The 60,948-nt window shown below is 46.5% G+C and overlaps 1 protein-coding gene across 2 annotated transcripts; it reads left to right on the top strand.

The window, feature by feature from the left end:
• Window positions 1-6,397: 6,397 nt before the first annotated feature.
• On the top strand, window positions 6,398-60,631 carry SLC12A8 (solute carrier family 12 member 8). Of its 2 annotated transcripts, none has more exons than XM_075831038.1 (14): window positions 6,398-6,446; window positions 32,889-33,095; window positions 33,206-33,352; window positions 37,583-37,774; window positions 37,862-38,093; window positions 49,450-49,563; window positions 51,550-51,637; window positions 52,581-52,668; window positions 53,731-53,877; window positions 58,662-59,247; window positions 59,577-59,674; window positions 59,747-59,864; window positions 59,961-60,021; window positions 60,204-60,631. In XM_075831038.1, the coding sequence occupies exons 2-14, from the start codon at window positions 33,009-33,011 to the stop codon at window positions 60,364-60,366; spliced, it is 2,121 nt and encodes a 706-aa protein (XP_075687153.1). In that variant the 5' UTR covers window positions 6,398-6,446; window positions 32,889-33,008; the 3' UTR covers window positions 60,367-60,631. The 2 variants fall into 2 exon arrangements, with proteins under 2 accessions (XP_075687153.1, XP_075687152.1); XM_075831037.1 differs by lacking the exon at window positions 6,398-6,446 and adding an exon at window positions 6,730-6,833.
• The last annotated feature ends 317 nt before the right edge of the window (window positions 60,632-60,948 follow it).

Genomic DNA, 60,948 nt, shown 5'->3' on the forward strand with positions numbered 1-60,948 from the left:
TCGGGAGGAGGAGGGGGCGGTTGCCGGTGTGTACAGGGGCCGCACCGCGGATGATCGGGAGGAGGAGGGGGCAGTGACTGGTGTGTACAGGGGCCGCACCGCGGATGATCGGGAGGAGGAGGGGGCAGTGACTGGTGTGTACAGGGGCCGCACCGCGGATGATCGGGAGAAGGAGGGGGCAGTGACTGGTGTGTACAGGGGCCGCACCGCGGATGATCGGGAGGAGGAGGGGGCAGTGACCGGTGTGTACAGGGGCCGCACCGCGGATGATCGGGAGGAGGAGGGGGCAGTGACTGGTGTGTACAGGGGCCGCACCGCGGATGATCGGGGGAGGAGGGGCAGTGACTGGTGAGTACAGGGGCCGCACCGCGGATGATCGGGAGGAGGAGGGGCAGTGACTGGTGTGTACAGGGGCTGCACCGTGGATGATCGGGAGGAGGAGGGGCAGTGACTGGTGTGTACAGGGGCCGCACCGCAGATGATCGGGAGGAGGAGGGGGCAGTGACCGGTGTGTACAGGGGCCGCACCACGGATGATCGGGAGGAGGAGGGGGCGGTGACCGGTGTGTACAGGGGCCGCACCGCGGATGATCGGGGGGGGAGGAGGGGCGGTGACCGGTGTGTACAGGGGCCGCACCGCGGATGATCGGGGGAGGAGGGGGCGGTTGCCGGTGTGTACAGGGGCCGCACCGCGGATGATCGGGAGGAGGAGGGGGCGGTGACCGGTGTGTACAGGGGCCGCACCGCGGATGATCGGGGGGGGAGGGGGCGGTGACCGGTGTGTACAGGGGCCGCACCGCGGATGATCGGGAGGAGGAGGGGCAGTGACTGGTGTGTACAGGGGCCGCACCGCGGATGATCGGGGGGGGGGGAGGGAGCGGTGACCGGTGTGTACAGGGGCCGCACCGCGGATGATCGGAGGGAGGAGGGGCAGTGACTGGTGTGTACAGGGGCCGCACCGCGGATGATCGGAGGGAGGAGGGGCAGTGACCGGTGTGTACAGGGGCCGCACTGCGGATGATCGGAGGGAGGAGGGGCAGTGACTGGTGTGTACAGGGGCCGCACCGCGGATGATCGGGAGGAGGAGGGGGCGGTGACCGGTGTGTACAGGGGCCGCACCGCGGATGATCGGGGGGGGAGGGGGCGGTGACCGGTGTGTACAGGGGCCGCACCGCGGATGATCGGGGAGGAGGAGGGGGCGGTGACCGGTGTGTACAGGGGCCGCACCGCGGATGATCGGGAGGAGGAGGGGGCGGTGACCGGTGTGTACAGGGGCCGCACCGCGGATGATCGAGGGAGGAGGGGGCGGTTGCCGGTGTGTACAGGGGCCGCACCGCGGATGATCGGGAGGAGGGGCAGTGACTGGTGTGTACAGGGGCCGCACCGCGGATGATCGGGGGGGGAGGGGGCGGTGACCGGTGTGTACAGGGGCCGCACCGTGGATGATCGGGGGAGGAGGGGGCGGTTGCCGGTGTGTACAGGGGCCGCACCGCGGATGATCGGGGGAGGAGGGGGCGGTTGCCGGTGTGTACAGGGGCCGCACCGCGGATGATCGGGAGGAGGAGGGGGCGGTGACCGGTGTGTGCAGGGGCCGCACCGTGGATGATCGGGGGAGGAGGGGGCGGTTGCCGGTGTGTACAGGGGCCGCACCGCGGATGATCGGGGGAGGAGGGGCAGTGACTGGTGTGTACAGGGGCCGCACCGCGGATGATCGGAGGGAGGAGGGGCAGTGACCGGTGTGTACAGGGGCCGCACCGCGGATGATCGGAGGGAGGAGGGGCAGTGACTGGTGTGTACAGGGGCCGCACCGCGGATGATCGGGAGGAGGAGGGGGCGGTGACCGGTGTGTACAGGGGCCGCACCGCGGATGATCGGGGGGGAGGGGGCGGTGACCGGTGTGTACAGGGGCTGCACCGCGGATGATCGGGGGAGGAGGGGGCGGTTGCCGGTGTGTACAGGGGCCGCACCGCGGATGATCGGGAGGAGGGGCAGTGACTGGTGTGTACAGGGGCCGCACCGCGGATGATCGGGGGGGGAGGGGGCGGTGACCGGTGTGTACAGGGGCCGCACCGTGGATGATCGGGGGAGGAGGGGGCGGTTGCCGGTGTGTACAGGGACCGCACCGCGGATGATCGGGGGAGGAGGGGGCGGTTGCCGGTGTGTACAGGGGCCGCACCGCGGATGATCGGGAGGAGGAGGGGGCGGTGACCGGTGTGTGCAGGGGCCGCACCGTGGATGATCGGGGGAGGAGGGGGCGGTTGCCGGTGTGTACAGGGGCCGCACCGCGGATGATCGGGGGATGAGGGGCAGTGACTGGTGTGTACAGGGGCCGCACCGCAGATGATCGGAGGGAGGAGGGGCAGTGACCGGTGTGTACAGGGGCCGCACCGCGGATGATCGGAGGGAGGAGGGGCAGTGACTGGTGTGTACAGGGGCCGCACCGCGGATGATCGGGAGGAGGAGGGGGCGGTGACCGGTGTGTACAGGGGCCGCACCGCGGATGATCGGGGGGGAGGGGGCGGTGACCGGTGTGTACAGGGGCTGCACCGCGGATGATCGGGGGAGGAGGGGGCGGTTGCCGGTGTGTACAGGGGCCGCACCGCGGATGATCGGGGAGGAGGGGGCGGTGACCGGTGTGTACAGGGGCCGCACCGCGGATGATCGGGGGGGAGGGGGCGGTGACCGGTGTGTACAGGGGCCGCACCGCGGATGATCGGGGGGGGGAGGGGGCGGTGACCGGTGTGTACAGGGGCCGCACCACGGATGATCGGGAGGAGGAGGGGCAGTGACTGGTGTGTACAGGGGCCGCACCGCAGATGATCGGGAGGAGGAGGGGGCAGTGACCGGTGTGTACAGGGGCCGCACCACGGATGATCGGGAGGAGGAGGGGGCGGTGACCGGTGTGTACAGGGGCCGCACCGCGGATGATCGGGGGGGGAGGAGGGGGCGGTGACCGGTGTGTACAGGGGCCGCACCGCGGATGATCGGGAGGAGGAGGGGCAGTGACTGGTGTGTACAGGGGCCGCACCGCGGATGATCGGGGGGGGGGGGGAGGGAGCGGTGACCGGTGTGTACAGGGGCCGCACCGCGGATGATCGGAGGGAGGAGGGGCAGTGACTGGTGTGTACAGGGGCCGCACCGCGGATGATCGGAGGGAGGAGGGGCAGTGACCGGTGTGTACAGGGGCCGCACTGCGGATGATCGGAGGGAGGAGGGGCAGTGACTGGTGTGTACAGGGGCCGCACCGCGGATGATCGGGAGGAGGAGGGGGCAGTGACTGGTGTGTACAGGGGCCGTACCGCGGATGATCGGGGGGGGAGGGGGCGGTGACCGGTGTGTACAGGGGCCGCACCGCGGATGATCGGGAGGAGGGGCAGTGACTGGTGTGTACAGGGGCCGCACCGCGGATGATCGGGGGGGGAGGGGGCGGTGACCGGTGTGTACAGGGGCCGCACCGTGGATGATCGGGGGAGGAGGGGGCGGTTGCCGGTGTGTACAGGGGCCGCACCGCGGATGATCGGGGGAGGAGGGGGCGGTTGCCGGTGTGTACAGGGGCCGCACCGCGGATGATCGGGGGAGGAGGGGGCGGTTGCCGGTGTGTACAGGGGCCGCACCGCGGATGATCGGGAGGAGGAGGGGGCGGTGACCGGTGTGTGCAGGGGCCGCACCGTGGATGATCGGGGGAGGAGGGGGCGGTTGCCGGTGTGTACAGGGGCCGCACCGCGGATGATCGGGGGAGGAGGGGCAGTGACTGGTGTGTACAGGGGCCGCACCGCGGATGATCGGAGGGAGGAGGGGCAGTGACCGGTGTGTACAGGGGCCGCACCGCGGATGATCGGAGGGGCAGTGACTGGTGTGTACAGGGGCCGCACCGCGGATGATCGGGAGGAGGAGGGGGCGGTGACCGGTGTGTACAGGGGCCGCACCGCGGATGATCGGGGGGAGGGGGCGGTGACCGGTGTGTACAGGGGCTGCACCGCGGATGATCGGGGGAGGAGGGGGCGGTTGCCGGTGTGTACAGGGGCCGCACCGCGGATGATCGGGGAGGAGGGGGCGGTGACCGGTGTGTACAGGGGCCGCACCGCGGATGATCGGGAGGAGGAGGGGGCGGTTGCCGGTGTGTACAGGGGCCGCACCGCGGATGATCGGGAGGAGGAGGGGCAGTGACTGGTGTGTACAGGGGCCGCACCGCGGATGATCGGGGGAGGAGGGGGCGGTTGCCGGTGTGTACAGGGGCCGCACCGCGGATGATCGGGGGGGGAGGGGGCGGTGACCGGTGTGTACAGGGGCCGCACCGCGGATGATCGGGGGAGGAGGGGGCGGTTGCCGGTGTGTACAGGGGCCGCACCGCGGATGATCGGGAGGAGGAGGGGGCGGTGACCGGTGTGTGCAGGGGCCGCACCGTGGATGATCGGGGGAGGAGGGGGCGGTTGCCGGTGTGTACAGGGGCCGCACTGCGGATGATCGGGGGAGGAGGGGGCGGTTGCCGGTGTGTACAGGGGCCGCACCGCGGATGATCGGAGGGAGGAGGGGCAGTGACTGGTGAGTACAGGGGCCGCACTGCGGATGATCGGGGGAGGAGGGGGCGGTTGCCGGTGTGTACAGGGGCCGCACTGCGGATGATCGGGAGGAGGAGGGGGCAGTGACCGGTGTGTACAGGGGCCGCACCGCGGATGATCGGGGGGGGGGGAGGGGGCGGTGACCGGTGTGTACAGGGGCCGCACCGCGGATGATCGGGGGGGGGGAGGGGGCGGTGACCGGTGTGTACAGGGGCCGCACCGCGGATGATCGGGAGGAGGAGGGGGCGGTGACCGGTGTGTACAGGGGCCGCACCGCGGATGATCGGGGGGGCGGTGACCGGTGTGTACAGGGGCCGCACCGCGGATGATCGGGGAGGAGGAGGGGGCGGTGACCGGTGTGTACAGGGGCCGCACCGCGGATGATCGGGAGGAGGAGGGGGCGGTGACCGGTGTGTACAGGGGCTGCACCGCGGATGATCGAGGGAGGAGGGGGCGGTTGCCGGTGTGTACAGGGGCCGCACCGCGGATGATCGGGAGGAGGGGCAGTGACTGGTGTGTACAGGGGCCGCACCGCGGATGATCGGGGGGGGAGGGGGCGGTGACCGGTGTGTACAGGGGCCGCACCGCGGATGATCGGGAGGAGGGGCAGTGACTGGTGTGTACAGGGGCCGCACCGCGGATGATCGGGGGGGGAGGGGGCGGTGACCGGTGTGTACAGGGGCCGCACCGTGGATGATCGGGGGAGGAGGGGGCGGTTGCCGGTGTGTACAGGGGCCGCACCGCGGATGATCGGGGGAGGAGGGGGCGGTTGCCGGTGTGTACAGGGGCCGCACCGCGGATGATCGGGAGGAGGAGGGGGCGGTGACCGGTGTGTGCAGGGGCCGCACCGTGGATGATCGGGGGAGGAGGGGGCGGTTGCCGGTGTGTACAGGGGCCGCACCGCGGATGATCGGGGGAGGAGGGGCAGTGACTGGTGTGTACAGGGGCCGCACCGCGGATGATCGGAGGGAGGAGGGGCAGTGACCGGTGTGTACAGGGGCCGCACCGCGGATGATCGGAGGGAGGAGGGGCAGTGACTGGTGTGTACAGGGGCCGCACCGCGGATGATCGGGAGGAGGAGGGGGCGGTGACCGGTGTGTACAGGGGCCGCACCGCGGATGATCGGGGGGGAGGGGGCGGTGACCGGTGTGTACAGGGGCTGCACCGCGGATGATCGGGGGAGGAGGGGGCGGTTGCCGGTGTGTACAGGGGCCGCACCGCGGATGATCGGGAGGAGGAGGGGGCAGTGACCGGTGTGTACAGGGGCCGCACCGCGGATGATCGGGGGGGAGGGGGCGGTGACCGGTGTGTACAGGGGCTGCACCGCGGATGATCGGGGGAGGAGGGGGCGGTTGCCGGTGTGTACAGGGGCCGCACCGCGGATGATCGGGAGGAGGAGGGGGCAGTGACCGGTGTGTACAGGGGCCGCACCGCGGATGATCGGGGAGGAGGGGGCAGTGACCGGTGTGTACAGGGGCCGCACCGCGGATGATCGGGGAGGAGGGGGCGGTGACCGGTGTGTACAGGGGCCGCACCGCGGATGATCGGGAGGAGGAGGGGGCGGTTGCCGGTGTGTACAGGGGCCGCACCGCGGATGATCGGGAGGAGGAGGGGCAGTGACTGGTGTGTACAGGGGCCGCACCGCGGATGATCGGGGGAGGAGGGGGCGGTTGCCGGTGTGTACAGGGGCCGCACCGCGGATGATCGGGGGGGGAGGGGGCGGTGACCGGTGTGTACAGGGGCCGCACCGCGGATGATCGGGGGAGGAGGGGGCGGTGACCGGTGTGTGCAGGGGCCGCACCGTGGATGATCGGGGGAGGAGGGGGCGGTTGCCGGTGTGTACAGGGGCCGCACCGCGGATGATCGGAGGGAGGAGGGGCAGTGACTGGTGAGTACAGGGGCCGCACTGCGGATGATCGGGGGAGGAGGGGGCGGTTGCCGGTGTGTACAGGGGCCGCACTGCGGATGATCGGGAGGAGGAGGGGGCAGTGACCGGTGTGTACAGGGGCCGCACCGCGGATGATCGGGGGGGGGGAGGGGGCGGTGACCGGTGTGTACAGGGGCCGCACCGCGGATGATCGGGGGGGGGGGAGGGGGCGGTGACCGGTGTGTACAGGGGCCGCACCGCGGATGATCGGGGGAGGAGGGGGCGGTTGCCGGTGTGTACAGGGGCCGCACCGCGGATGATCGGAGGGGTCGGGCTGCGGAGGGGGAGGACACGTGGCTCAGGTGCAGCAGGCGGCAGATCCAAGGGACACCTGACACAGGAGAGCGGGTGAGTGACGGGGAGACACCCGCCAAACTGGTGACCCGACCCGTGATATGTGTGCAAGTCTGTATATACCGGACACCTTATATCCACCTGTCACCTGCTATACCCCCCATAGACAGTACACACACCTGCTATATCCCCCTGTAGACAGTACACACACCTGCTATACCCCCCATAGACAGTACACACACCTGCTATATCCCCCCGTAGACAGTACACACACCTGCTATATACCCCCTGTAGACAGTACACACACCTGCTATATCCCCCTGTAGACAGTACACACACCTGCTATATACCCCCCTAGACAGTACACACACCTGCTATATCCCCCCCTAGACAGTACACACACCTGCTATATACCCCCCTAGACAGTACACACACCTGCTATATCCCCCCCTAGACAGTACACACACCTGCTATATCCCCCTATAGACAGTACACACACCTGCTATACCCCCCATAGACAGTACACACACCTGCTATATCCCCCCTAGACAGTACACACACCTGCTATATCCCCCTATAGACAGTACACACACCTGCTATATCCCCCTATAGACAGTACACACACCTGCTATATCCCCCCTAGACAGTACACACACCTGCTATATCCCCCATAGACAGTACACACACCTGCTATACCCCCCATAGACAGTACACACACCTGCTATATCCCCCTGTAGACAGTACACACACCTGCTATACCCCCCATAGACAGTACACACACCTGCTATATCCCCCTGTAGACAGTACACACACCTGCTATATCCCCCTATAGACAGTACACACACCTGCTATATCCCCCTATAGACAGTACACACACCTGCTATATCCCCCTGTAGACAGTACACACACCTGCTATACCCCCCATAGACAGTACACACACCTGCTATATCCCCCTATAGACAGTACACACACCTGCTATATCCCCCTATAGACAGTACACACACCTGCTATATCCCCCCATAGACAGTACACACACCTGCTATACCCCCCATAGACAGTACACACACCTGCTATATCCCCCTATAGACAGTACACACACCTGCTATATCCCCCTGTAGACAGTACACACACCTGCTATATCCCCCCATAGACAGTACACACACCTGCTATATCCCCCCCTAGACAGTACACACACCTGCTATATCCCCCTGTAGACAGTACACACACCTGCTATATCCCCCTGTAGACAGTACACACACCTGCTATATCCCCCTGTAGACAGTACACACACCTGCTATATCCCCCCCTAGACAGTACACACACCTGCTATATCCCCCTGTAGACAGTACACACACCTGCTATATCCCCCCATAGACAGTACACACACCTGCTATATCCCCCCCTAGACAGTACACACACCTGCTATATCCCCCTGTAGACAGTACACACACCTGCTATATCCCCCTATAGACAGTACACACACCTGCTATATACCCCCTGTAGACAGTACACACACCTGCTATATCCCCCTATAGACAGTACACACACCTGCTATATCCCCCTATAGACAGTACACACACCTGCTATATCCCCCTGTAGACAGTACACACACCTGCTATATCCCCCCTAGACAGTACACACACCTGCTATACCCCCCCTAGACAGTACACACACCTGCTATACCCCCCCTAGACAGTACACACACCTGCTATACCCCCCCTAGACAGTACACACACCTGCTATATCCCCCCTAGACAGTACACACACCTGCTATATACCCCTATATACAGTACACACACCTGCTATACCCCCCATAGACAGTACACACACCTGCTATATCCCCCTATAGACAGTACACACACCTGCTTTATCCCCCTGTAGACAGTACACACACCTGCTATATCCCCCCTAGACAGTACACACACCTGCTATATACCCCCCATAGACAGTACACACACCTGCTATATCCCCCTGTAGACAGTACACACACCTGCTATATCCCCCTGTAGACAGTACACACACCTGCTATATACCCCTGTAGACAGTACACACACCTGCTATATCCCCCCGTAGACAGTACACACACCTGCTATATACCCCCTGTAGACAGTACACACGCCTGCTATATCCCCCTGTAGACAGTACACACGCCTGCTATATCCCCCTGTAGACAGTACACACGCCTGCTATATCCCCCTGTAGACAGTACACACACCTGCTATATCCCCCTGTAGACAGTACACACACCTGCTATATCCCCCTGTAGACAGTACACACACCTGCTATATCCCCCATAGACAGTACACACACCTGCTATATACCCCCATAGACAGTACACACACCTGCTATATACCCCCTGTAGACAGTACACACACCTGCTATATCCCCCTGTAGACAGTACACACACCTGCTATATCCCCCTGTAGACAGTACACACACCTGCTATATCCCCCTGTAGACAGTACACACACCTGCTATATCCCCCTGTAGACAGTACACACACCTGCTATATCCCCCATAGACAGTACACACACCTGCTATATCCCCCATAGACAGTACACACACCTGCTATATCCCCATAGACAGTACACACACCTGCTATATCCCCCCATAGACAGTACACACACCTGCTATATCCCCCTGTAGACAGTACACACACCTGCTATATCCCCCTATAGACAGTACACACACCTGCTATATCCCCCATAGACAGTACACACACCTGCTATATACCCCCATAGACAGTACACACACCTGCTATATACCCCCATAGACAGTACACACACCTGCTATATCCCCCTGTAGACAGTACACACACCTGCTATATCCCCCTGTAGACAGTACACACACCTGCTATATCCCCCTGTAGACAGTACACACACCTGCTATATCCCCCTGTAGACAGTACACACACCTGCTATATCCCCCTGTAGACAGTACACACACCTGCTATATCCCCCATAGACAGTACACACACCTGCTATATCCCCCTGTAGACAGTACACACACCTGCTATATCCCCCATAGACAGTACACACACCTGCTATATCCCCCATAGACAGTACACACACCTGCTATATCCCCCTGTAGACAGTACACACACCTGCTATATCCCCCATAGACAGTACACACACCTGCTATATCCCCCCATAGACAGTACAAACACCTGTGACACCTTGTATCCACCTGTACACACTATATACACGCCTATGACATGATAGTATAGAAACAAGGAGAAACCTCCAGCTCACCGGTCTGCGTCTTCAGGTAGCGTCAGTCGGATCCCCGTGACGGCCCACGGTATATGGTAGTAGAGAAGAGAAGAGATTGATCCAGCGCTGAATTGATTTAAAAGGGAAAAGCACGTCCCATGTTTATTGTAGAAAAAATTAAAATTGGAAAGGAGACGCAGTCCCAAGGCAAAGGTAGGAGATGTATGGGTAAATACCCAAAGCCTACGCGTTTCGAACGCGGTCTGCGTTCTTAGTCATGGCAGGAAGGTGTTGAACGTGTGTCTGGGACTTCACTTATATGCACAGGATATCAGCTGTTGAAATTAGTATGCAAATGCCAGTAATTAGCTCCGGGTAAAACAGAAAAAAACAAAGGCAATTAATGAGTAACGAATAACGGAGTGGCAATGCAGGGAATAAATAGAAGAATTTATCTGAATTTGTATATTTTGAACAAAGTAGTTATTTCAACTAAATAAGTAAAATAAATTTGTGTGCAATATTAAACTAAACAAATTCAAATTAAATGTTAAATTTTGGCATATGGTGGAGGAGACCGGGACACACGATCAAGGAAATAAATTTATACTTTATTTACTCAAAAATATACAAAGTACAACAAAATATGAAGACAAAAATTAAAAACATTAAACAGATAGTTGAATGTTGTTAGAAGAGAAGCAATTGAAAAAGATATAACCATATATCATACTGTCAAATATTTGAAAAACTGCATATGACAGAATCACGATGTATGCCTAAAGAATAAACAATTAATGTATTATTGTGTATACACGGGAGAAGGTATCTGAAACATTATACATGAATAATTATAACATATATTAGCATGTCATTTGGACTATTTGGTGTAGAGCATTAGTGTATAGATGAGTTAATTTTTTAGAAATATCCTTTATATACAATTATGCTTGGAGAATGTAAATTGAAATAGGTTGTGAACCATGAGGGATATAGAATTCAAAAGGGGAGCTATAATATAAATATCTGCCGCATAATGGGACACAAAATAAATGAAATACAACAAGCAGATGCACTTGTAAACTACATAAAGATGGGGGAACTTTTATTTGAATATATAAGATAGAATTTGTATGTTGTTCTTGAGGTATAATGTGTCGCAAAATACATATATAATATAAAACGTAGCAACGTATAATAAGTCAGGAACATAAGACATGGGTCTGCTAATATATCATTATATTAACTATTTGTCTGGCATGAGATGCATATAAAATGTAGATCATTGAAAAGATGATATATCGGGTATGTGCACTCAAGCTCAAACGCAGTAATGCTGCTATAAATCGCATAGTGTAAGGAGGGTTCTTGATATTTCTACGAGAATAATAGTAGTTATTGGCCACACAAAGTTGTGGCTACGTGTCACTATAATTTAAATGATATTATTTGAAGCTTACATACATTGTGTGAAAATGCTGCGATGCTGCTGTAAATCACACAATGTAAAAAGAATTCTCAATATTCGTAAGAGAGTAATAGTTGTTATTAGCCACATATAATGCATATACAATATAGAACACAGCAGTGTATAATAAGTCAAGAACATAAGGCATGGATCTACTATCATGATATTAAGTATTTGTCTGGCATGTGATGCATGTAAAATGTAGATCATTAAAAAGATGATATAACGGGTATGAGAACTCAAGGTCAAACGCAGTAATGCTGCTATAGATCGCATAGTGTGAAGAGGGTTCTTGATATTTCTACGAGAATAATAGTAGTTATTGGCCACACAATCTGTTATTTATCGCAAACCCGTGTCAGGCAATACTATATTGCACGCCTCTAGTTGTCATCCTACTCATACCATCTCTGCAATTCCCATATGTGAGCTAACGCGTGCAAAACGCAATTGTAGTTCACACACAGGTTATATCAAAGAAGAATCCGCCATATGTCAGAGACTTAGTGCTAGAGGGTACAAAGATTGGACATTAATTAGGGCCAAAAATATAGTTGGAACTAAAAATAGAGAATCCCTATTGTTTGCAGACAAAACTAAAGCAGTCGCAACTAATTTTACTATGAACAGCAATACTCCAACTCTTGTACTTCAATTCAATAAACAATTTAACATTATCAAAAACATGGTTTTGAAATATATTCCATTGCTATGTGAGGATCCTAAATTAGATATACTTTTGAAAGACGGTTGTAGAATAGTTTCCAGACGAGCACAAACGTTAGGCAATATATTGTCCCCATCACTTCTTACAATGGATTCTCCCAAACCATCCTGGTTGACACACAAGGGATTTTTTAAATGTGGTGTTAACCCTTGCAAGGTTTGCACTTTTGTCAAAATAAACAAACAATACTCTAATTCTACAGAAACTAATACTTTTACAATTAAATCTTATATCAACTGTAATAGCGATTATGTTGTATATATCATTGAATGTACAACGTGCAAACTTAAATATGTAGGGTGCACCACAAGAAAATTCAAGATTCGCATTTTAGAACATTTAAGTTACATCAGGAATCCCTCTATTGTTAACATCTCAAATGCAGCAAGGCATTTCATCACATGCCATAATCGAAATATTAATACTTTCAGCACCTATGCCATTGAAAAAGTAAGAGGGACAATTAGAGGAGGAAATCTTAAACATCGACTTCTCACACGAGAGGCTTTCTGGATTTATAATCTGGAAACTCGCTCTCCCCAAGGACTTAATCTCAAAAAAGAACTTATGTTCCACTACTAAATATCGAGAATATCTATATTTGCCCTCTACTGTTCTCATTAATATTTACATTGACATTTCCAATGTCGGTGATTTTTGTCTTTATAGCCTTAATACAACTTATTATTTTCTGATAATTAATTAGTTTTTACTCACCCTTGTGGTAAATATTATTCTCAAATAATATATGTAAGCTTTAAATAAATCATTCAAATTACATTGACACGCAGCCATTATTTTGTGTGGCTATTAACAACTATTATTCTCTCAGGAATATCGAGAACCCTCTTCACACTATGCGATTTATAGCAGCATTGCTGCGTTTGACCTTGAGTTTCTTAAACCTGATATATTCTTTTTTCAATGATCTACATTCTACATGCATTTCATGTCAGACAAATATCTAATATCATGATATATTAGCAGATCCATGCCTTATGTTCTTGACTTATTATATACTGCTGTGTTCTATATTGTATATGCATTATATGTGGCTAATAACTACTATTACTCTCTTACGAATATTGAGAATTCTCTTTACATTATGTGATTTACAGCAGCATCGCAGCATTTTCACACAATATATGTAAGCTTCAAATAAATCAATTAAATTATAGTGACACGTAGCCACAACTTTGTGTGGCCAATAACTACTATTATTCTCGTAGAAATATCAAGAACCCTCTTCACACTATGCGATCTATAGCAGCATTACTGCGTTTGACCTTGAGTTCTCATACCCGTTATATCATCTTTTTAATGATCTACATTTTACATGCATCACATGCCAGACAAATACTTAATATCATGATAGTAGATCCATGCCTTATGTTCTTGACTTATTATACACTGCTGTGTTCTATATTGTATATGCATTATATGTGGCTAATAACAACTATTACTCTCTTACGAATATTGAGAATTCTTTTTACATTGTGTGATTTACAGCAGCATCGCAGCATTTTCACACAATGTATGTAAGCTTCAAATAATATCATTTAAATTATAGTGACACGTAGCCACAACTTTGTGTGGCCAATAACTACTATTATTCTCGTAGAAATATCAAGAACCCTCCTTACACTATGCGATTTATAGCAGCATTACTGCGTTTGAGCTTGAGTGCACATACCCGATATATCATCTTTTCAATGATCTACATTTTATATGCATCTCATGCCAGACAAATAGTTAATATAATGATATATTAGCAGACCCATGTCTTATGTTCCTGACTTATTATACGTTGCTACGTTTTATATTATATATGTATTTTGCGACACATTATACCTCAAGAACAACATACAAATTCTATCTTATATATTCAAATAAAAGTTCCCCCATCTTTATGTAGTTTACAAGTGCATCTGCTTGTTGTATTTCATTTATTTTGTGTCCCATTATGCGGCAGATATTTATATTATAGCTCCCCTTTTGAATTCTATATCCCTCATGGTTCACAACCTATTTCAATTTACATTCTCCAAGCATAATTGTATATAAAGGATATTTCTAAAAAATTAACTCATCTATACACTAATGCTCTACACCAAATAGTCCAAATGACATGCTAATATATGTTATAATTATTCATGTATAATGTTTCAGATACCTTCTCCCGTGTATACACAATAATACATTAATTGTTTATTCTTTAGGCATACATCGTGATTCTGTCATATGCAGTTTTTCAAATATTTGACAGTATGATATATGGTTATATCTTTTTCAATTGCTTCTCTTCTAACAACATTCAACTATCTGTTTAATGTTTTTAATTTTTGTCTTCATATTTTGTTGTACTTTGTATATTTTTGAGTAAATAAAGTATAAATTTATTTCCTTGATCGTGTGTCCCGGTCTCCTCCACCATATGCCAAAATTTAACATTTAATTTGAATTTGTTTAGTTTAATATTGCACACAAATTTATTTTACTTATTTAGTTGAAATAACTACTTTGTTCAAAATATACAAATTCAGATAAATTCTTCTATTTATTCCCTGCATTGCCACTCCGTTATTCGTTACTCATTAATTGCCTTTGTTTTTTTCTGTTTTACCCGGAGCTAATTACTGGCATTTGCATACTAATTTCAACAGCTGATATCCTGTGCATATAAGTGAAGTCCCAGACACACGTTCAACACCTTCCTGCCATGACTAAGAACGCAGACCGCGTTCGAAACGCGTAGGCTTTGGGTATTTACCCATACATCTCCTACCTTTGCCTTGGGACTGCGTCTCCTTTCCAATTTTAATTTTTTCTACAATAAACATGGGACGTGCTTTTCCCTTTTAAATCAATTCAGCGCTGGATCAATCTCTTCTCTTCTCTACTATGACATGATACTTACAGAAAGGCTCACTGCACAGAGCCGACACCTCGCACGAGGGCCATTAAAGCTATTTTTTCACCTTGACATTGGAGTGCTGCCTATCATTGGGTGTTATATATATTGTCCATAGGGGAATATAGCAGGTCACAGGCGGGGGAAACATATACAGTGGAGGAAATAAGTATTTGATCCCTTGCTGATTTTGTAAGTTTGCCCGCTGTCAAAGTCATGAACAGTCTAGAATTTTTAGGCTAGGTTAATTTTACCAGTGAAAGATAGATTATATAAAAAAAAACAGAAAATCACATTGTCAAAATTATATATATTTATTTGCATTGTGCACAGAGAAATAAGTATTTGAGCCCTTTGGCAAACAAGACTTAATACTTGGTGGCAAAACCCTTGTTGGCAAGCACAGCAGTCAGACGTTTTTTGTCGTTGATGATGAGGTTTGCACACATGTTAGATGGAATTTTGGCCACTCCTCTTTGCAGATCATCTGTAAATCATTAAGATTTCGAGGCTGTCGCTTGGCAACTCGGATCTTCAGCTCCCTCCATAAGTTTTCGATGGGATTAAGGTCTGGAGACTGGCTAGGCCACTCCATGACCTTAATGTGCTTCTTTTTGAGCCACTCCTTTGTTGCCTTGGCTGTATGTTTCGGGTCATTGTCGTGCTGGAAGACCCAGCCACGAGCCATTTTTAATGTCCTGGTGGAGGGAAGGAGGTTGTCACTCAGGATTTGACGGTACATGGCTCCATCCATTCTCCCATTGATGCGGTGAAGTAGTCCTGTGCCCTTAGCAGAGAAACACCCACAAAACATAATGTTTCCACCTCCATGCTTGACAGTGGGGTCGGTGTTCTTTGGGTCATAGGCAGCATTTCTCTTCCTCCAAAAACGGCGAGTTGAGTTAATGCCAAAGAGCTCAATTTTAGTCTCATCTGACCACAGCACCTTCTCCCAATCACTCTCAGAATCATCCAGATGGTCATTTGCAAACTTCAGACGGGCCTGTACATGTGCCTTCTTGAGCAGGGGGACCTTGCGGGCACTGCAGGATTGTAATGTGTTACCAATGGTTTTCTTGGTGACTGTGGTCCCAGCTGCCTTGAGATCATTAACAAGTTCCCCCCGTGTAGTTTTCGGCTGAGCTCTCACCTTCCTCAGGATCAAGGATACCCCACGAGGTGAGATTTTGCATGGAGCCCCAGATCGATGTGGATTGACAGTCATTTTGTATGTCTTCCATTTTCTTACTATTGCACCAACAGTTGTCTCCTTCTCACCCAGCGTCTTACTTATGGTTTTGTAGCCCATTCCAGCCTTGTGCAGGTCTATGATCTTGTCCCTGACATCCTTAGAAAGCTCTTTGGTCTTGCCCATGTTGTAGAGGTTAGAGTCAGACTGATCATTGAGTCTGTGGACAGGAGTCTCTTATACAGGTGACCATGTAAGAGCTGTCTATAATGCCGGCACCAAGGTGATTTGGAGCAGTAACTGGTCTGGAGGAGGCTGAACTCTTAATGGTTGGTCGGGGGTCACATACTTATTTCTCTGTGCACAATGCAAATAAATCATTTTGACTATGTGATTTTCTGTTTTTTTTTATATAATCTATCTCTCACTGGTAAAATTAACCTAGCCTAAAAATTCTAGCATGTTCATGACTGACAGGGGGCAAACTTACAAAATCAGCAAGGGGTCAAATACTTATTTCCTCCACTGTATATATACATACACACCTGTGACACCTTGTATTAATCTGTAGATTATATATCCTATGAAATTATATTCACCTAAAGGGTATGCCCCCCCCCCCTGTGACCTGCTATATTCCCCTATGGACTATATATATACACACACACACACCTACCTGGGATATGTAATTCGCCTATAGAAAGTACATGTTCAGCAGTGGCCTGATATGTTCCCCTATAGACCGTATATACACACCTGTGACAAGATTATTTTCTGATAAACGGCATTGAGGGTTATAACTAATCTGGCAATAAAAAAACGTGTAATTGATTGAGGTTGAACTTGATGACCTGTGTCTTTATTCAGCCTATGTAACTGCGATTCACCTATAGAAAGTATATGTAACAAACATCACCAGACCAGACGTCTTCTTCCATTGCCCCAATTCTGAGGTCCATGTGCCCATCGTCTGCACTTTCAGGGTGAATACAATGGGCACATGGACGAGGCGAGGGACACCCTAAAACAGAAGTGGTTCTGGAGATGACCCCGTTGTCTAGACATCACTATTAGACCCTCGTCACAGTCACTCAGGGTTTTACACGGCGCGATTATCAGGCAGATCATTAGTACAAAGAACAATCAATCACCTGCCGGTCGTATCGTATTAATAAAGTGAAATATTCTGGTTGTCGGCGGCGCATCTTGGTGTGTGAACCGGGAGCCGCGCCGCCGACATGATGATAAGGTCCGGGGACGAGGGATCTGAGTAACAAGCGCTGATCCCCATCCACAGCTCCGCGTGACAGGAGCAAACCAGCGCCGATCAATGACTTCTCACTGATCGGCGCTCGCTGCATCGGCCGATTATCAACTGCTGGAAAAGAGCCTTTAGGGTCATGACGCTTCTTTTTACCGCGACGCGTTTTTTTTACTCGTGGAAAAAAAACTCGTCCAACTCCCATTGAAATCAATGGGAGGCATTTTCGGGCGGTTTCCGTGTAAAAAAACTCGTAAAAAAACTCTGTATGAACAGGGCCTTAGACTACACCGAGACTTTACAACAAGTGAAGAGACAGTTCTTGAAGTTGAAGTGTTGGAAGCCGGAAAAATGGATGAGCGTTTATATTCTTGTATATAGGAGCAGTATTATAGTAGTTATATTCTTGTATATAGGGGCAGTATTATAGTAGTTATATTCTTGTATATAGGGGCAGTATTATAGTAGTTATATTCTTGTATATAGGGGGCAGTATTATAGTAGTTATATTCTTGTATATAGAGGCAGTATTACAGTAGTTATATTCTTGTATATAGGAGCAGTATTATAGTAGTTATATTCTTGTATATAGAGGGCAGTATTATAGTAGTTATATTCTTGTACATAGGGGTCAGTATTATAGTAGTTATATTCCTGTATATAGGAGCAGTATTATAGTAGTTATATTCTTGTATATAGGGGGCAGTATTATAGTAGTTATATTCTTGTATATAGGGGCAGTATTATAGTAGTTATATTCTTGTATATAGGGGGCAGTATTATAGTAGTTATATTCTTGTATATAGGGGCAGTATTATAGTAGTTATATTCTTGTATATAGGGAGCAGTATTATAGTAGTTATATTCTTGTATATAGGGGGCAGTATTATAGTAGTTATATTCTTGTATATAGGGAGCAGTATTATAGTAGTTATATTCTTGTATATAGGGGGCAGTATTATAATAGTTATATTCTTGTATATAGGGGGCAGTATTATAGTAGTTATATTCTTGTATATAGGAGCAGTATTATAGTAGTTATATTCTTGTATATAGGAGGCAGTATTATAGTAGTTATATTCTTGTATATAGGAGCAGTATTATAGTAGTTATATTCTTGTATATAGGGGCAGTATTATAGTAGTTATATTCTTGTATATAGGGGCAGTATTATAGTAGTTATATTCTTGTATATAGGAGCAGTATTATAGTAGTTATATTCTTGTATATAGGAGCAGTATTATAGTAGTTATATTCTTGTATATAGGGGCAGTATTATAGTAGTTATATTCTTGTATATAGGGGGCAGTATTATAGTAGTTATATTCCTGTATATAGGGGCAGTATTATAGTAGTTATATTCTTGTATATAGGGGGCAGTATTATAGTAGTTATATTCTTGTATATAGGGGGCAGTATTATAGTAGTTATATTCTTGTATATAGAGGGCAGTATTATAGTAGTTATATTCTTGTATATAGGAGCAGTATTATAGTATTTATATTCTTGTATATAGGAGCAGTATTATAGTAGTTATATTCTTGTATATAGGGGCAGTATTATAGTAGTTATATTCTTGTACATAGGAGCAGTATTATAGTAGTTATATTCTTGTATATAGGAGCAGTATTATAGTAGTTATATTCTTGTATATAGGGGGCAGTATTATAGTAGTTATATTCTTGTATATAGGAGCAGTATTATAGCAGTTATATTCTTGTATATAGGAGCAGTATTATAGTAGTTATATTCTTGTATATAGGAGCAGTATTATAGTTGTTATATTCTTGTATATAGGGGCAGTATTATAGTAGTTATATTCTTGTATATAGGGGGCAGTATTATAGTAGTTATATTCTTGTATATAGGGGCAGTATTATAGTAGTTATATTCTTGTATATATGGGGCAGTATTATAGTAGTTATATTCTTGTATATAGGGGCAGTATTATAGTAGTTATATTCTTGTATATAGGAGCAGTATTATAGTAGTTATATTCTTGTATATAGGGGGCAGTATTATAGTAGTTATATTCTTGTATATAGGGGGCAGTATTATAGTAGTTATATTCTTGTATATAGGGGCAGTATTATAGTAGTTATATTCTTGTATATAGGAGCAGTATTATAGTAGTTATATTCTTGTATATAGGGGGCAGTATTATAGTAGTTATATTCTTGTATATAGGGGGCAGTATTATAGTAGTTATATTCTTGTATATAGGGGCAGTATTATAGTAGTTATATTCTTGTATATAGGGGCAGTATTATAGTAGTTATATTCTTGTATATAGGAGCAGTATTATAGTAGTTATATTCTTGTATATAGGGGGCAGTATTATAGTAGTTATATTCTTGTATATATAGGAGCAGTATTATAGTAGTTATATTCTTGTATATAGGGGGCAGTATTATAGTAGTTATATTCTTGTATATAGGAGCAGTATTATAGTAGTTATATTCTTGTATATAGGGGGCAGTATTATAGTAGTTATATTCTTGTATATAGGGGGCAGTATTATAGTAGTTATATTCTTGTATATAGGGGCAGTATTATAGTAGTTATATTCTTGTACATAGGGGGCAGTATTATAGTAGTTATATTCTTGTATATATAGGAGCAGTATTATAGTAGTTATATTCTTGTATATAGGGGGCAGTATTATAGTAGTTATATTCTTGTATATAGGAGCAGTATTATAGTAGTTATATTCTTGTATATAGGGGGCAGTATTATAGTAGTTATATTCTTGTATATAGGGGCAGTATTATAGTAGTTATATTCTTGTACATAGGGGGCAGTATTATAGTAGTTATATTCTTGTATATATAGGAGCAGTATTATAGTAGTTATATTCTTGTATATAGGGGGCAGTATTATAGTAGTTATATTCTTGTATATAGGAGCAGTATTATAGTAGTTATATTCTTGTATATAGGGGGCAGTATTATAGTAGTTATATTCTTGTATATAGGGGCAGTATTATAGTAGTTATATTCTTGTATATAGGGGACAGTATTATAGTAGTTATATTCTTGTATATAGGGGACAGTATTCTAGTAGTGATATTCCTGTATATAGGGGGCAGTATTATAGTAGTTATATTCTTGTATATAGGGGCAGTATTATAGTAGTTATATTCTTGTACATAGGGGGCAGTATTATAGTAGTTATATTCTTGTATATATAGGAGCAGTATTATAGTAGTTATATTCTTGTATATAGGGGTCAGTATTATAGTAGTTATATTCTTGTATATAGGAGCAGTATTATAGTAGTTATATTCTTGTATATAGGGGGCAGTATTATAGTAGTTATATTCTTGTATATAGGGGCAGTATTATAGTAGTTATATTCTTGTATATAGGGGACAGTATTATAGTAGTTATATTCTTGTATATAGGGGACAGTATTATAGTAGTGATATTCCTGTATATAGGGGGCAGTATTATAGTAGTTATATTCTTGTATATAGGGAGCAGTATTATAGTAGTTATATTCTTGTATATAGGAGCAGTATTATAGTAGTTATATTCCTGTATATAGGGGGCAGTATTATAGTAGTTATATTCTTGTATATAGGGGGACAGTATTATAGTAGTTATATTCTTGTATATAGGGGACAGTATTCTAGTAGTGATATTCCTGTATATAGGGGGCAGTATTATAGTAGTTATATTCTTGTATATAGGGGGCAGTATTATAGTAGTTATATTCTTGTATAGAGGGGGCAGTATTATAGTAGTTATATTCTTGTATATAGGGAGCAGTATTATAGTAGTTATATTCTTGTATATAGGAGCAGTATTATAGTAGTTATATTCCTGTATATAGGGGGCAGTATTATAGTAGTTATATTCTTGTATATAGGGGGACAGTATTATAGTAGTTATATTCTTGTATATAGGGGACAGTATTCTAGTAGTGATATTCCTGTATATAGGGGGCAGTATTATAGTAGTTATATTCTTGTATATAGGGGGCAGTATTATAGTAGTTATATTCTTGTATAGAGGGGGCAGTATTATAGTAGTTATATTCTTGTATATAGGAGCAGTATTATAGTAGTTATATTCTTGTATATAGGGGTCAGTATTATAGTAGTTATATTCTTGTATATAGGGGACAGTATTATAGTAGTTATATTCTTGTATATAGGAGCAGTATTATAGTAGTTATATTCTTGTATATAGGAGCAGTATTATAGTAGTTATATTCTTGTATATAGGGGCAGTATTATAGTAGTTATATTCTTGTACATAGGGGGCAGTATTATAGTAGTTATATTCTTGTATATATAGGAGCAGTATTATAGTAGTTATATTCTTGTATATAGGGGGCAGTATTATAGTAGTTATATTCTTGTATATAGGAGCAGTATTATAGTAGTTATATTCTTGTATATAGGGGCAGTATTATAGTAGTTATATTCTTGTATATAGGGGCAGTATTATAGTAGTTATATTCTTGTATATAGGGGACAGTATTATAGTAGTGATATTCCTGTATATAGGGGGCAGTATTATAGTAGTGATATTCCTGTATATAGGGGGCAGTATTATAGTAGTTATATTCTTGTATATAGGGGCAGTATTATAGTAGTTATATTCTTGTATATAGGAGCAGTATTATAGTAGTTATATTCTTGTATATAGGAGCAGTATTATAGTAGTTATATTCTTGTATATAGGGGGCAGTATTATAGTAGTTATATTCTTGTATAGAGGGGGCAGTATTATAGTAGTTATATTCTTGTATATAGGAGCAGTATTATAGTAGTTATATTCTTGTATATAGGGGTCAGTATTATAGTAGTTATATTCTTGTATATAGGGGACAGTATTATAGTAGTTATATTCTTGTATATAGGAGCAGTATTATAGTAGTTATATTCTTGTATATAGGAGCAGTATTATAGTAGTTATATTCTTGTATATAGGAGCAGTATTATAGTAGTTATATTCTTGTATATAGGAGGCAGTATTATAGTAGTTATATTCTTGTATATAGGAGCAGTATTATAGTAGTTATATTCTTGTATATAGGAGCAGTATTATAGTAGTTATATTCTTGTATATAGGAGCAGTATTATAGTAGTTATATTCTTGTATATAGGAGGCAGTATTATAGTAGTTATATTCTTGTATATAGGAGCAGTATTATAGTAGTTATATTCTTGTATATAGGAGCAGTATTATAATAGTTATATTCTTGTATATAGGGGGCAGTATTATAGTAGTTATATTCTTGTATATAGGAGCAGTATTATAGTAGTTATATTCTTGTATATAGGAGCAGTATTATAGTAGTTATATTCTTGTATATAGGAGCAGTATTATAGTAGTTATATTCTTGTATATAGGAGCAGTATTATAATAGTTATATTCTTGTATATAGGGGGCAGTATTATAGTAGTTATATTCTTGTATATAGGAGCAGTATTATAGTAGTTATATTCTTGTATATAGGAGGCAGTATTATAGTAGTTATATTCTTGTATATAGGAGCAGTATTATAATAGTTATATTCTTGTATATAGGGGGCAGTATTATAGTAGTTATATTCTTGTATATAGGAGCAGTATTATAGTAGTTATAGTCTTGTATATAGGAGCAGTATTATAGTAGTTATATTCTTGTATATAGGGGGCAGTATTATAGTAGTTATATATTTTTATATAGGGGGCAGTATTATAGTAGTTATATTCTTGTATATAGGAGCAGTATTATAGTAGTTATATTCTTGTATATAGGAGCAGTATTATAGTAGTTATATTCTTGTATATAGGGGGCAGTATTATAGTAGTTATATATTTTTATATAGGGGGCAGTATTATAGTAGTTATATTCCTGTATATAGGAGCAGTATTATAGTAGTTATATTCTTGTATATAGGGGGCAGTATTATAGTAGTTATATTCTTGTATATAGGGGACAGTATTATAGTAGTTATATATTTTTATATAGGGGGCAGTATTATAGTAGTTATATTCTTGTATATAGAGGCAGTATTATAGTAGTTATATTCTTGTATATAGGGGACAGTATTATAGTAGTTATATTCTTGTATATAGGGAGCAGTATAATAGTAGTTATATTCCTGTATATAGGGGCAGTATTATAGTAGTTATATTCTTGTATATAGGAGGCAGTATTATAGTAGTTATACTCTTGTCTATAAGGGCAGTATTATAGTAGTTATATTCTTGTATATAGGGGGCAGTATTCTAGTAGTTATACTCTTGTATATAGGGGCAGTATTATAGTAGTTATACTCTTGTATATAGGGGCAGTATTATAGTAGTTATATTCTTATATAGGGGCAGTATTATAGTAGTTATATTCTTGTATATAGGAGCAGTATTATAGTAGTTATATTCTTGTATATAGGGGGCAGTATTATAGTAGTTATATTCTTATATAGGGGCAGTATTATAGTAGTTATATTCTTGTATATAGGAGCAGTATTATAGTAGTTATATTCTTGTATAGAGGAGCAGTATTATAGTAGTTATATTCTTGTATATAGGAGCAGTATTATAGTAGTTATATTCTTGTATATAGGGGGCAGTATTATAGTAGTTCTATTCTTGTATATAGGGGCAGTATTATAGTAGTTATATTCTTGTATATAGGAGGCAGTATTATAGTAGTTATATTCTTGTATATAGGGGCAGTATTATAGTAGTTATATTCTTGTATATAGGGAGCAGTATTATAGTAGTTATATTCTTATATAGGGGCAGTATTATAGTAGTTATATTCTTGTATATAGGAGCAGTATTATAGTAGTTATATTCTTGTATATAGGAGCAGTATTATAGTAGTTATATTCTTGTATATAGGGAGCAGTATTATAGTAGTTATATTCTTGTATATAGGAGCAGTATTATAGTAGTTATATTCTTGTATATAGGGGGCTGTATTATAGTAGTTATATTCTTGTATATAGGGAGCAGTATTATAGTAGTTATATTCTTGTATATAGGGACAGTATTATAGTAGTTATATTCTTGTATATAGGGGGAATTATTATAGTAGTTATATTCTTGTATATAGGGGCAGTATTATAGTAGTTATATTCTTGTATATAGGGACAGTATTATAGTAGTTATATTCTTGTATATAGGGACAGTATTATAGTAGTTATATTCTTGTATATAGGAGCAGTATTATAGTATTTATATTCTTGTATATAGGGTGCAGTATTATAGTAGTTATATTCTTGTATATAGGGAGCAGTATTATAGTAGTTATATTCTTGTATATAGGGGCAGTATTATAGTAGTTATATTCTTGTATATAGGAGCAGTATTATAGTAGTTATATTCTTGTATATAGGGGCAGTATTATAGTAGTTATATTCTTGTATATAGGGGCAGTATTATAGTAGTTATATTCTTGTATATATGGGGCAGTATTATAGTAGTTATATTCTTGTATATAGGGGGCAGTATTATAGTAGTTATATTCTTGCATATAGGGGACAGTATTATAGTAGTTATATTCTTGTATATAGGAGCAGTATTATAGTAGTTATATTCTTGTATATAGGGGCAGTATTATAGTAGTTATATTCTTGTATATAGGGGCAGTATTATAGTAGTTATATTCTTGTATATAGGAGCAGTATTATAGTAGTTATATTTTTGTATATAGGGGCAGTATTATAGTAGTTATATTCTTGTATATAGGGGCAGTATTATAGTAGTTATATTCTTGTATATATGGGGCAGTATTATAGTAGTTATATTCTTGTATATAGAGGCAGTATTATAGTAGTTATATTCTTGTATATAGGAGCAGTATTATAGTAGTTATATTCTTGTATATAGGGGGCAGTATTATAGTAGTTATATTCTTGTATATAGGGGCAGTATTATAGTAGTTATATTCTTGTATATAGGAGCAGTATTATAGTAGTTATATTCTTGTATATAGGGGGCAGTATTATAGTAGTTATATTCTTGTATATAGGGGCAGTATTATAGTAGTTATATTCTTGTATATAGGGGGCAGAATTATAGTAGTTATATTCTTGTATATAGGGGGCAGTATTATAGTAGTTATATTCCTGTATATAGGGGGCAGTATTATAGTAGTTATATTCTTGTATATAGGGGCAGTATTATAGTAGTTCTATTCTTGTATATAGGGGGCAGTATTATAGTAGTTATATTCTTGTATATAGAGGCAGTATTATAGTAGTTATATTCTTGTATATAGAGGCAGTATTATAGTAGTTATATTCTTGTATATAGGGAGCAGTATTATAGTAGTGATATTCTTGTATATAGGAGGCAGTATTATAGTAGTTATATTCTTATATAGGGGAAGTATTATAGTAGTTATATTCTTGTATATAGGGGCAGTATTATAGTAGTTATATTCTTGTATATAGGAAGCAGTATTATAGTAGTTATATTCTTGTATATAGGGGGCAGTATTATAGTAGTTATATTCTTGTATATAGGGGCAGTATTATAGTAGTTATATTCTTGTATATATAGAAGCAGTATTATAGTATTTATATTCTTGTATATAGGAGCAGTATTATAGTAGTTATATGTTTGTATATAGGAGGAGTATTATAGTAGTTATATTCTTGTATATAGGGGCAGTATTATAGTAGTTATATTCTTGTATATAGGGGCAGTATTATAGTGGTTATATTCTTGTATATAGGGGCAGTATTATAGTGGTTATATTCTTGTATATAGGGGGCAGTATTATAGTAGTTATATTCTTGTATATAGGGGCAGTATTATAGTAGTTATATTCTTGTATATAGAGGCAGTATTATAGTAGTTATATTCTTGTATATAGGAGCAGTATTATAGTAGTTATATTCTTGTATATAGGGGTAGTATTATAGTAGTTATATTCTTGTATATAGGGGCAGTATTATAGTAGTTATATTCTTGTATATAGGGGGCAGTATTATAGTAGTTATATTCTTGTATATAGGAGCAGTATTATAGTAGTTATATTCTTGTATATAGGGGTAGTATTATAGTAGTTATATTCTTGTATATAGGGGCAGTATTATAGTAGTTATATTCTTGTATATAGGGGAGGTATTATAGTAGTTATATTCTTGTATATAGGAGCAGTATTATAGTAGTTATATTCTTGTATATAGGGGGCAGTATTACAGTAGTTATATTCTTGTATATAGGGGGCAGTATTATAGTAGTTATATTCTTGTATATAGGGGCAGTATTATAGTAGTTATATTCTTGTATATAGGAGCAGTATTATTGTAGTTATATTCTTGTATATAGGGGGCAGTATTATAGTAGTTATATTCTTGTATATAGGAGGCAGTATTATAGTAGTTATATTCTTGTATATAGGAGGCAGTATTATAGTAGTTATATTCTTGTATATAGGGGGCAGTATTATAGTAGTTATATTCTTGTATATAGGGGGCAGTATTATAGTAGTTATATTCTTGTATATAGGGGACAGTATTATAGTAGTTATATTCTTGTATACAGGGGGCAGTATTATAGTAGTTATATTCTTGTATATAGGGGGCAGTGTTATAGTAGTTATATTCTTGTATATAGGGAGCAGTATTATAGTAGTTACATTCTTGTATATAGGGGGCAGTGTTATAGTAGTTATATTCTTGTATATAGAGGCAGTATTATAGTAGTTATATTCTTGTATATAGGAGCAGTATTATAGTAGTTATATTCTTGTATATAGGAGGCAGTATTATAGTAGTTATATTCTTGTATATAGTGGGGCAGTATTATAGTAGTTATATTCTTGTATATAGGAGGCAGTATTATAGTAGTTATATTCTTGGATATAGGAGCAGTATTATAGTAGTTATATTCTTGTATATAGGGGGCAGTATTATAGTAGTTATATTCTTGTATATAGGGAGCAGTATTGTAGTAGTTATATTCTTGTATATAGGGGCAGTATTATAGTAGTTATATTCTTGTATATAGGGGGCAGTATTATAATAGTTATATTCTTGTATATAGGGGCAGTATTATAGTAGTTATATTCTTGTATATAGGGGGCAGTATTATAGTAGTTATATTCTTGTATATAGGAGCAGTATTATAGTAGTTATATTCTTGTATATAGGAGGCAGTATTATAGTAGTTATATTCTTGTATATAGGGGGCAGTATTATAGTAGTTATATTCTTGTATATAGGGGCAGTATTATAGTAGTTATATTCTTGTATATAGGGGCAGTATTATAGTAGATATATTCTTGTATATAGTGGGGCAGTATTATAGTAGTTATATTCTTGTATATAGGAGGCAGTATTATAGTAGTTATATTCTTGGATATAGGAGCAGTATTATAGTAGTTATATTCTTGTATATAGGGGGCAGTATTATAGTAGTTATATTCTTGTATATAGGGAGCAGTATTGTAGTAGTTATATTCTTGTATATAGGGGCAGTATTATAGTAGTTATATTCTTGTATATAGGGGGCAGTATTATAGTAGTTATATTCTTGTATATAGGGGCAGTATTATAGTAGTTATATTCTTGTATATAGGAGCAGTATTATAGTAGTTATATTCTTGTATATAGGGGGCAGTATTATAGTAGTTATATTCTTGTATATTGGGGCAGTATTATAGTAGTTATATTCTTGTATATAGGGGGCAGTATTATAGTAGTTATATTCTTGTATATAGGGGCAGTATTATAGTAGTTATATTCTTGTATATAGGGGCAGTATTATAGTAGATATATTCTTGTATATAGAGAGCAGTATTATAGTAGTTATATTCTTGTATATAGGGGCAGTATTATAGTAGTTATATTCTTGTATATAGGGGCAGTATTATAGTAGTTATATTCTTGTATATAGGGGGCAGTATTATAGTAGTTATACTCTTGTATATAGGGGACAGTATTATAGTAGTTATATTCTTGTATATAGGAGCAGTATTATAGTAGTTATATTCTTGTATATAGGGGCAGTATTATAGTAGTTATATTCTTGTATATAGGGAGCAGTATTATAGTAGTTATATTCTTGTATATAGGGGGCAGTATTATAGTAGTTATATTCTTGTATATAGGGGCAGTATTATAGTAGTTATATTCTTGTATATAGGAGCAGTATTATAGTAGTTATATTCTTGTATATAGAGGCAGTATTATAGTAGTTATATTCTTGTATATAGGGGGCAGTATTATAGTAGTTATATTCTTGTATATAGGGGCAGTATTATAGTAGTTATATTCTTATATATAGGGGGCAGTATTATAGTAGTTATATTCTTGTATATAGGGGGCAGTATTATAGTAGTTATATTCTTGTATATAGGAGGCAGTATTATAGTAGTTACATTCGTGTATATAGGGGCAGTATTATAGTAGTTATATTCTTGTATATAGGAGCAGTATTATAGTAGTTCTATTCTTGTATATAGGGGCAGTATTATAGTAGTTATATTCTTGTATATAGGGGCAGTATTATAGTAGTTATATTCTTGTATATAGAGAGCAGTATTATAGTAGTTATATTCTTGTATATAGGGGACAGTATTATAGTAGTTATATTCTTGTATATAGGGGGCAGTATTATAGTAGTTATATTCTTGTATATAGGAGGCAGTATTATAGTAGTTATATTCTTGTATATAGGGGACAGTATTATAGTAGTTCTATTCCTGTATATTGGAGGCAGTATTATAGTAGTTATATTCATGTATATAGGGGCAGTATTATAGTAGTTATATTCTTGTATATAGGAGCAGTATTATAGTAGTTATATTCTTGTATATAGGGGGCAGTATTATAGTAGTTATATTCTTGTATATAGGAGGCAGTATTATAGTAGTTATATTCTTGTATATAGGGGGCAGTATTATAGTAGTTATATTCTTGTATATAGGAGCAGTATTAGGGCATGACCACACATGGCGGAATTCCTCCGCAACTGTCCGCATCGATGCCGCACAGAATCTGCGTTGCAGATTCTGCAGCGGATCTGCACAAAATGTGCAGTACATTGATGCGGACTAGCTGCTGCAGACTGCGGGAAAAGTGCTTCCCTTCTCCCTATCAGTGCAGGATAGAGAGAAGGGACAGCACTTTCCCTAGTGAAAGTAAACGATTTTCATACTTACCGGCCGTTGTCTTGGTGACGCGTCCCTCTTTCGGCATCCAGCCCGACCTCCCTGGATGACGCGCCAGTCCATGTGACCGCTGCAGCCTGTGCTTGGCCTGTGATTGGCTGCAGCCGTCACTTACACTGAAACGTCATCCTGGGAGGCCGGACTGGAGACAGACGAAGGGAGTTCTCGGTAAGTATGAACTTATATGTTTTTTTACAGATACATGTATATTGGGATCGGTAGTCACTGTCCCGGGTGCAGAAACAGTTACTGCCGATCGCTTAACTCTTTCAGCACCCTGGACAGTGACTATTTACAGACGTCTCCTAGCAACGCTCCCGTCATTACGGGAGCCCCATTGACTTCCTCAGTCTGGCTGTAGACCTAGAAATACCTAGGTCCAGCCAGAATGAAGAAATGTCAAGTTAAAAAAGCAAGACGCATCCGCAGCACACATGACATGTGCATGACAGCTGCGGACTTCATTGCGGAACTTAGAATCTCCATTGAAGTCAATGGAGAAATTCCGCCATGAGTCCGCCACTGCTCCGCAACAGACAGAGCATGCTGCGGACACCAAATTCCGCTCCGCAGCCTATGCTCCGCAGCGGAATTGTACGCATCGTGTAAACGAACACTGCTAAATTAAAGTGAAAGTCAATGGAGAAACGGCTCCGCTGCGGATTAACGCTGCGGAGTGTCCGCAGCAGAATTTAAGTGGAATTCCGCCATGTGTGAACCCGCCCTTATAGTAGTTATATTCTTGTATATAGGGGGCAGTATTATAGTAGTTATATATTTTTATATAGGGGCAGTTCTATAAGATTAAGCCACTTTTTAATGAAATCACATCTTCATTCATACATTCATTTAATTTTACATGTTGCTGTTCTTGGTGCAGATGTTTCTCCGGCTCCATCGGTTATTTGATTTGTCATCCCGCAGATCAGACAGTAAGTTGTAGTAATAAGGAAATAAGAACATCTTTGTTCATATCCAGAGGTTGAAAATCTGACCTGACCTCATTCTTCTCACAGTTGAGGGTTTGTTACAATTTTATCCAGTCTAGACTGTCCTCCGAGCTTAACATGTTTTTTTCTGCACTGACACATTGTAACAAACTTTCAGGACATTAGAGAGATTTGTGCTGCGAATATGTTCTGCTAACAGAGAATTTTCTAGACTGATATAACTGTAACAAACCCTCAGCTTTGGGAAATTTAAAAATTAAGGATTGGTTTTCAACTTCGATATTTAAACACGAATGTTTCCTCTCACTGACAACAAGTAGAGATCTTGAAAGTGTTGAGGTATTGAAGCTTCGTGTATATTCGAGAGTTGCCGGACTTTCCATTATACGATGATGCGGATTTCTGTACGTTGAGTGTAGTCATCGTCTCCGCTGTCTGGCAGGGGTTGTGGCTCTTTGGGATTTGGCGCTGTCCGGGCCAGGGCTTTGTCGTGGGCTGAGTGATCCCGGATACAGGGAGGAAGCAGAGCCGGGGTGGTGTCTGCATCGTGTGCTGGAAGGTTTACCAATGTTAACCCCTTCCCTGCTGACCCTGGCGCCGGCTGTGGTGAGGTGTGCGGAGCTGACAGGTGTTCTCAGGTGCTGGAGCTCTCACCAGAAGGCGGCCGTCGCCTGCGCTGACCTACGTGTAATGCTGGAGGCTCGCTCAGGTGACCCCGCTCAGGTAATCCCCGGCTACACAGCCCTCACATGAGACCTTTCACCTATAGATCATATAAGGGTCACTGGAATGTGACAAACAGGAGGAGGCAGTCGGTACAAAGGGGTTAATTTAAAGCAGTACTGCTCCTTTATTGGTGGGTAATATTTTCTTGGTGCGGGAGATCTGATCAGTTCCTGCGACAGGAGAAATCGTAGATCAATGACGTCATTCACACGACTCGTCCGTTTACTTTTCACTGACGTTTCGCACTTTATAAATTGTTTGCGTCTTGAAGTTGAGTGAAGCCGGCGTGATCGCTGCAGCCGGTGGTACGCGGGCGCCAGAGCCGCGGATGTGGCAGTATTGCGTCCCCTTTGCGGCGCTCCTCTGTTTTCATTGTCGCCGTTGATAAATCTTTTGCGACATTTGTTTTTCATTCATAGATTCAAGTGGGAAATTCTCTTATTACATAAAGTTAAACGCGGGAAATAGAACGCGCCAATGAAATCGTCCGCGTGAGATCTGTCGTGTGCGCTCGCCCATCCCCCACCGCTGCCGGATCCGGTTGGTTTCGCTCTGGGTCTCACTTTCAGGCTGCACCGGCGGCTCTGGATGAACAGGTCACCATAGAGACAGGCAGTAGTGATTAGCATAGCCACGCCCACTGAACTGAGAGGAGGAGTGGCCTTGTGTTTGGGGAGCGATGCTCTGCAGGTGGTGGCTGTGAATGAGGCCGCTCAGCACTTCTGATTATCAGCTGTTTGCTACAGTGTGTTTTCTAGGGAATGGCCTCATTTGGGGTTAATGCCTCACCCTTGTTTGCTAATGTTGTGGGGAGGGAACCTGCGCTGGACCTCGACCCCCTTTAAATAAGGGATTTAGCCAACCAGGACTTGTTCCTCTCTCCAGGGACCCCTCTATGGTACGTACAACTCTGCATCATCTGTGCCCCCATAACAATGCCTGATCTCCATATAAACACCCATCTCCACTACGGTCGCCTGCACGAGCCCTTAAATATACAGAAAAGCCCTAAATTGTGTGCGGAGCCCGATCCTCAGAGCGTCCGCTCATATATTTATTCTCTATGACGCCCCCTGGACCCCGTATCACCGCGCTGAGCCACACGAGATGTCTGTGAAAACTTTTGGAATGTGGGAGTTTTTTTAGTTTCTGGGTATGAATAAAAATGTTCCTATTCCCTGACCATAAGCAGAGATCTTGAAAATGATGATGATCTGAAACACAGTCCATTAGGAAATTTCCAAACACTTTATTACATAGGGATTAAAACATAATTCTACATAACTGCAATACCAGACACAACCATGGACAGGAGGGGCGCTATTTCGGGGGGGGGACGGACGACTATTGAGTGCCTTTCGTTAAATCGACATATAATGTTTGTAACTTTGCTTTACTCTTTCTGACTTTCTTTCCATTCTCGTCCAGAGCTACTTTCAAATTTATTCTGGTTGCCCATGGAAACAGACAGCAGTTTAGCTCCTCCCGCTGTCAGTCATGTGATCTGCCTGTGTGACGGTCTTATTATTATTATTAGGGATTTTCTCTTGTTGTGGAGGAGTCATGATGCAGGAGGCGAACCTGCGGCCCGACCGCTCCAGTCGGCTGAGTCTTCACAGGTGACATCATCGCGGCGACTTCTCTCAGTGCCGCAGACATGAATGATGAAATCCGCCATTCCCCCCTGAACGGAAATATGACCACGAGCAGCAACATCACTGACCTGTTCCATGAGGACGCCCAGGTGGGTGATCGTCCGGGACACCAACACCCACCATCCTCAGCGTGTCGCAGCTCCCACGCCGCTGGGCCGTGGAGGTCATGTGACTCCTTTTGTGTTTCCGTTTTTTTCAGGTTTCCCAGTTGCAGTCGCAGCCATGGTGGAAAATCCAGCTCTTTGTCTGGGAGCCGGTTCTCTTTGGTACCTGGGACGGCGTTTTCACCTCGTGTATGATCAATATATTTGGCGTGGTTTTATTTCTCCGCACCGGCTGGCTCGTGGTGAGTGACCGAACCCCCCGCCCAATACCAGAAAGAGGTCTAGAGGATCAGGAATAGAAGATAGAAAAACAGATTATAATTATATAGTATACAGATCATATTACTGCTTTCCATGATGTCAGTATCAGGGGGCGGGGCTGTGACAACCGCTCACACATGATATACAGGCTGGTTGTCAGTAGTAATAGATGAATAGCTGTGACTGTATATAAGATGTGTGGATCTCATGTCTGATCACAGTGTAATTATATTATATATCAGTGATGTCAGTAACAGGGGGCGGAGCTGTGACAACCTCTCACACATGATTATACAGGCTGGTTGTCAGTAGTAATAGATGAATAGCTGTTACTGTATATAAGATGTGTGGATCTCATGTCTGATCACAATGTAATTATATTATATATCAGTGATGTCAGTAACAGGGGGCGGGGCTGTGACAACCTCTCACACATGGTATACAGGCTGGTTGTCAGTAGTAATAGATGAATAGCTGTTACTGTATATAAGATGTGTGGATCTCATGTCTGATCACATGTAATTATATTATATATCAGTGATGTCAGTAACAGGGGGCGGGGCTGTGACAACCTCTCACACATGATATACAGGCTGGTTGTCAGTGGTAATAGATGAATAGCTGTTACTGTATATAAGATGTGTGGATCTCATGTGTGATCACAATGTAATTATATTATATATCAGTGATGTCAGTAACAGGGGGCGGAGCTGTGACAACCTCTCACACATGATATACAGGCTGGTTGTCAGTAGTAATAGATGAATAGCTGTTACTGTATATAAGATGTGTGGATCTCATATCTGATCACAGTGTAATTATATTATATATCAGTGATGTCAGTAACAGGGGGCGGGGCTGTGACAACCTCTCACACATGATATACAGGCTGGTTGTCAGTAGTAATAGATGAATAGCTGTCACTGTATATAAGATGTGTGGATCTCATGTCTGATCACAGTGTAATTATATTATATATCAGTGATGTCAGTAACAGGGGGTGGGGCTGTGACAACCTCTCACACATGATATACAGGCTGGTTGTCAGTAGTAATAGATGAATAGCTGTGACTGTATATAAGATGTGTGGATCTCATGTCTGATCACAGTGTAATTATATTATATATCAGTGATGTCAGTAACAGGGGGCGGGGCTGTGACAACCTCTCACACATGATATACAGGCTGGTTGTCAGTAGTAATAGATGAATAGCTGTTACTGTATATAAGATGTGTGGATCTCATGTCTGATCACAATGTAATTATATTATATATCAGTGATGTCAGTAACAGGAGGCGGAGCTGTGACAACCTCTCACACATGATATACAGGCTGGTTGTCAGTAGTAATAGATGAATAGCTGTTACTGTATATAAGATGTGTGGATCTCATGTCTGATCACAGTGTAATTATATATCAGTGATGTCAGTAACAGGGGGCGGGGCTGTGACAACCTCTCACACATGATATACAGGCAGGTTGTCAGTAGTAATAGATGAATAGCTGTGACTGTATATAAGATGTGTGGATCTCATGTCTGATCACAATGTAATTATATTATATATCAGTGATGTCAGTAACAGGGGGCGGGGCTGTGACAACCTCTCACACATGATATACAGGCTAGTTGTCAGTAGTAATAGATGAATAGCTGTTACTGTATATAAGATGTGTGGATCTCATGTCTGATCACAGTGTAATTATATTATATATCAGTGATGTCAGTAACAGGGGGTGGGGCTGTGACAACCTCTCACACATGGTATACAGGCTGGTTGTCAGTAGTAATAGATGAATAGCTGTGACTGTATATAAGATGTGTGGATCTCATGTCTGATCACAGTGTAATTATATTATATATCAGTGATGTCAGTAACAGGGGGCGGGGCTGTGACAACCTCTCACACATGATATACAGGCTGGTGTCAGTAGTAATAGATGAATAGCTGTGACTGTATATAAGATGTGTGGATCTCATGTCTGATCACAGTGTAATTATATTATATATCAGTGATGTCAGTAACAGGGGGCGGGGCTGTGACAACCTCTCACACATGATATACAGGCAGGTTGTCAGTAGTAATAGATGAATAGCTGTGACTGTATATAAGATGTGTGGATCTCATGTCTGATCACAATGTAATTATATTATATATCAGTGATGTCAGTAACAGGGGGCGGGGCTGTGACAACCTCTCACACATGATATACAGGCTGGTTGTCAGTAGTAATAGATGAATAGCTGTTACTGTATATAAGATGTGTGGATCTCATGTCTGATCACATGTAATTATATTATATATCAGTGATGTCAGTAACAGGGGGCGGAGCTGTGACAACCTCTCACACATGATATACAGGCTGGTTGTCAGTAGTAATAGATGAATAGCTGTGACTGTATATAAGATGTGTGGATCTCATGTCTGATCACAGTGTAATTATATTATATATCAGTGATGTCAGTAACAGGGGGCGGGGCTGTGACAACCTCTCACACATGATATACAGGCTGGTTGTCAGTAGTAATAGATGAATAGCTGTTACTGTATATAAGATGTGTGGATCTCATGTCTGATCACATGTAATTATATTATATATCAGTGATGTCAGTAACAGGGGGTGGAGCTGTGACAACCTCTCACACATGATATACAGGCTGGTTGTCAGTAGTAATAGATGAATAGCTGTGACTGTATATAAGATGTGTGGATCTCATGTCTGATCACAGTGTAATTATATTATATATCAGTGATGTCAGTAACAGGGGGCGGGGCTGTGACAACCTCTCACACATGATATACAGGCTGGTGTCAGTAGTAATAGATGAATAGCTGTGACTGTATATAAGATGTGTGGATCTCATGTCTGATCACAGTGTAATTATATTATATATCAGTGATGTCAGTAACAGGGGGCGGGGCTGTGACAACCTCTCACACATGATATACAGGCAGGTTGTCAGTAGTAATAGATGAATAGCTGTGACTGTATATAAGATGTGTGGATCTCATGTCTGATCACAATGTAATTATATTATATATCAGTGATGTCAGTAACAGGGGGCGGGGCTGTGACAACCTCTCACACATGATATACAGGCTGGTTGTCAGTAGTAATAGATGAATAGCTGTTACTGTATATAAGATGTGTGGATCTCATGTCTGATCACATGTAATTATATTATATATCAGTGATGTCAGTAACAGGGGGCGGAGCTGTGACAACCTCTCACACATGATATACAGGCTGGTTGTCAGTAGTAATAGATGAATAGCTGTGACTGTATATAAGATGTGTGGATCTCATGTCTGATCACAGTGTAATTATATTATATATCAGTGATGTCAGTAACAGGGGGCGGGGCTGTGACAACCTCTCGCACATGATATACAGGCTGGTGTCAGTAGTAATAGGTGTCTGGTCTCATGATAATGTAGTTTTGCGGCAGAAGTAACGTCTGGTTATAGGGCAATGTATGTTGTATGTGTTTATTATAAGAATAGAACGCCCGATCAGGGTAGAGGATAAGGCGGTATACAGAGTGACCAGTGTTATAAGTGATGGGGTATATAATAGTAGAATAATAATACACAGTTTAGACGTGGGGCAGATTTCTGATGTCCGTAATACCCTTGTACCGCCAGCAGGTGTCGCCCTTGCCTTCTATCAGGTTATGGATTGTGTGGTCAGTGGGGCAGAGATGGTACCTGAGGGGCATAAAGGCCCCCGTGCCACATGAGAGCAGTAAGTGACATGAAGGCTGGTGCCCCTCTAGTGATGATTATAACCGCCCGTCATCACCCCAGGAGAAGAATCGCAGGTCTATTCATTATTTTGCTCGTCAGTTTCCACATTATTAGTAAATTTATTCCTTATATATAATTTTTTTTTTATATTTCATTTTATTCCATACAATTCGGCCTCTTTCTATAGGGCAGGGCCCCATAGCTCTGTTCATCCTGTGCTTCCTGGTTCATGAATAGAATTTTAGAACTACAGTAAAGACTGACACAGACAAAGCAGTAGATTTGGGGCCCTCCAGAGTTTGTGCATCGCTGGGTGACGGCCTCTGCGGTCTCTGTTGATGGTTTTTATCCAGAATTTGCTTCTTCCCATAAAAGCTCCACACGAGAGGACGACGCGGGGTCTATATTTTTGGAGTGGGGGTTTATTCCTGGCGGTGCGTAATTCTCTTTTGATCTGCCCCCAGGGTAACACTGGAATCCTGCTGGGGGTTTTCCTGGTGTCGGTCGTCATCCTGGTGGCGCTGGTTACAGTCTTGTCCGGTATCGGAGTGTGTGAGAGATGCAGCATAGGCAGCGGCGGCGTCTACTCCATGATCTCCACTGTCCTGGGGGGCAAAGTTGGGGGAACAGTTGGTCTTCTATATATCTTTGGGCAGGTAAGTGACGAGCTGCAGGGAGACGGCCCCAGAGCTTACAATCTAAGTATGTCCGCGGCTTCCACGTGTGACGGCGCCGCTGTGCAGTGTGTTGCAGGCGCCATGTACATCACCGGCTTTGCGGAATCCATCTCTGACCTCCTGCACTTGGAGAGCACCTGGGCGGTGCGGGGCATCTCGCTGGCCGTGCTGCTGGGGCTGCTGGGCATTAATCTGGCGGGGGTGACGTGGATCATCCGGCTGCAGCTCGTGCTCCTGCTCCTCCTCGCCATCTCCACCCTGGACTTTGTCATCGGTTCCTTCACGCACCTGGATCCAGGTAAGAACTGGCGGGAAGGGGCGGGGCCAGATTATGCAACATTTGTATCAAGTCCGTCCCTCCCCTCAGACTCAGTGCTACAATGTATCGACTCGACGTCGCCCCTCCCCCTGCCGGTCTCCCGCGACACAAACTCATTGGGGAAAAACCGCAACAAAAGTGCAACGATTCCGCGGCATAAATTGACGCATCACCGTTTAATTCTGAACGTTTTCTCAGCTGAGATTTTCCGCAGCGCGTAGATCATAAATGTCATCCGTTTTGCTGCTGCGTGTAATGCGCCGCAGATTTTTCCTATAGAATTTAGTTGCAGAGATTCGTCAGCGTTTACTCTACGTGGGATCTCCGCCTTCGGGGGCTTTTACAGGAGTTGCTTCTGCAGTGTTTTTTTATATAAATGGCGCAGTTTTGTCACTATTATGAAAATTGCTGCACAAAGACCCAGAATCCCGGTCACACGCCCGTAGGCGACCGCTGCGCTTCTTGGGGTGGTAATGGGGACGGGGCTTTCCACATAGACTGTGGAGTGGCCTTTAGTGTAGCTTTACTTGTGGCAGATTTGCGACGGATAAATCCACTGCGGGTCGTGCCACCAGTTCGGCTGGAAAATGATTCACCCCACAATCTGCCTGAATATGGGGGTTTTTGTTGCAGATTTGCCGCGGTGCAAAGGGTGAAATCCGCAATAAAATTCCGTAACATAAATTGACGCTGTGGATTTAAAATCTGCTCCGCGTGTTGATTTCCGCGCTGATTGTTTTCCGCAGCGTGTGGATGAAATCCTGGAAATCTGAACATAAAATCTGCAGCGTGTGAACGCGCCTTATACTTTCTTTTCTCCATGGCTCGTTCACACATCCCTTAATCTCCTCCGCGTTCCATCTTTTACCGGATTGCAGACTGACCCATTCACTTCTATGGGGTTTACGTTTTTTGGGGGATCCATGTGGCCGATCTGCAAATCTCCGGGCAGGTCCTACCCTTGTCAGTTTTTGCGGACGGATCTGTCTCACCCATTATAGTCCATGGTCCATTGAAAATCCGGACCGGACACGGAAGCCACCTGCGCGGCCGTATATGAGGATGTGCGCACCAGCCCGTAGACTGTCAGCAGCGTCCTGATGCTGCATTACACAGCGGTGTCCAGCAGGGGGCGCCGCTGCCCTTAGAGTTCAGTTGGCGTTTCTTGGGCTTTATGTCTTGTGTTCTTCTTATTATTAACCATCGCCTGTCTGTGCTCACCTGTCCCCTCCCCCTCTGTATATAGCAGCGCAGCTCCGTGGCTTGTCCTAACATCTGACACATAATAATTGTACATCTAATAAAACGTGTCTGCTCCACCTGCGCCGCTGCCCGACACATTCTGCTCCACCTGCGCCGCTGCCCGACACATTCTGCTCTTTCTGCTTCCAGATCTGAAGGAGAAAGATTAGGATCTCAGACTTTTGTTTCCCTCCCTGGGAAGTGGCCGGGTGTGCCCGGGTACCGGGGGCAGGAAGGACGTGGCTGTCATTTGTCATCCAGACGGCGGCCTTCCTGTCCCCAAGCGGTTCAGGTCTATGGGAAAATAAATGTCGCAGCGTTTTGTGTTTAGCAACAAATTTTGTTTTTAAATGTATTTCGGAATCCAACTTGTTTCTTCTATTCTCTTTTCAAACCGATCGCCCTCAAAAATGTGCAAGACATGTATGTAGATGTGCGCCGTATGCGTGATATGTGCGCCGTGTGCGTGATATGTGCGCCGTGTGCGTGCTATGTGCGCCGTGTGCGTGATATGTGCGCCGTGTGCGTAATATGTGCGGCGTGTGCGTGATATGTGTGCGTGATATGTGCGCCGTGTGCGTGATATGTGCGCCGTGTGCGTGCTATGTGCGCCGTGTGCGTGATATGTGCGCCGTGTGCGTGATATGTGCGCCGTGATATGTGCGCCGTATGCGTGATATGTGCGCCGTGTGCGTGATATGTGCGCCGTGATATGTGCGCCGTATGCGTGATATGTGCGCCGTGTGCGTGATATGTGCGCCGTGTGCGTGCTATGTGCGCCGTGTGCGTGATATGTGCGCCGTGTGCGTGCTATGTGCGCCGTGATATGTGCGCCGTATGTGTGATATGTGCGCCGTGGGCGTGGGATATGCGCGCTGGGTGTGGGATATGCGCGCTGGGCGTGGGATATGCGCGCTGTATGAAAAGTTAAAAAAATGACCCCTCTGAGATTGACTTTTGCCTTGTGGGGCTTTGATTTAATGGGACCTGTCACCAGCGTTTCACCTGTCACCAGCAATACCCGGCGGTAGAGGGTGAAAAATCATGTCTATATAACCTAGAATTGTCCTCTTTGTCGGCCGTGTATCTTTTAGTCTTCAGTTTTTTAGTGTTCCCGCATCGTATGCTAATGAGCAGAAAAGAGTCATAACTTCATACCTCAAGTCTTTCCGGGTTGACCCCGCCTCCTTACTTTTGATTGACAGCTCCTCGCCTCCCCCAGCACACGATATACCGCGCTTGTGCATTGATGTCCTCTTCAGGTGCGCGCACAAAGGGACTCCAGATTATTACGTTAAAAGGCGCAAAATATTTGCAGAGCGTTATTTACAGTCGGAGGAGGAGTTTAGGAGCGGGGATAACGGCAATGACCTTTTTATAGCAGCGGCCGGTGAGGGATAAGTGAAGTTCTATAGGTGACATGCTGGGGACAGGTTCCCTTTAAATGTCTTTTTTCAGTGTTTTGCACATCCAGGGATCGGGGACAATCGCTCGTTAATGCAGCAATTTTCTTTTATCGTTGTCGGCAGCTCCTCCCCCTGTAGTAACGAGCGCTCGGCCCCATAAACAACCAATCACTGCTCCTTGTGAAAGCAGCAAACGAGCGCCGATCACTGAGCCGGGTTGCAGAGCCGGGGACGGGACGGTTGCGGGGACGGTTGTGGGGACAGGACGGTTGCGGAGCCGGGGACAGGACGGTTGCGGAGCCTGGGTCGTGACGGTTGCGGAGCCGGGGAATTCAGGGGTTCGGGGATGTGACAGGTTTTGCACTTGTGGAAGAGGAAATCACTTTCTCCAGGTTTTCTCAATTACTGCACATAGACGAGTGATGACATCATACATGAGCAGCGGTGACCTGGACTCCGGCCAGCAGCACGGTGGATGTAGTGACAGCGATGACTTGTACTGGTGTAATAATGAGGGGGGTTGGATGAATTTGGGGGGTTGGTGGATGGGTTCGGGGAGGGGGAGTTTTAGGTTTTCACGTTCATCCCGATGCAGATTCCAGATTTTCTTGACACTTTCCCCGGAATTTTCTGTCTTTTCTCTTCAGTCTCGGACGTTTCCTGAGGATTAACACTAATGCCCCAAACCTGCCCGACCCCCGCCATGTATCAGAGAGCGGCTGGGGAGGGGGCACGGGGTAAGAATGAGGGGGGGGTGAGAGTGCGGCGGAGAATCTACATGTCGCATGAGGGAAATAAAAGTGGGGGGGGGGGGTTGGTGAGGATATAAAATGTGACTTTGGGGGGTAAGAGGGGGTGATCACACTATAGGGGGCACCGTGTGGCACCAGCTGTTCCCCCGAGCATTAGACGTTATTATTGGTGCCCCCCCCCCCCTATTTTCTTTCGTTCTTTAAACCGGAATCTGATTGGCACTTGTGGAAAGAGCGGGCAGAACAGGAAGAGATAAGGGGCCGCCGGGCAGATGGGAGCGGAGAATGTGTCCCCGTTATCTCGGGGGGTTTCACTGACTGAAGCCAGAGCTTTCCTCTAGATGAGGGGCCCGGGGGCGGCTACTGATAACGGGGTGTTTGGGGGAAGGGCTGCTCCCACATTATATGGAAACTCCTCCAAGGGAAAGAGAAAAGACCCGAAATCCAGACATGACCCAAATGTTACAGTGCGTCCCCCATCCCCCAACTGATAGCAGTGACATTGTCAGAGATGGGAATCATCGCATCATCACTATCCCCATCATCATCACTATCCCCATCATCATCACTATCCCCATCATCATCACTATCCCCATCATCATCATCACTATCCCCATCATCATCACTATCCCCATCATCACTATCCCCATCATCATCATCACTATCCCCATCATCATCATCACTATCATCATCATCACTATCCCCATCATCATCATCATCACTATCCCCATCATCATCATCATCACTATCCCCATCATCATCATCATCATCATCATCACTATCCCCATCATCATCATCACTATCCCCATCATCATCATCACTATCCTCACCATCATCATCACTATCCTCACCATCATCATCACTATCCTCATCATCATCATCACTATCCCCATCATCATCATCACTATCCTCATCATCATCATCATCACTATCCTCATCATCATCATCACTATCCTCATCATCATCATCACTATCCTCATCATCATCATCATCACTATCCTCATCATCATCATCACTATCCTCATCATCATCATCACCATCCTCACTATCCTCATCATCATCATCACTATCCTCCTCATCATCGGCACCATCATCATCATCACTATCCTCATCACTATCCTCGTCGTCCTCGTCGTCATCATCATCACTATCCTCATCAACATCACTATCCTCATCACTATCCTCGTCGTCCTCGTCGTCATCATCATCATCACTATCCTCATCAACATCACTATCCTCATCACTATCCTCGTCGTCATCATCATCACTATCCTCCTCATCATCATCACTATCCTCATCCTCATCATCATCATCACTATCATCCTCACTATCCTCATCATCATCATCATCATCATCATCATCATCATCACTATCCTCATCATCCTCACTATCCTCATCATCCTCACTATCCCCATCATCATCATCATTTCTCTCCCTCAGTCTCTTGTATTTTCTCCGGTTTCTTTGGTTCCTCTGATGCTGAGTGATGACCACTAATGACCTTTGGGCTTCTCACCCATCTTTTCACAGTCCCTGCATGACTGCTGTGCCCATCACATTACACCTCCCCTGCTCCCTGACTGCTCTCCCTGTCACATTACGCTTCCCCCTGACTCCTCTGCCGGTTACATTACCCCCTCTCCTGCTCCCTGACTGCTCTCCCTGTCACATTACGCCTCCCCTGACTGCTCTGCCGGTTGCATTACCCCCTCTCCTGCTCCCTGACTGCTCTGCCTGTCACATTACACCTCCCCCTGACTGCTCTACCTGTCACATTACACCTCCCCCTGACTGCTCTGCCGGTTACATTACCCCCTCTACTGCTCCCTGACTGCTCTCCCTGTCACATTACGCCTCCCCTGACTCCTCTGCCGGTTACATTACCCCCTCTCCTGCTCCCTGACTGCTCTCCCTGTCACATTACGCCTCCCCTGACTGCTCTGCCGGTTACATTACCCCCTCTACTGCTCCCTGACTGCTCTCCCTGTCACATTACGCCTCCCCTGACTCCTCTGCCGGTTACATTACCCCCTCTCCTGCTCCCTGACTGCTCTCCCTGTCACATTACGCCTCCCCTGACTGCTCTGCCGGTTACATTACCCCCTCTACTGCTCCCTGACTGCTCTCCCTGTCACATTACGCCTCCCCTGACTCCTCTGCCGGTTACATTACCCCCTCTCCTGCTCCCTGACTGCTCTGCCTGTCACATTACAGCTCCCCCTGACTGCTCTGCCGGTTACATTACCCCCTCTCCTGCTCCCTGACTCCTCTGCCTGTCACATTACGCCTCCCCCTGACTGCTCTGCCGGTCACATTACGCCTCCCCCTGACTGCTCTTCCTGTCACATTACACCTCCCCCTGACTGCTCTGCCTGTTACATTACCCCCTCTCCTGCTCCCTGACTGCTCTCCCTGTCACATTACGCCTCCCCCTGACTGCTCTGCCGGTCACATTACCCCCTCCTGCTCCCTGACTGCTCTTCCTGTCACATTACGCCTCCCCCTGACTTCTCTGCCGGTTACATTACCCCCTCTCCTGCTCCCTGACTGCTCTCCCTGTCACATTATGCCTCCCCATGACTGCTCTGCCGGTTACATTACCCCCTCTCCTGCTCCCTGACTGCTCTCCCTGTCACATTACACCTCGCCCTGACTGCTCTGCCGGTTACATTACGCCTCCCCCTGACTGCTCTGCCGGTTACATTACCCCCTCTCCTGCTCCCTGACTGCTCTTCCTGTCACATTACGCCTCCCCTGACTGCTCTGCCGGTTACATTACCCCCTCTCCTGCTCCCTGACTGCTCTCCCTGTCACATTACGCCTCCCCTGACTGCTCCCTGACTGCTCTTCCTGTCACATTACGCCTCCCCTGACTGCTCTGCCGGTTACATTACACCCTCTCCTGCTCCCTGACTGCTCTGCCGGTTACATTACCCCCTCTCCTGCTCCCTGACTGCTCTCCCTGTCACATTACGCTTCCCCCTGACTGCTCTGCCGGTTACATTACACCCTCTCCTGCTCCATGACTGCTCTCCCTGTCACATTACGCTTCCCCCTGACTGCTCTGCCGGTTACATTACCCCCTCTCCTGCTCCCTGACTGCTCTTCCTGTCACATTACGCCTCCCCTGACTGCTCTGCCGGTTACATTACCCCCTCTCCTGCTCCCTGACTGCTCTCCCTGTCACATTACGCCTCCCCTGACTGCTCCCTGACTGCTCTTCCTGTCACATTACGCCTCCCCTGACTGCTCTGCCGGTTACATTACACCCTCTCCTGCTCCCTGACTGCTCTGCCGGTTACATTACCCCCTCTCCTGCTCCCTGACTGCTCTCCCTGTCACATTACGCTTCCCCCTGACTGCTCTGCCGGTTACATTATACCCTCTCCTGCTCCATGACTGCTCTCCCTGTCACATTACGCTTCCCCCTGACTGCTCTGCCGGTTACATTACCCCCTCTCCTGCTCCCTGACTGCTCTGCCTGTCACATTACGCTTCCCCCTGACTGCTCTGCCGGTTACATTACACCCTCTCCTGCTCCATGACTGCTCTCCCTGTCACATTACGCTTCCCCCTGACTGCTCTGCCGGTTACATTACCCCCTCTCCTGCTCCCTGACTGCTCTCCCTGTCACATTACAGCTCCCCCTGACTGCTCTGCCGGTTACATTACCCCCTCTCCTGCTCCCTGACTGCTCTGCCTGTCACATTACGCCTCCCCCTGACTGCTCTGCCGGTCACATTACGCCTCCCCCTGACTGCTCTTCCTGTCACATTACACCTCCCCCTGACTGCTCTGCCTGTTACATTACCCCCTCTCCTGCTCCCTGACTGCTCTCCCTGTCACATTACGCCTCCCCCTGACTGCTCTGCCGGTCACATTACCCCCTCCTGCTCCCTGACTGCTCTTCCTGTCACATTACGCCTCCCCCTGACTTCTCTGCCGGTTACATTACCCCCTCTCCTGCTCCCTGACTGCTCTCCCTGTCACATTATGCCTCCCCATGACTGCTCTGCCGGTTACATTACCCCCTCTCCTGCTCCCTGACTGCTCTCCCTGTCACATTACGCCTCCCCTGACTGCTCCCTGACTGCTCTTCCTGTCACATTACGCTTCCCCCTGACTGCTCTGCCGGTTACATTACCCCCTCTCCTGCTCCCTGACTGCTCTTCCTGTCACATTACGCCTCCCCTGACTGCTCTGCCGGTTACATTACACCCTCTCCTGCTCCCTGACTGCTCTGCCGGTTACATTACCCCCTCTCCTGCTCCCTGACTGCTCTCCCTGTCACATTACGCTTCCCCCTGACTGCTCTGCCGGTTACATTACCCCCTCTCCTGCTCCCTGACTGCTCTGCCTGTCACATTACGCTTCCCCCTGACTGCTCTGCCGGTTACATTACCCCCTCTCCTGCTCCCTGACTGCTCTCCCTGTCACATTACGCTTCCCCCTGGCTGCTCTGCCGGTTACATTACCCCCTCTCCTGCTCCCTGACTGCTCTCCCTGTCACATTACGCCTCCCCCTGACTGCTCTGCCGGTTACATTACCCCCTCTCCTGCTCCCTGACTGCTCTCCCTGTCACATTACGCTTCCCCCTGACTGCTCTGCCGGTTACATTACCCCCTCTCCTGCTCCCTGACTGCTCTCCCTGTCACATTACGCTTCCCCCTGACTGCTCTGCCGGTTACATTACCCCCTCTCCTGCTCCCTGACTGCTCTTCCTGTCACATTACGCTTCCCCCTGACTGCTCTGCCGGTTACATTACCCCCTCTCCTGCTCCCTGACTGCTCTGCCTGTCACATTACGCTTCCCCCTGACTGCTCTGCCGGTTACATTACACCCTCTCCTGCTCCATGACTGCTCTCCCTGTCACATTACGCTTCCCCCTGACTGCTCTGCCGGTTACATTACCCCCTCTCCTGCTCCCTGACTGCTCTCCCTGTCACATTACGCTTCCCCCTGGCTGCTCTGCCGGTTACATTACCCCCTCTCCTGCTCCCTGACTGCTCTCCCTGTCACATTACGTTTCCCCCTGGCTGCTCTGCCGGTTACATTACCCCCTCTCCTGCTCCCTGACTGCTCTCCCTGTCACATTACGCCTCCCCCTGACTGCTCTGCCGGTTACATTACCCCCTCTCCTGCTCCCTGACTGCTCTCCCTGTCACATTACGCTTCCCCCTGACTGCTCTGCCTGTTACATTACCCCCTCTCCTGCTCCCTGACTGCTCTCCCTGTCACATTACGCTTCCCCCTGACTGCTCTGCCGGTTACATTACCCCCTCTCCTGCTCCCTGACTGCTCTCCCTGTCACATTACGCTTCCCCCTGACTGCTCTGCCGGTTACATTACCCCCTCTCCTGCTCCCTGACTGCTCTCCCTGTCACATTACGCTTCCCCCTGACTGCTCTGCCTGTTACATTACCCCCTCTCCTGCTCCCTGACTGCTCTCCCTGTCACATTACGCTTCCCCCTGACTGCTCTGCCGGTTACATTACCCCCTCTCCTGCTCCCTGACTGCTCTTCCTGTCACATTACGCCTCCCCCTGACTGCTCTGCCGGTTACATTACCCCCTCTCCTGCTCCCTGACTGCTCTCCCTGTCACATTACGCCTCCCCCTGACTGCTCTGCCGGTTACATTACCCCCTCTCCTGCTCCCTGACTGCTCTTCCTGTCACATTACGCCTCCCCCTGACTGCTCTGCCGGTTACATTACCCCCTCTCCTGCTCCCTGACTGCTCTCCCTGTCACATTACGCCTCCCCCTGACTGCTCTGCCGGTTACATTACCCCCTCTCCTGCTCCCTGACTGCTCTCCCTGTCACATTACGCTTCCCCCTGACTGCTCTCCCTGTCACATTACGCCTCCCCCTGACTGCTCTGCCGGTCACATTACCCCCTCCTGCTCCCTGACTGCTCTTCCTGTCACATTACGCCTCCCCCTGACTTCTCTGCCGGTTACATTACCCCCTCTCCTGCTCCCTGACTGCTCTCCCTGTCACATTATGCCTCCCCATGACTGCTCTGCCGGTTACATTACCCCCTCTCCTGCTCCCTGACTGCTCTCCCTGTCACATTACGCCTCCCCTGACTGCTCCCTGACTGCTCTTCCTGTCACATTACGCTTCCCCCTGACTGCTCTGCCGGTTACATTACCCCCTCTCCTGCTCCCTGACTGCTCTTCCTGTCACATTACGCCTCCCCTGACTGCTCTGCCGGTTACATTACACCCTCTCCTGCTCCCTGACTGCTCTGCCGGTTACATTACCCCCTCTCCTGCTCCCTGACTGCTCTCCCTGTCACATTACGCTTCCCCCTGACTGCTCTGCCGGTTACATTACCCCCTCTCCTGCTCCCTGACTGCTCTGCCTGTCACATTACGCTTCCCCCTGACTGCTCTGCCGGTTACATTACCCCCTCTCCTGCTCCCTGACTGCTCTCCCTGTCACATTACGCTTCCCCCTGGCTGCTCTGCCGGTTACATTACCCCCTCTCCTGCTCCCTGACTGCTCTCCCTGTCACATTACGCCTCCCCCTGACTGCTCTGCCGGTTACATTACCCCCTCTCCTGCTCCCTGACTGCTCTCCCTGTCACATTACGCTTCCCCCTGACTGCTCTGCCGGTTACATTACCCCCTCTCCTGCTCCCTGACTGCTCTCCCTGTCACATTACGCTTCCCCCTGACTGCTCTGCCGGTTACATTACCCCCTCTCCTGCTCCCTGACTGCTCTTCCTGTCACATTACGCTTCCCCCTGACTGCTCTGCCGGTTACATTACCCCCTCTCCTGCTCCCTGACTGCTCTGCCTGTCACATTACGCTTCCCCCTGACTGCTCTGCCGGTTACATTACACCCTCTCCTGCTCCATGACTGCTCTCCCTGTCACATTACGCTTCCCCCTGACTGCTCTGCCGGTTACATTACCCCCTCTCCTGCTCCCTGACTGCTCTCCCTGTCACATTACGCTTCCCCCTGGCTGCTCTGCCGGTTACATTACCCCCTCTCCTGCTCCCTGACTGCTCTCCCTGTCACATTACGTTTCCCCCTGGCTGCTCTGCCGGTTACATTACCCCCTCTCCTGCTCCCTGACTGCTCTCCCTGTCACATTACGCCTCCCCCTGACTGCTCTGCCGGTTACATTACCCCCTCTCCTGCTCCCTGACTGCTCTCCCTGTCACATTACGCTTCCCCCTGACTGCTCTGCCTGTTACATTACCCCCTCTCCTGCTCCCTGACTGCTCTCCCTGTCACATTACGCTTCCCCCTGACTGCTCTGCCGGTTACATTACCCCCTCTCCTGCTCCCTGACTGCTCTCCCTGTCACATTACGCTTCCCCCTGACTGCTCTGCCGGTTACATTACCCCCTCTCCTGCTCCCTGACTGCTCTCCCTGTCACATTACGCTTCCCCCTGACTGCTCTGCCTGTTACATTACCCCCTCTCCTGCTCCCTGACTGCTCTCCCTGTCACATTACGCTTCCCCCTGACTGCTCTGCCGGTTACATTACCCCCTCTCCTGCTCCCTGACTGCTCTTCCTGTCACATTACGCCTCCCCCTGACTGCTCTGCCGGTTACATTACCCCCTCTCCTGCTCCCTGACTGCTCTCCCTGTCACATTACGCCTCCCCCTGACTGCTCTGCCGGTTACATTACCCCCTCTCCTGCTCCCTGACTGCTCTTCCTGTCACATTACGCCTCCCCCTGACTGCTCTGCCGGTTACATTACCCCCTCTCCTGCTCCCTGACTGCTCTCCCTGTCACATTACGCCTCCCCCTGACTGCTCTGCCGGTTACATTACCCCCTCTCCTGCTCCCTGACTGCTCTCCCTGTCACATTACGCTTCCCCCTGACTGCTCTCCCTGTCACATTACGCCTCCCCTGACTGCTCTGCCTGTGTCCGTCCTGACATTGTTATTTCTTCTTTATTTTTCAGAACACGGATTTGTCGGATATTCTGAAGATTTGCTTTTTAATAACACGTTTCCGGACTACACCCCCGGAGAAAGCTTCTTTACTGTGTTTGGGGTGTTTTTCCCGGCTGCAACAGGTATGGGGGGGGGGGGGGTCGTCAAATTTGTACAGGGCCCCCGCCTTCCATGTGCCATTAATAATACTGGTGTCTTCTTATGTGGCCCCGGTGTGACTTCTACCACAGCACCCCTATAGCTACACCCCTGCAGTATACATCGATCACATGCAAAGTATCAGGGACAGTATAGAATCTACATATCACATGATCCCCATAGATGATGGGTGGATAGTGGGCCTGATTGTTCCCCACGTCCGACTACGTGTGTAACGTATGTCACCCCCAAATCTCCTATATATTAACTCAGAGTGCAGATAATGTAGTAGTGTTACCTGCAGTCCTATGTAACACCACAGATAACACAGTGATAACTCTCTGAGTACAGATAATGTAGTAGTGTTACCTGCAGTCCTATGTAACACACAGATAACACAGTGATAACTACCTGAGTACAGATAATGTAGTAGATGTTACCTGCAGTCCTATGTAACACCACAGATAACACAGTGATAGCTCTCTGAGTACAGATAATATAGTAGTTGTCACCTGCAGTCCTATGTAACACCACAGATAACACAGTGATAACTCTCTGATTACAGATAATGTAGTAGTGTTACCTGCAGTCCTATGTAACACCACAGATAACACAGTGATAACTCTCTGAGTACAGATAATGTAGTAGTTGTCACCTGCAGTCCTATGTAACACCACAGATAACACAGTGATAACTCTCTGAGTACAGATAATGTAGTAGATGTCACCTGCAGTCCTATGTAACACCACAGATAACACAGTGATAACTCTGAGTACAGATAATGTAGTAGATGTCACCTGCAGTCCTATGTAACACCACAGATAACACAGTGATAACTCTCTGAGTACAGATAATGTAGTAGTGTTACCTGCAGTCCTATGTAACACCACAGATAACAGAGTGATAACTCCCTGAGTACAGATAATGTAGTAGATGTTACCTGCAGTCCTATGTAACACCACAGATAACACAGTGATAACTCTCTGAGTACAGATAATGTAGTAGATGTTACCTGCAGTCCTATGTAACACCACAGATAACACAGTGATAACTGAGTACAGATAATGTAGTAGGTGTAACCTGCAGTCCTATGTAACACCACAGATAACACCGTGATAACGGAGTACAGATGTAGTAGGTGTAACCTGCAGTCCTATGTAACACTGCAGTACATGTGTAGGTGGTTATGATGTATCTCGCTCACATGATGGGGGCAGTAGTACAGGAATTAGACGGATTACATCGCTTGCTATGGTGATTAGTCACTTAGAGATATGACGTCTTCGTAATTGACTGAGATATAGTGTGGAGACGAGCGCTGCTCCGGGTGTCGCGTCCTCCCAGCATGCAGTGCGGTCCCCAGTAGACGTCCAGGGTCACATGGGGCTTTGTTCTTTAATTTAAATGTAACTTAATGTACAGAAGAACCCGTCCGTGTACAACGCTGCGCACACTGGTACCCTGCAGCAACATGGCGGCCCACAGACCGCCCCCCACCCCTCACTGATTATTACTTCCCTGTCAGGACAGGCGCAGTCCTATGTAAATAAAGCTCCTTTAGTTTATATTAAAAAAAGATTCTGTAACTTTCTAATAGACTGCGAGATGAGATGTTTTCATTCTTCAGCATTTTCAGGATCTCTGCTTGCTGTGAGTGAGAACATTCATTGTTTACGACCAGAGTCTGAAAAAGTGTAAAGGCCTAATGCTTCTCAGAGCTGAGGGTTTGTTACAAGTGTATCCAGTCTAGACAATCCTCTGTAAGTTGATACATTTTTTTTCTGCGCTGATACATTGTAACAAACCCTGAGCTGTGTAATGATGACATTTTATTATACAATGATGAATCTTTATATCAAACCGGAATACCCCTTTTAAGAGTTGAGCATTTCCCATGATCCTTTTCTTCTCATCTGTGTCCGACCTTCTTGGTAGTTACTGACCCGCTCTGTGTGTGTCTTGATCTGCAGGTGTCATGGCGGGCTTCAACATGAGCGGAGACTTACGCCGGCCGTCTGTCAATATCCCTGTCGGCTCATTGGCTGCAATCGCCATCTCGTAAGTGTCATATTCCAGTAGGATTTATATCATGTGACAACCAATATGGCTGCCGCTACACTGAGTACCACCCCCCAGCTCTCTGACTCCTACTTTTCCTGTCTCAGTCCTCACTGTAGTTCTGGCATTATATTCCTCATTCCGCTCAACTTTCAAGTATCACAAAGAGGGTCAACTGCTGCGGCGCGGAAAATTTTCTTTTTTAAGCCACGCCTCTAATCCCACCCAATCCCTGCCCATACACACCTGGTTCAGCCCACACAGTGTCGTAGTGCCTCCCACACAGTATAATGCCCCCTTAGCGGCCCCCACACTGTATAATGCCCCCTTAGCTGCCCGTAGTGCCCTTGTAGATGGCACCATTGGGACTACTTCTAGGAGCAGATTCCCCATCCAGAGCACAGGCCGGGGATTCCACTCCTAGAGGGAAGCCCTGATGTCACTGTCCATATATGGACAGTGACGTCAGTGGCTACTTTGTGGATTCCGTGATTGGAATCCCTGTTGTCGACTCTGGCCGGGGAGTCCTCTCCAGGAGGAGCCCCTAAAGTCAATGTCCATATATAGACAGTGACCTCTGGGGTTTCCTCTATGAGCGGAATCCCTGGCCAGATCATCGGCAATGGGGATTCCGCTGAAAGAGTAGCCACTGATGTCACTGTCCATATATGGACAGTGATGTCAAGGGCTTCCCCGAGCACAGTGCTTAGAGTAGGCTATGCCCGGGGAGTCCTCGCTACCCTCTGCTCTAACGCATACCCCTGGCTGCCCCCAGGACAGCCGGACACCGCCCGGAACCTGAGACTGTCCCGCTGAATCCGGGAAGGTTGGGAGGTTTGTATTCATGAATCAGGCAGCGCAGGATGAACAGTGCTGTGTATTTGTACATTTGCAGGATCTTTCTATAGATTTTTGTCGTAACCGGAGTCGTGTTTCTTCGCAGGTGGTTCCTTTATATCGTCTTTGTCGTCTTGCTCGGCGCCATTTGCACCAGGGATTTCCTGCGCTTTGAATTTATGATCGCTGAGAAGGTAAACGGCCAATATGTAGAATTACTGCAGGGATAGACCGCGGCTTCTGTGCCCGCCATGTGCCAGCCGTCACCATAGAAGCTGCGCAGCTTACACTTCATGTACGTCTCGTCATGTGACTCGAGTCGCTTAGTAGCAGTAATTATGTGGCGCTGTTTAGGCGACCGGATCGGGCCGAGCTGTCGTGTCCTAGGTTCGCTCCAGCAGTCGATGTACGGATATTAATAGATATGCGGGAATAGTCCCGGCCGCCATCATTAGGATACACATGGCGGTAACAAGTAGTAGTCACCACGTCCAATCACGGCACACGCCCCGGAGTCGCAGTAACGCAGAGCGCCGGGAGATTCTGAGTTCAGAACCTGGATTAATATCTGTAAGCAGGAGAATTTGGCGCCACCGGCGCGATAAAACGGTTATTTCCTGTGCACCGCTTGTACGGCTGATCACGGTCATGCAGGCATAAAAACGGGGTCACTGTACCCCAATACTGGGCTCACCTGTAGACTGTACTGATCGACCTCCCGCAACCGACATGTACGTGTGACATAGGAACGTCTCCACCCGGGCACCGCTCGTCACCGACACCAGGGGGCACAAAGATAAAACATTACCGGAAAAATCTATCAGTAAAAATGGGGCAATCTGTTCGGTTTGCGCTCTAAGAACAAAGTACGACCGCTCTGACCTGGTGCTGATGGCCCGTCAGTTCCTCGGTGACCAGCGCTGGCGGACTGGGGAACTATTCTAAAGATGGCGGGCAGATGCTCTAGTAATATGTCGCTCACGCCACTTTCGTCTCCAAAGCTACAATAAAAAAAAGGGGCCTGTATATGTCCGCAGCAGTTTGTACCGCAACGCTCCGGTGTTAGTCACGACTGCCGCACCTGCTGTTTTGTGCACAGAATATAGACTGCTGTAAGTGGCGCCTGCATTCTGCCAAAGGTACCATGGGGTGATCAGTGGAAATTTGCCACCGCTGCCCCCTGACCGCTCCGTTCAGGCAGGAGATCCGTTACAATGTATCACATGTCGCTGTCTCACTTTGTACCCCCTCCTCAGGTGTCCCTGGTGGGCTTCCTCTTTCTGCTGGGTCTCTACATCTCCTCGCTGGCCTCCTGCATGGGGGGTCTGTATGGTGCTCCCAGAATCCTTCAGTGCATTGCGCAGGAGAAAGTCGTCCCTGTCCTGTCATTTCTGAGCCAGGGGGTAAGTTTATTGTCCGGCCAATGTCTCCGGTCTCCTGCTTATTAATACGAGCGCAGCAGTGACAGCCCGTCAGTTGTATCAACCCGGCAGATTATGTGCAAGAACCTTCAGAATATTAGCCCTGCCTGTTCAGTGTCTGCAGAGTGTGATCCGCATTGTCCGAAGTGTCGTCTTTACATGTAGTCATCTGATCTAGGAAAATCAAACTGCCCCCCTGTGTTAGAAGAGCTCATCTATGTACACAGTGACCCCATCGGCAGAATAGTGAGTGCAGCTCTGGAGGATAATACAGGATCAGTACAGGATAAGTAATGTAATGTATGTACACAGTGACTCCACCAGCAGAATAGTGAGTGCAGCTCTGGAGTATAATACAGGATATAACTCAGGATCAGTACAGGATAAGTAATGTATGTACACAGGGACTCCACCAGCAGAATAGTGAGTGCAGCTCTGGAGTATAATACAGGATGTAACTCAGGATCAGTACAGGATAAGTAATGTAATGTATGTACACAGTGACTCCACCAGCAGAATAGTGAGTGCAGCTCTGGAGTATAATACAGGATGTAACTCAGGATCAGGACAGGATAAGTAATGTAATGTATGTACACAGTGACTCCACCAGCAGAATAGTGAGTACAGCTCTGGAGTATAATACAGGATATAACTCAGGATTAGTACAGGATAAGTAATGTATGTACACTGTGACTCCACCAGCAGAATAGTGAGTGCAGCTCTGGAGTATAATACAGGATATAACTCAGGATCAGTACAGGATAAGTAATGTAATGTATGTACACAGTGACTCCACCAGCAGAATAGTGAGTGCAGCTCTGGAGTATAATACCGGATGTAACTCAGGATCAGTACAGGATAAGTAATGTAATGTATGTACACAGTGACTCCACCAGCAGAATAGTGAGTGCAGCTCTGGAGTATAATACAGGATGTAACTCAGGATCAGGACAGGATAAGTAATGTATGTACACAGTGACTCCACCAGCAGAATAGTGAGTACAGCTCTGGAGTATAATACAGGATATAACTCAGGATTAGTACAGGATAAGTAATGTATGTACACTGTGACTCCACCAGCAGAATAGTGAGTGCAGCTCTGGAGTATAATACAGGATATAACTCAGGATCAGTACAGGATAAGTAATGTAATGTATGTACACAGTGACTCCACCAGCAGAATAGTGAGTGCAGCTCTGGAGTATAATACCGGATGTAACTCAGGATCAGTACAGGATAAGTAATGTAATGTATGTACACAGTGACTCCACCAGCAGAATAGTGAGTGCAGCTCTGGAGTATAATACAGGATGTAACTCAGGATCAGTACAGGATAAGTAATGTAATATATGCACACAGTGACTCCACCAGCAGAATAGTGAGTGCAGCTCTGGAGTATAATACAGGATGTAACTCAGGATCAGTGCAGGATAAGTAATGTAATGTATGTACACAGTGACTCCACCAGCAGAATAGTGAGTGCAGCTCTGGAGTATAATACAGGATATAACGCAGGATCAGTACAGGATAAGTAATGTAATGTATGTACACAGCGACTCCACCAGCAGAATAGTGAGCGCAGCTCTGGAGTATAATACAGGATGTAACTCAGGATCAGTACAGGATATGTAATGTATGTACACAGTGACTCCACCAGCAGAATAGTGAGTGCAGCTCTGGAGTATAATACAGGATGTAACTCAGGATCAGTACAGGATAAGTAATGTAATGTATGTACACAGTGACTCTACCAGCAGAATAGTGAGTGCAGCTCTGGAGTATAATACAGGATGTAACTCAGGATAAGTAATGTAATGTATGTACACAGTGACTCCACCAGCAGAATAGTGAGTGCAGCTCTGGAGTATAATACAGGATGTAACTCAGGATCAGTACAGGATAAGTAATGTAATATATGCACACAGTGACTCCACCAGCAGAATAGTGAGTGCAGCTCTGGAGTATAATACAGGATGTAACTCAGGATCAGTGCAGGATAAGTAATGTAATGTATGTACACAGTGACTCCACCAGCAGAATAGTGAGTGCAGCTCTGGAGTATAATACAGGATATAACGCAGGATCAGTACAGGATAAGTAATGTAATGTATGTACACAGCGACTCCACCAGCAGAATAGTGAGCGCAGCTCTGGAGTATAATACAGGATGTAACTCAGGATCAGTACAGGATATGTAATGTATGTACACAGTGACTCCACCAGCAGAATAGTGAGTGCAGCTCTGGAGTATAATACAGGATATAACTCAGGATCAGTACAGGATAAGTAATGTAATGTATGTACACAGTGACTCTACCAGCAGAATAGTGAGTGCAGCTCTGGAGTATAATACAGGATGTAACTCAGGATAAGTAATGTAATGTATGTACACAGTGACTCCACCAGCAGAATAGTGAGTGCAGCTCTGGAGTATAATACAGGATGTAACTCAGGATCAGTACAGGATAAGTAATGTAATATATGCACACAGTGACTCCACCAGCAGAATAGTGAGTGCAGCTCTGGAGTATAATACAGGATGTAACTCAGGATCAGTGCAGGATAAGTAATGTAATGTATGTACACAGTGACTCCACCAGCAGAATAGTGAGTGCAGCTCTGGAGTATAATACAGGATATAACTCAGGATCAGTACAGGATAAGTAATGTAATGTATGTACACAGTGACTCCACCAGCAGAATAGTGAGTGCAGCTCTGGAGTATAATACGGGCTATAACTCAGGATCAGTACAGGATAAGTAATGTAATGTATGTACACAGTGACTCCACCAGCAGAATAGTGAGTGCAGCTCTGGAGTATAATACAGGATGTAACTCAGGATCAGTACAGGATAAGTAATGTAATGTATGTACACAGTGACTCCACCAGCAGAATAGTGAGTGCAGCTCTGGAGTATAATACAGGATGTAACTCAGGATCAGTACAGGATAAGTAATGTAATGTATGTACACAGTGACTCCACCAGCAGAATAGTGAGTGCAGCTCTGGAGTATAATACAGGATGTAACTCAGGATCAGTACAGGATCAGTAATGTAATGTATATACAAAGTGACTCCACCAGCAGAATAGTGAGTGCAGCTCTGGAGTATAATACAGGATATAACGCAGGATCAGTACAGGATAAGTAATGTAATGCATGTACACAGTGACTCCACCAGCAGAATAGTGAGTGCAGCTCTGGAGTATAATACAGGATGTAACTCAGGATCAGTACAGGATATGTAATGTATGTACACAGTGACTCCACCAGCAGAATAGTGAGTGCAGCTCTGGAGTATAATACAGGATGTAACTCAGGATCAGTACAGGATAAGTAAAGTAATGTATGTACACAGTGACTCCACCAGCAGAATAGTGAGCGCAGCTCTGGAGTATAATACAGGATGTAACTCAGGATCAGTACAGGATATGTAATGTATGTACACAGTGACTCCACCAGCAGAATAGTGAGTGCAGCTCTGGAGTATAATACAGGATGTAACTCAGGATCAGTACAGGATAAGTAAAGTAATGTATGTACACAGTGACTCCACCAGCAGAATAGTGAGTGCAGCTCTGGAGTATAATACAGGATAAGTAATGTATGTACACAGTGACTCTGCTCTTTATGGAGACTATATCTGTATATAAAGTGCACACAAGTAGAAAGCGGCCGCACTCTATAGCGGGTGCACGGCAGCTAATCCCGATCCAAGGACTGTAGAATGTACCAGGAGAAATCCTGCAGCTTTCCAGTTTGGCCACATATAGATGGTGGTTTGTTCTATAGAGAGATGCGACGTTTCTTTGTATTGGTTGTATAAACCACCGTCTTTTTTTGCCGCACTGGAACGCCGCAGGATTTCTCTTGGTACATATAAAGTGTAGTATAATATGTTTGAATTTAAAAAACGGCGCCGTGACCCGCGTCTCTTGGATTCGGGGTGATCTGGCAGCGGTTTTGGTTACCGGAGTCGCTGCTGTGGCCTCATTTTTCGGGGATTATTTGTAAACTCCAGCTCCGTCCTTCTGCTCCGGTGATTAGTGATTCCTAAGGAGCGAGCGAAGGGTTAATGGCGAATACTTAACATTTATCCTTTAATTCTGTTGACAAACGGGATTAACATGTTGGCGCCATTACATGCTCATTATGGCTTATGTGCGGGGTCACATGACGAGGCTTATTTCGGCCGGTAATTATCAGCTTATTATAGACTAATCACTCTCCGCTCCAGAATCTGCACGCTGTACACAGATGCGGTGGCGTTGTATAATGGTCGCTGTGTCGGCCGGTCACATGCACTGCGCACAGGATGTTATGTATAGTCCATGAACCGTAAAGTGAGAGACCAACTGAATTGTGGATGCAGCTCTGGATGTGACTGGAGTACAAGACATGATGTAACTGCATATCAGTAAAGTATAAATAAATCCCCTCATTATAATTATATTTGGATGTAATGTGAGAGGTTCTTCCCATGAAACACAGATATGACATGGATCTGATTGCTGGGGGTGCCTTGTCCCGTTCCTGCAGAAGTAGTGGACACGGGGGATTCGGCACAGCTCTCCTAATACAGGATCAGTGGTCACTTCTGATGATCTTCTGACTGGTCCATGGGATTGGGGGGCCTCAGAGATTCTTACACCATTCATCTCAGCCCTGCACTGTTCTGCCAGGAAGTGTTATCAGAGTGGTTATGAGATGATCTCCTTAATCATAGGACCTCTGAGTAACGTCTGCCGTCTTGTCTTTTCTGTAGAGAGGTCCTAACAAGACTCCGGTGGCTGCCATCTTCCTGACCGGGCTCCTCACCATGGCGTTCGTCTTCATTGGCCAAGTGAACGTCTTGGCTCCCATCGTTACCATTAACTTCATGCTGACGTACAGCGTGGTGGACTATTCCTACTTCTCTGTGACCATGAGTTACGAGCTGCAGCATTCCCGCAGAACCCTCAGGGGGGTCCCCTCCAGGACGCCGGGACCCTCACAGCCCCTGATCCTGGAGAAGGCCACCAGTTACGGCTCCAATGGGACCCTCCTGGAATTCACCAAAGACATGGACCAGATCTTCAAGCCCGGACACGGGGAAGGCGCCAAAATCCAAGACCAGGAACAGAAGACGTCCCTGAGGCTGAAGAAATCCAGGAAAGCGGCCAAGGAGACTCTGCAGGACAGCTTCAACCTGGACCCTCCGCAGGAGCAGGCGGGCGCTGACCAGGGGAGCGGGGACGCGGAGGTCACTGAGCAAGCAGAACAAAGCGATGACACCGAGGACCTGCCGCGGCCAGGAGACCAGGAGCAGCTCGTCACAGACGTCCGTCAGACCAGCGCCGACGACCAGGACGGTGAGTTGTGGGGAAACCTGATGATTATAAATGACCGTTGTGTCTCTGGGACCGGCTCTGATCTGACACTAAAACCTGCTCCATCAGTCACCGGCTTCAACTGTTTTCTCAGACGTTCGTAGTTAATGATAAAATCGCAGTGTGGCGCAATACAAGGAGATCATAACTCCCATCATCCACGTTATGGTAAATGTCTCTGCAGCTCTACGGTGAGAGGACCCTGCAAACAGCCCCCGTATCTCAGCTCCTGTGTGGCCTGGGGTGGGGGGATATTGGGGTTCACTGCCGTCTCCCCTGGTTTTTTCTTATTTATTGAATTTTCTTCTTAGAGTCGAACACGAAGCCGAAAGTGGCGGAGATTGAGATCCAGAGTCTGTCGCGCTCCTTCTACAGCAAACTCTGCAATCACTGGGTGTCGTTTGTTGGGGTGAGTGCGGCCGGCGGAGCTGGAGACCCCTGATTGGTGGAGACGTTAATCTTTGCCGTGTCTTTCCCGCAGGCCGTCGTCTCCATGGTTATCATGTTTGTGATCCAGTGGATCTACGCACTGACGAATATCGGTGTGGCGGTTCTCTTATACGTTTATATCGGCCGGGTGAGCCCGGGGCTGAATCCAGGTCAGTGTCCCTATATATAGATGTCCCTATAAGGCGGACATGTGACGGGGCACCCAGCTTTCCCAGACCTCTGAGTGGTAATTCTTCTCGTTTCAGGGGCTGCTGCGAACTTCAGCTTCTTCGCCTGGATCCGTTTATTGGCCGCCACGATGTTCAGGTTTGTAGAGATTCAGATGCAGGGAGAGTCGTGTGGGATATTGGACGCCGGTAACGCAGAGGAAGATGGCGGCCGGGACACTCTTAATACGGAGGTTGCACGGAGGGTGTGGGGGGAGGGGTCGGTTGTTCCCCTTTAATTTCTTTTCCTGCTGCTCACGTTTTGCTTGTCCCCCTCCTCAGGAAGAAGCCCTCCCAGGAGCAGTTTGTGGTGACCCCGACCTTCGCTCACGTCGGCATGGAAACCACGCAATTAACGGAGGAGAACGCAGACTTTGCCTCCCGCGGGCGCTTCCACCATTCCTCTGTTATCAGCCAGGGGCATTTTATTAACCAGTTTAACTAGAGCGGAGCGGCTGTCATAGTCCGGGGGTCTGGATGAAGGTCGGGGGGCTGCCGCGGTGTCAGGAGGAGGAGGCGGCTGATCATAGTGACTACAATCCTGTTCACACGGAACTTTACCTGCTATTGGGGCTCCGCCACATGAAACTTCAGCGGTGCCCCAACACCCGGGGTGACTCCACCTTTATGGGACGCTGTGATGTCACCGGCCGGGCGATCGCTGACGGAAAAGGTCAAATAAAAGACTGAATGCAAAATGTCAGAATAAAAGCCACAATAACGTCCTGATCATTGACGCCGCACATGAGGGAGGGAGGGGCACAGGGGGCCTATGGGGGGCAGGAAGGGATACAGGGGGGGACATAGGGGGCCTAGGGGGGGCAGGAAGGGATACAGGGGGGCACCTGGGACATGGGGGGGGGGGGGGGGGATGGCACAGCACTAATACTCCCCCGTCCCCCGTATATTGCTTTGCTACGTGTCGGCCGAGTCCTTTATAAAATGTTCCGTTTCTTCGGCGGCCGCGCCGTCCTTCCGATTATCTTGTCAGACGTTTCTCCTCCTCTGTAAATGAAGCTCAATCCTC

Source organism: Rhinoderma darwinii, chromosome 6, assembly GCF_050947455.1.
Source record: "Rhinoderma darwinii isolate aRhiDar2 chromosome 6, aRhiDar2.hap1, whole genome shotgun sequence".
Classification (NCBI taxonomy): Eukaryota; Metazoa; Chordata; class Amphibia; order Anura; family Rhinodermatidae; genus Rhinoderma; species Rhinoderma darwinii.

What these genes read in the sequence shown, in the direction of transcription:
- SLC12A8 (XM_075831038.1), top strand. Translation starts at nt 33,009, where the DNA reads ATGAATGATGAAATCCGCCATTCCCCCCTGAACGGAAATATGACCACG. An exon ending in CTTCACGCACCTGGATCCAG is followed by an intron (nt 38,094 to 49,449) that starts GTAAGAACTGGC and finishes TTTATTTTTCAG; the next exon opens with AACACGGATTTGTCGGATAT. An exon ending in TTGGCCGCCACGATGTTCAG is followed by an intron (nt 60,022 to 60,203) that starts GTTTGTAGAGAT and finishes CCCCCTCCTCAG; the next exon opens with GAAGAAGCCCTCCCAGGAGC.